Source organism: Panthera tigris, chromosome E2, assembly GCF_018350195.1.
Source record: "Panthera tigris isolate Pti1 chromosome E2, P.tigris_Pti1_mat1.1, whole genome shotgun sequence".
Taxonomy (NCBI): domain Eukaryota; kingdom Metazoa; phylum Chordata; class Mammalia; order Carnivora; family Felidae; genus Panthera; species Panthera tigris.
The window spans coordinates 56,625,803-56,680,959 of record NC_056674.1 but is presented as its reverse complement, the minus strand read 5'-3'; the positions used below and the strand labels follow the sequence as shown (position 1 = coordinate 56,680,959).

General features: G+C 50.1%; 2 protein-coding genes and 2 long non-coding RNA genes across 9 annotated transcripts; 1 reads left to right on the top strand and 3 right to left on the bottom strand.

Moving 5' to 3' along the window:
• Positions 1–296: 296 nt before the first annotated feature.
• On the bottom strand, positions 297–22,797 carry LOC122234054. 3 transcript variants are annotated; one of them, XM_042968796.1, is made up of 5 exons: positions 22,561–22,797; positions 21,821–21,930; positions 21,657–21,710; positions 21,168–21,564; positions 20,354–20,428 (listed from the first exon to the last, which is right to left on the bottom strand). In XM_042968796.1, the coding sequence occupies exons 1-4, from the start codon at positions 22,762–22,764 to the stop codon at positions 21,201–21,203; spliced, it is 732 nt and encodes a 243-aa protein (XP_042824730.1). In that variant the 5' UTR covers positions 22,765–22,797; the 3' UTR covers positions 20,354–20,428; positions 21,168–21,200. The 3 variants fall into 3 exon arrangements, 2 of the variants coding, with proteins under 2 accessions (XP_042824730.1, XP_042824729.1); XM_042968795.1 differs by lacking the exon at positions 20,354–20,428 and adding an exon at positions 20,854–21,033; XR_006211769.1 differs by lacking the exon at positions 20,354–20,428 and adding an exon at positions 297–374 and having other exon boundaries at positions 21,168–21,710.
• LOC122234055 lies at positions 21,667–27,448 on the top strand. The gene is made up of 3 exons (XR_006211770.1): positions 21,667–21,740; positions 26,831–27,221; positions 27,324–27,448. It is a non-coding gene; the product is annotated as an uncharacterized LOC122234055 (long non-coding RNA).
• A 7,293-nt stretch (positions 27,449–34,741) lies between these two features.
• On the bottom strand, positions 34,742–39,980 carry LOC122234127. Of its 4 annotated transcripts, XR_006211875.1 has the most exons (5): positions 39,476–39,980; positions 39,189–39,360; positions 38,817–39,045; positions 38,554–38,693; positions 34,742–37,708 (listed from the first exon to the last, which is right to left on the bottom strand). It is a non-coding gene; the product is annotated as an uncharacterized LOC122234127 (long non-coding RNA). The 4 variants fall into 4 exon arrangements; XR_006211874.1 differs by having other exon boundaries at positions 38,817–39,360; XR_006211876.1 differs by having other exon boundaries at positions 34,742–35,513; positions 38,817–39,360.
• Positions 39,981–42,199: 2,219 nt separating this feature from the next.
• HSBP1 (heat shock factor binding protein 1) lies at positions 42,200–45,240 on the bottom strand. The gene is made up of 4 exons (XM_042969368.1): positions 45,092–45,240; positions 44,591–44,657; positions 43,962–44,082; positions 42,200–42,447 (listed from the first exon to the last, which is right to left on the bottom strand). Exons 1-3 carry the CDS (start codon positions 45,134–45,136, stop codon positions 43,964–43,966), a joined length of 231 nt encoding a protein of 76 aa, XP_042825302.1. The 5' UTR covers positions 45,137–45,240; the 3' UTR covers positions 42,200–42,447; positions 43,962–43,963.
• Positions 45,241–55,157: the final 9,917 nt, after the last annotated feature.

Genomic DNA, 55,157 nt, shown 5'->3' with positions numbered 1-55,157 from the left:
TGTAGCGGCAACCGTCTTGCCCTCGTTCCCCCCGCCCTTGTCTGTGCACTTGCACCGGCTGGGGGCTGGGGACCCTGGTGTGGGCCACACCTGACACAGCCCCTGCCTGCACGGGGCTTCCCACCCAGAACTATAACGCAGGCCAGAGGGAGGGTCTTGGATATGCAGATGGACAGGGGCTTTGCCCACCACTGGCTTAAGAGAAGGTGCTGGACGGAGTTAAAAGAACTTGGGAAGGTCTTTGCACCTCGGGGCTGAGGGCTGGTGCATCGCACCGAAGGTGATCCTGATGGTTCGTTTTCCTCTGTCCGCTCATCTCCCGTGAAACAGAAGACATGTTGATCAGATTTGGAGGTGAGGACAACATCTTCACACTGGAGGACAGAATTAAGATTTAAAAAAAATCTTAACAAAAAAAATTTTTTTTAAGTTTATTTATTTTGAGAGGGAGGGAGAGCACCAGTGGGGGAGGAACAGAGGGGGGCGGGAGAGAGAGAATCCCAAGCAGGCTCTGCACTGTCAGCACAGAGGCCAATGTGGGGCTCGCGCTCACGAAGCCTGAGATCACGACCTGAGCCGAAATCACGAGTCGGCGGCTTAACCCACTGAGCCCTCCAGGCGCCCGAAGATTTGAAAAAACTCTTAACAGGTTGAAAGGATGGTTGGGAAAAGCTAGAGAAAGTCAGATGCGAGTGAATGCTGAGAATGAGGTTATTACCCTGTCCTCCCCAATCCCCACAAATACACGACAAAGGAGACCTAGCTTAAGAGAAATTCGCGTGAAGAATCCTGGGACCAGCAAAGTCAATGCAACCCATTGGCTATATTGAGCAAGGTATTGCGTGCAGACGCAGGGAGGGGACGGTCCTGCTGGAGAGGCAGTTACTCTTGACTTGGGAATCATACTGTTGCTGAGTACCCCGCCTCCGGCCCTCCTCTTTCTCATTGCTCCCCGCCCCTCTGCCCCCTGCCACACACTCTGTAGGCATCTTGAGAGACCCTGGGACGCAGCTCGGTGGGAGGGGAGGGGTCTTGCTACTCAGCTGTCCTCTTGAATCTCACTTCCACCACTGTTCAGCTGAGCGACACGGGTCAAGGCAGATCACCTCTTCTGAGCCTCGGTTCCACAGACCGTGGGGGTGGGGGTGGGGGTGGGGGTGGGGGTGGGGGTGGGGGACGGAGAAAATGTGTGAGAAGAAAGAGACATGCCAGAGTATCAGGTAGGCTCCGATTACCCTGAGGTCCTTTCCATGTAATTTCTAAGACTGGGTGTGATTTTATTTCTTCTTTCCTCTCCTAGATTTGATGAATGCTTCAAACATGCCACGGACTGAAAGCGAGGGCCTTGTTACCAATCCCAATTAGGCATTACAAAAGCCCCATAAATCTTGGTGAATATGTTACAGGGAATTGAAAGCTGGAATTGTACGGCTAGTGCACTAAAGAACACAGCAATCATTCTCCCAAAGGCCTCGTGTAATTTTTGGTCTGCTTCGCAGTGTGTGTCTATCGACAATTGGCCCGTTATCGATTTCCTAACCCTGAAGTACACGGCTAATGGCTCCCGTTTTCCCGGCCGGCACGAAATGAAGAGGCCAGAGGACGCTGACGGCCGGCTATTTGCCTTACCATTTGGGGACATGTTAATCCAAAGCGCGAATGACCCACAGAATCTGGGTGGCTCTGGCTTTGGAGAATGGGATGGAGTATCGATTTCTATCCCGTTCTCTTGGTGTGTAATTCAACAAACCACAGCCCCTGAGTGTAAGCTGGCCGGTCTTCCTCATTACCAAGCTACATGACGTCCCCCGCGAGCACCACGCACCTGTCGTGGCTCCGGGCGCGCGGGAGCCGGTGGCTTTGAGACAGTTTGGACGGCAGCGTGTAGTCCACATTCCACGTTCTGCAGAACGCCAGCTCCATTCAAATATGTGATGGTTCATTTTCGGGGTCCAGCTGACCGGCTGTGGGGTGCCCGCACGTCGTCTCTGGGTGTGTGTGTGAGGGTGGCCCAGGATGAGCTCAGCGTCCGAATCCACAGACTTGCTAGCCTGCCGTCCCCAGTGTGGGTGGGCACCGTCTCATCTGCGGAGGGCCCGAGGAGAACCAAAGGTAGCGGAAGGACCGGCCTCGTTCTCCTGCCTCGTTGATGGAGCTGGGACTCCGCTCCTGCCTCCTTTGGGGGATTTACCACACGGGCCCCCCCGGATCTTACACCTTTGGACTCACACTGCCTGACACCACCCGGTTTCTGGGCTCCAGCCTGGGGAGGGCAGCTCCTGGGACCTCTCAGCACCATAACTGCACGAGCCCATCTCTCATGCTAAATCCCACACCCTCACACCCAGCCAGGCACACACACACCCCCAGCCAGGCACACACACATCCCCAGCAAGGCACACACATCTAGCCAGGCACACACCCCCAGCCAGGCACACACCCCCAGCCAGGCACACACACAAAGCCAGGCATATACCCCCAGCAGGCACACCACCCCCCCCCCCGCCAGGCACACACCCACCCCCAGCAAGGCACACACATCTAGCCAGGCACACACCCCCAGCCAGGCACATACACAAAGCCAGGCATATACCCCCAGCAGGCACAACCCCCCCCCCCTCCAGGCACACACCCCCAGCAAGGCACACACATCCAGCCAGGCACACACCCCCAGCCAGGCATGCACACACCCCTAGCCAGGCACACACACATCCCCAGCGAGGCACACACACACCCCCAGCAAGGCACACACACCCAGCCAGGCACACCCCCCCAGCCGGGCACAAACCCCCAGGCAGGCACACACACACCCCCAGCCAGGCACACACACACACCTCCCCCCCACCAGGCACACACACACACCTCCCCCCCACCAGGCACACACCCCCAGCCAGGCACACACCCAGCCTGCTGTTGGTTGTGTTTTTCTGGAGAACTCTAACACTACATTCCAATGGTGCCCTTGCTCCCTTATTGGTCAGTGCACCTGCCTGGCTGATCACTCCCCAACCCGCTTCAGCTTTGGAAATACTGGGGAGGAATGGGCGGCGGGGCGGGGGGAGCTAAGTGGGGAGGAAGGTGAAGAGATCGTGGGATTGAGAGGGTGTGTTTGGTGGGGGGAGAAACATAGCCAGTGGTAGGTCAGCACCTGTGCTGTGCACGATCCTTTTTGGCCTCCTGTCCTTGCCAAGATGTCATGGTGGGTAGGGTCCATTCCCTTCAAGGCCCTAGGGTTTAGCCTTGTGACTCGCTCTGGCCAATGCACTATGAGTGGACACAATATACCCCACATGGGACCAGCCTTTACACGAGCTCTCGGGATGTGGCTTGGCCTCCTGTGCCTCACCTTGTGCCCGGAGAAGAGCAGGTCCTGGAAAGCCACTGACCCTTCATGAATAAAAGGCTCAGGGGCTGGCTCAGTCAGAAGAGCACGTGGCTCTTGATCTTGGGGTGGTGAGTTCGAGAGCCCTAGGTTGGGTGTAGAGATTACTAAAAAAATTAAACTTAAAAAAAAAAAAAAGAATAAAAGGCCCATGAAGTAGATGGAAACCCAGCCCGTTTCCTGGGTTTCACTGATACATGAGTGAGGAATAAATGCCCAGTGTCAGGCCCGAGAGTCTGGGACTGTTCACTACCCAGCATGGCCGTGGCCAAGCCTGCCTGCAGGAAGTGGCTGTCCCAGGTGCTGGGGGACAGGAAGCGACAGGTGGAGGAGGGAATGGGGGTGGGGATCTGCCACCAGCCTTGTCTGACATTCACAAGGTGGCTTCCTGCTGAACATCCCCCCCGCCCTGTTGTCCCAGATTTATTTCCCTGATAGGGAAACGCGCCTCGGTGACAATTCCAGGGTGCTCCAGGGGTGTGCCGGTAACTGCAGCATTGTTTGTGACGAGGAAAAAGTGGATACCACCTGAACGTCCAGCCAGGGGACAAAGGATAAAACCCACGCGGTGTATGGAAATTCAGGGGCGTACGAAACCCAAGGCCAACTGAAGGGGCTAGACCCACACGGACGCACTTGGATGCATTTCTGAAACAACGTGGAGCCCGAAAAGCAGGCTGTGGAATGAGGTGGTCTGAATGACAGTGTCTGTATCGAGATTAAAACCCCCAAAGAAGACCACCTATTGGGTGCATAAATACGTCTTCAGAGTATAGACACGCGCGCACGAAGGAGCACGCCAAGCTGATGGAAGGACCGTGGGAGAGGGCCGGAAAGTGATGCACGCAGGTGCTCGGGAGGCCTCAGCCCAGCGTGGGCGACTCTCCATTCCTTCCAGAACGGGAAGAGTCCGAGCAAACGTGACAGCCGGCTACGATGGGATAAAGCTGTGGAGGGGCCCACGGGCGCCCATGATCCTGCACTTTCTTTGTGTCTGTCTCTGCATTGGAAACATTTCCGATAAAACTGCTTTAGAGAAAGAAATGTCCATGGTGTGATGTGTGTCTACAGGGGAGGACGAGGGGTGGGGGTGGCGGCTGGGTGGGTGAGGGAGGTCATACGGGAGCCCGTGGCAGGTTGGAGCCCCGGGGAAGCCGACTCTGGAGGGAGGCGACGTCACGGACGTTTGTTGGGAGTGCCCCGGGGTCAGCACCACGGGGTGAGGGAAACTGTCACGCAGCCTTGGCTGGTCCCCCAGAGCTGTGGGGGGCTGCGGTGGCCCTCAGAGCTGTCACCACTGGGCCAGGATGCCTGGGCCCTTACACACCAGCGTCGATGGGTCACTGAGCACGGGCCGCCCAGGAAGGGCCTGACCTTGGCTGAGGTTGACCCTGAGAGGCGACAGCTGAGCACTGGGGCTGATGGCACGGCCAGCGATCAGGACATGTCCCCATTCAGGGGGGTCTGGGAGGCCCCACAGGCCACCTGTCATGCCAGGTCACTTGGGGCGAATTCATGAAGGACTCAGGAACCTGCCCTTGCCCCCCTCGACAGTTGTCACTTGTTAGCACACGTAGACGTTACACCTAGAATTAAAAAAGTTTAATTTGGGAAAACCTCAAACGTACAGAAAAGCTGCAAAACAGGGTAACGAGGCTCACCGAGATTCATCACTTGGTAACATACACCATTAACAAATAACGTCACCTTTCTGGCATTTTCTCAGGAAGCCTCCTCCCCCCTCTAAGTTAGGACGAGTTGCAGCCATCATGACCCCTTATCCTGCACTACATCAGCCCGTGTCCCCTAAGAACGAGGACCTCCCCTTGCATACTCAGAGTACAAGGTCAAGTTCAGAAAGCTTCACAGAGGCAATCCTATTATGTCATAATAACCCATGGACACTATCCAGTACTATGCTGGGGGGCAATTTCCCCCAAAGGACGGACCCGATCTAGGGCCGTTCATTGCATTTCAGGGTCCTGTTAACTAGCCTCCTAAAAGAACAATAGTTTTTGCTTTTTTAAGAATTTCCTGGACATGTTCTAGATTCTAGTCATGGCGCATCTCAGCTTGGAAAGGGAAGCCCTCGCCTCCCAGCTGTAGCCCAGCCCAGCACCCTGGTCTGAGCCCGAGCCCCTCCCTCGCCTCGCTCTTGCCCTCTGCCCGCACCTGCCCCAGATGCTAACGGCCACCAGGCAAAGGCTTCATCGGATGACACCTCTCAGAGTCTTGCTGTCGTTCTCCCGAGCAGGCCGGAGAGTGAAGCCCTCATAACGGGGGTGGGGGGGGGGGGTGGGTCCTGACCTCACCAGGGTGCTCAGGCATCTGCACGTGCAGGGTCGTTGGCTTTGAAGGAATATGCACCTTAGTTGAGCAGAGCCGGGTGGTGATGCTCCTCAGTCCCCGGGAGCCGCTCCCACTGCTTGCAGCCCTGGAGGGTGTCCCCGGCTCACCCACCGGCACTGGCACCGAGCCCGCACCACCGTCAGCTGGGGCCCCGGCCGGCCTCCCACTATCAACCATGCCTTTGGCCTCACGGGCTGGGTCAGCCACAGCCGCTTCCCTGCAGCCGCGACCCAGGAGCAGGCCAGAAGATGCTCTGACACCTACAAAGCACACGTGGTCACGGACGCCATCAGACGGGCCCCGAGGTTCTGAAAGGTACGTTCACACACAACCCATTATTCACACGTCACGCGAAACAGTAATGAAACGTCCCTTTATGAAAACCCCTGTTTGTGTAAGCAGTTGTAATTGGATTTGCGCTTACACGTGCCAAGCATTTCTAACCGGTACAGGTTTCTACAGGTGCAGTTATCTGGAACCTGAGTTTCCAACAACAGAAGCGTGTTCTATCATCTGCTGCTATAGCGACTCTGGGCAGTGAGGTTATAGCCCTGGAGACACCTGCTATAGGGTTCAGATCCTGAAGCGGTCCCTGAGTGACCTGGGACAATTACTGATGCCCTCTGAACCTCCATTTCTTCATCTGTAGAATGCAGAGAACAGCAGGAGAATTAGGTGAGCTAAGGGACGGTGACTGTGGCCTGGCCACACACGCCACACGAGCTGCGGCCTCGCCTCACGGACCGGCCAAGGCTTCCCGGGGTGGTCCCGGGCCCAGCCTGGACCCCTCACACAGAACGAACACGGCAAGCAAAACCGAATCATTTTATCTTTCGCACCCACCAAATAATATTGAAGTCAGTGGAAAAAAATGTTGTACCATATATAGAGTTTATCGGTCACTCCTTAAAACACAGAAAGACCCTACGACACAGAAAAAGAAAACCGGACCCAATTTTTAAACATGGGTAAAGCGTCTGTATCGGCAATTATAAACGGCCAATAAATAATCACTAGTAACTAAAAAAAAATGCAGATTAAATCAACAAAGATGAATTTTTAGTTATCATTTTCATTAAATTTTTTTTTACAGTTATTTATTTTTGGGAGACGGAGTGAGACACACAGCGAGTGGGGGGGGGGGAAGGGGGAGAGAGAGAATGAGACACAGAATCCAAAGCAGCCTCCAGGCTCTGAGCAAGTGTTCAGCACAGAGCCTGATGCGGGGCTCGAACCCACAAACCGTGAGATCATGACCTGAAGTTGGATGCCTGACTGACTGAGCCACCCAGGCGCCCCTTTAGTTATCATTTTCAAATGATAGCATCAGGCCCCAGGAGTGGTAAGAAGTCAGGAAAATGCGCCTTACTCCCACACTGCTGGTGGGGCTTTAAATTTCTATCTTCGTAGGGCCAAGTTGGCAGCATTTATCAAGGCTTGGCAATCATTTAGTATCTGTGAACTTATCCTCAGCAAATAATGATAGATGTGCTTAGGAGTTTCGAGAGTGTTCACTGCCTGCTGCTTATAACAGTGATCTACTGGTTTCCACCTAGATGTCCAACAAAAGGGGATCCCTTAAATAAATTATGGCACATCCACACTCTGAAAGCCCTCGTACCTTCACAGAGTGGTGGAAAAAAAATGTTTACAGATATCAAAAGTGTTCACAATTTATTGTTGAGTGAAACAATAGTTTAAACTTTAAAAACCATACCTAGGGTAGAATCCATTTTGGTAAAAATGAAAAGTCCATTTATGCAAGAAGGAAAGACATTTAGAACAGTGCCTTCCCTAAGAGTTAACAGTGGTTATTCTTGAGTAGTAAGAAAATTTTTATGGCTCCCTCTCTTCTCTCTCTGCCCCTCCCCTGCTCACGCTCTGTCTCAAAAATAAACATTAAATTTTTTTTTTTTTTTAATGAGAATAAGTTGTGATTATCTGTCGGGGGTAGGATTGGACAGGCATGGGTGAAATACTTCTTTTTAATATATTTCTTCAAAGAGTGCTAAATAAAGGTGGTTTTCCCAGCATCTTTGGAATTTTCTGGTCTTCTCCAAAATTACAGCAGGATCCGGTTGTACAAGTAAGCAGTGTGAATTCTACCTGGGGGGGGGGGGGGCCGGGGGGGGTGGTTTGACGAATTACTAATTAGGATCCCCACACATGGAGTGAGGCAGTCTCTCTGGGCGCCACTGGCCATTTCAGCCTCTGTCCCATCCTGAATCCAACAAAAAGGGAAGTCATATCTACTTGGCAGAGTTTTCACTGCACAATAGGTTGAATGTAGCCACTGAAAATATTCATGCAAATATCTTCATTAGGAAAATCACGCAATTAACCTGAAATATGTGCTAAATAAAGCAGGGAAATTGTTGCAGCTTTTCCTACCTCTTAATTATAATTTTGGTAATCAATTTGTCTCCTGATTACCAAAAAGGAAAAAAAAAAAATCTTCAGCGTAGGCACCGTCTGAGGACGAGTTGGTACGTGAGATTAAACCCCGAACCGTTTTAGCAAAGAAGGCCATTAACCTTTCCCGTGTTTTTGTTCATCGCAGGCATTTCCTGCTAATGCTCATTGTGGAAGATGATTGGATTTTAACAAGAGCTTTTTGGAGCAGGCACCGGCCCTTCCGGAACGTACATTTTGCAAGAGCCGCTGTCATTAAAGGTTACCAGCGTTTCCATTATCATCTTGCCGGCGTTTATTTCTTAAATGGCTTTTGACTGCAGCGTAAAAATTTTCCCTAAGTGAAAACTGACATTCCAGCTCAACCTGAGGCGTTCAGAGGGCCTCAGACGTCCAGCGGCCAAGTGGAAAGCCATAAGGGTGGGAGCAGGGGGTTCTCCCACATTCTTTCGTCTCTTCTCCCAGTTTACTGAAGTGTTAAGGGACTCGAAGGGGGGGAAGCCCACACAGGTGACACAAGGTGACCCTGGAGGAGTGGCTCAGCCTGGGAGGGGGCCTCAATTTCTAGACCTGTGAAGTGGGGTTAGCTAGTGAAGACTGAAAGATCGCTCAAGTCTCTGGCACACGTGAAGGAAAAATATATCCGCCAACATTTAGGTTGATTCCTTTTAACCTCCCCCATTTAACGTGTTCTCCTCCAAACAGCCCACCTCTTAAGACAGGAATCGGGGCGCCTGGGTGGCTCAGTCAGTTGAGTGCCTGACTTCCGCTCACATCATGATCTCCTAGTTCGTGAGTTCGAGCCCCTGTTCGGGCTCTGTGCCGACAGCTCGGAGCCTGGAGCCTGCTTCGGATTCTGTGTCTCCCTCTCTCTCTGCCCCCCCGCCCACCCCCCACTCGCGCGTGCGTGCTCTCTCTCTCTCTCAAAATAAATAAATAAACATTTAAAAAAAGTCCATGGGAGTTCCAAGTGTGCTGGCTTCTTGTTGGTGGAGCTGTTGCCCAGGGGGGAGGAAAGCTCTCTTCTGGAGCAGTGGAGTAGCATCCAACTCCAAGGTCAAGTCCCTCTCTTCCATCTGGGCCTGCAATTCACTAGGAGTGGTGGCATGAGAGGGGGCCGTGACAGCTTCCCCTGCCCACCTCCCGACTCCATTTTTGTGATGTTTCTCGTGGCTAGTTTTCACAGAGAAGACCCTCTTTAGGGAGTTGTGGGGAACCTGAGAGGGGAGAGCTTCTGCCCCGGCTCCTGTTTAGGACCTGGAAGGGGGCTGCCTCTCGGGTGGTCCTGGACTTATCAGGGCAGGTTGGTGACGATGTGAGGCTAGAAGAGGCCTGTAGTACTGGGCAAGCTCCTGACAGGAAACAGTCCACTCACACTGGGGACGTGACCTAGATGGGGGCAAGGCCCGAGGAAGCCAGCAGGGGGAAGTGTGGGGCCTGAAGCCAGCAGGGGCAGGGAGCCACAGGGCAATCCACGGACAGGCTGCCCCACGGAGCTGGGCCTGGGAGAGAGGATGCAGCAGGGAGGCAAACCGACAATAAGAACAGAACCCAGCTGCCCTAACCTCCTTCCCTTGGTGTCGGGGTGTGTGTGTGCATGAAGGGTGGGGTAAAAGAACAGGGAAGGGGAAAATGAGGGAAGGAGAAGAAGAGAGACGCTTCTCCAATATTCAATCCCAGAAACTCACTAAAATGATTAGGGTACACTCTTCGAATGGAATATTCCAGAACCAAGAAAAAAATCATTTCTGAAAAATATTATAGATCAATACCACTTGTAATGATAGATGCAAAAGTCTTTGATAAATTCCTACCAACCGGCATAAAACAACTCATTAGAGAAAAGTCACCCGGACCAAATAGGTTTTGTTTTTAAGGTAATTTATCACTAAATAAGAGAAAACGTTTAAAAACGTTAATAATTGAAGCAGAAAATTTTAAAAATGATTCGATGCCTCCTTTTCACAAAGACTGGAAAAACAATGTTTAAAGGGAATTTTCCCTTAACACGATGACACTGCCTTAGAAATTCAAATCCAGTATGTATTTATGGATTAGCACCAGGCCAGGGCACTGACCGGCCTGACCCAGTCTTTACAGCAATATGCTGTGCTAAGCCCTACTCCATCTGGCCCTGCCCTATCTCCTTGGTCTCATCTCCTCCCATCTTCCCCTGGCTCTGACCTCTTCACCGACCTCCCTGTTCTCCTGGAGCATACCAGCTTTGCTTCTGCCACAGGACCTTTGCAGGCACAGTTCCCTCTGCCTACCACCCTTGCCCCTGCCCCCAGTATCCCTATGGCTGGCTCCTCCACTTCTTTGAGAGCTCAGCTCAAATGTCACTGTCTCTTTAGGGACTTTCTTGTGAACGCTATGTAAAAAAAACAAGCAAGGTCCATCCCAACTCCCTATCAGTGCTCCCCATCTCCTCTCTACCTTATATCAGCACCTGCCTGCCTGGTATAGGCTTGCTTGTCTGTCTCCGATCCCAGAGCACAAGGGCTGTGAGGACCAGGGATTTTGAGTTGTTTCCCAGGGACAGAACAATACCAGGCACAGGAACTGCTCACAGAATATTTGCTGCACGAGTGAGCGAGCAGGCCAAAGAGCCGCCCTGTGGGAGAGGAAAGGAACATCTGCAAATTCTCCGCTCCAAACCTTTCTGCTCAGGAATCCTGCTCGCTTGCACTGAAAACACTTACTTTTTGAGAAGGCAAGATGTATATCTGGTCTACAATTCGAAAGGGACCCCCCATCTTTGTGTCCCCAGGGAACGTGGCGCACCCCGCCCTATGCACAGAGCCCGTCCCTTCGCCAGCCTAACACATGGGAAGCGAGGCTGGGCTGCAGGCTGCATGTGGGATGGCCTCCTGCAGCCACCTTGGACCCCTGAGAGTGGCAGCAGGATGCCAGATGACTCTGCTCTCAGACACACGGCCGGAGGCGGTCCAGAGCATCTCTAGATGTTTCTGGATGTTGCATGTGACACAGAAGAACACTGGGAACGTGATATCCTGTGATAGGTCTCTAGCACCTAGTGTTCTGGAATTTCTATCTCGCTGTGATTCAAAGAAATCAAAATGTGAGTTAACCAGAGAGTATACTCGAGGATAGGAGAGCCTCTAAGGTGCCCTTCTTGGAAACCTTTGTGCCTTAAAAACTTTTTTTTTATTTTTATTAAAAATGTTTTAATGTTTATTTATTCTTGACAGACAGGAGGAGACAGAGTGTAAGTGGGGGAGGGGCACAGAGAGGGAGACACAGAATCCTACACAGGCTCCAGGCTCTGAGCTGTCAGCACAGAGCCCGATGTGGAGCTTGAACCCATGAACTGCAAGATCATGACCTGAACCGAAGTTGGACGCTTAACCGACTGAGCCACCCAGGTGCCCCTGGAGACCTTTGCACCTTTACTATAGCAGGGTCTGGTCTGTATGGGCTCTCTCCTCAGCCTCTTCTAGTCTTCTGGGGCCAACCTGCCTGTGGTGGAGAGATGCTCCCACTGCTCAGAGTGTCTAAGTCCCTCTCCTCTCCCTCCCCAGTGCTCCTTCTCAGGCCCCACAGGATCCTCTACCTGCTGATGGCTTCTCATGACGCCATTTCTGCTGCAGGCTTCTAAAGCCAGAAGTTTTGAGGTAAAGGTCTAACTTGGAGGAAACTAGGAAAGATATATTTGGTTATTTGCTTTAAAAAACATAATAAGTTTACAGCTTTTCATAAAATGATACGTGATTACTGCTTAAAAAAAAATTGAACAATGTATATAGTTGCAAAGAATAATGCCATAGGAAAAAAACGCCCTCACACCCTACTCCCCAAATCAGCACCATGGTCAGCGTCTGGTCTCTATGATCTACAAGCCTCCTCCCCAAATCAGGACCATGGTCAGTATCTGGTCTCTGCAATATGGATGTAAACCCAGTAACACGGTTTGCTGAAAACAGAGTATTTTACTATACATGTTATATTCGATGAGAAAGCATTTGATTTTGCTTAGATTTGACAATAAAAGAATCTGAAATCATAGAAACTACCCATCACTGGCCATGCACACACACGTGCACCCTCTCACACATGTGCACACGCGCAGGCACACACATGTGCCTGCACACACATCCCCCCACACACAATCAGGAGAAACAAGTTCACTATCCCTTCAAAGTTAAGAAACAAGATTATGAAAATCACAGAAGCTGAAGCGACTGACTTTCTCTCGGGCTCCACGTTTTAACTCTCAAGAGTATTTATTGACTCTGTGGCATGAAAAATGAGAACGCTGGCCCATTTATTTTTTCTTCCTACTTCCCTCCCTGCCAGCCCCAGGAAATCATTTTTTAAAAAGAAAACTACATTTTATGGTAGTTGATTAACAAATGTTTATGCCATAGAAATATTCAAAACTTAACTACTGGCTGAATTAAAAATACTGAAAGTCTGGGGAATAAAGCCAATTAGATAATTACAATTGTGACACCTGAATTAATTAATCTGTTTTGTCTTCTCAACTCTGTCTTAAAAACTGAAATCCAACATAAAGATGCAAACACGGTTCAATGGCTTTGAAGATTTTTTTGCCTTCTGGTTTTGCCTCAGGAGCAAGAAAAACTTAATACAAGTGGAAAATTAAGATTTCTGCTGTACACGATAAAGATAAACTAAAGCACTCCACGGAGTCCAAATCACTGTCAGCGTTCCCACATGGCACTTTTTTATCTGTGGTTAACAGAAGAAACATCGACCCTACTAATAACTAAGATAACCAGCTTGAGCATAATTTCCTGAAATATATTAATGGACGGTCTAGTTTTTAAGACAGTCCAGGAACTCGCATCTGAAATTTGGGTGTCCTTCTATAATCCACAGAGGGGACGTGCGAAGTTGGTCTGACGTGACTGGAAGGTTATGTCTGATCACATTTCCCTTTCTAGGCACACAGACTCTGAAATCAGCAATTAAAGCGATCATGGATGTTGTCACTTGGTCCTCCTGTTCTGTGGAATGAATCGTCCAACAGAATAAAAGGGTAGCGTCTCTCACATTCCTCTCCATTCGTTCATTCATTCATTCATTCATTCATTGTTTCTTCTGTTCATGGACTCACTCATGCATTTGGCAAATATTTATCGAGCATTCACTAGGGCCAGCCCTGTGCTAGGCATGACAGAAGCAATGATGGATGTATCAGTTAGTGCTTGCTAAGTAAGGGGTCACCCCAATACTTAGTACTCACACTTAGTTTGAAACAACAGTGATACTTTATTACTTATGACTCTGTGGGTCACCTAAGAATTCTTCTGCTGGTCTCACCAGGGCACATGGTTAGAGGGTCAGCTGGGCTGGAAGTCCTAATACGGCCTCACAAACACAGTAGCTGGTGCTGGGCATTGGTGGGGTGCCTCAGCTCTCCTCCAGGCTGAGATTATATTAGACTAGTTTCCATAGAGGGCAGCATTTCACAAGAATGAAAGCACTCTTAGGCTTAGCCTCAGAGATGGTAGGATATCAGTTCTGTAGCCTTTATTGGTCAAAGCAAGTCATGGGGCCAACCCAGATTCAAGGGCAGGGGAGCTAGGACCCCATATCTGGGTGGGAGGAGTGGCAAAATCCCATTGCCCAGGGACCAATATTGGGATGAGAGAAATCTGAGGCCATTAATTTGCAATTCACCACAGTGAATACAAAGGACGGGGTTCCTGCCCTCACGTAGCTGAGTCAAATAACAACCATTCATAATAAGACCTCACGTTTGTGCAGGCACTGTCCTAAACGAGTTCCAAGTATCAAGATATTTAATCCTCACCGCGACCTCATAGCATAATAGTAGGAGCCCCATTTTTAACGCCAATAAACAGAAACACAAAGAGGTTCTATAACTCGTGGGTCCTAGGACTGATAGGTACTGAATAAATGAAACACGAAAGTCTAGATGTGTTTTTGAAGAATCCATCAACGAAAGTCAAAAGGCTGATGCCAAATAGAGAATACCGGCAATGTGTGTGAGCTCAATTATTCACGTGTTGACTCTACAGGGGCAGACCCTCCCCCAAGAAGCTGCCTACGTACACACCCATACAGAAAAAAAATTACCTTGGGGGCGGGAGCATTCTCTAACATGAGTTCCAGCTTGATTCGTTTCTTATCACGTTCTCCCTGCCACAACAGGTCTCGATAAGTGATAATCATCATCAGTGTCAATTGGCCTAGCCCATCCTTTTTGAAGGCACGTGTACGATTGTTCACTGAAATGTGAACTCCTGTTGGAACCGAGTCTACCAGGAACATCTCTGCTGTCTCTCTGCCCGTGGGTAAGGTTTCTGCAGTGTGGTAACTGTTGCGTTCTTAACATGTTCACAGTGACTGCCGCAAATACCTCCTGATAAGGCTGTAGCAATCTGCATCTCATTGGCTTTTATGAGAGCAGTTGCTCCTTTGCCATCATGAGGTATCATCAATCATTTAAATATTTAATAATCTGAGGGGCACCGGGGGGGGGGGGCTCAGCTGGTTCAGTGCCCAACTCTTGATTTCGGCTCAGGTCATGGCCTCGTGGTTTCTGGTATCGAGCCCCGCGTTGGCTCAGCGCTGACAGCGTGGAGCCTGCTTGGGAGTCTCTCTCTCCCTCTCTCTCTCTGCCCCTCCCTGCCCCTCCCCCCTCTCAAAATAAATAAACATTTAAAAAATATTTAACAATCGGAAAGGCGAACAAACAAAAAGCCACAATACAACAACAACAACAACAACAACAACAAAAACCCCAACCAAGGTTCTGATCAATCATTGTTCAGTTAGTTTGAATGTAAACTGTCTTAATTTTCAGGGCAGTCTCACCAATTTTAAAGTGGTCGTGTTTGTGAGCCACTATTTCACATTTCAGGAGTAATTTGCTTTGGGAAATTGCCCAGTTTTCTTTAAAAGTTTGTGGATAAATTGAAGGTTAAATTGCCTGCAAATGAAGTTTAAGGTTTATAGCAAAGTGTATGGCTCAGAAGGATATCAACAGCTCAGAGCAATTTCAAAGTACTTATAAGGCTAGAGCATATATGAACAGGGAATCCATGATTTGTCTAGGGCTTATCCGTTACAGAATTCCTTTTGGGGTAATAACACAAATTGGCAGGCCACCTTTCCTTCTGAGCAGAGTAAATGTGATAATGCTCTATCCCTTGTATTCATCAAGATGGGACGGCAGCATCCCTGTTGACAAAGGCAGGCTTTATCATCTCCGAAGCTGTTTATAGAAAGTATGAGTCAGCAGGAAACGCAGACTTGAAACCACATGATATCTGAACTGGGCTTTTGACCAGAGATGCTTTAATAAAAGCCATTATGTTTGACTTTCTACCCAGACATTTATATTTTTAAATTTAATCAAGTTGAAATCTTAAGCGGCATAATTTTATTAAACAGGGAGTTGGTTGAAAGCAGTTTTTTTCCCCCTCCAAATTGGGCTGAACGGATTCTAAGTTCTCAGGACTGGAACGTGTGGTGAAGTCATCGGTGGGGATAGAAAATACTCCCGGAAAATGGGGTCATTATTCTTGGGGGATTTCATATTATGTTACTAATAGAGAATGTGGATACCCCTCTCTGAAGGCTCCCACTTATTTTTATTATTTTTGAAGGTTATTTATTTGAGAGTGGGTGAGCATGTGTGGGGAAGGGGCAGAGAGAGAGAGAGAGAAAGAGGGAGAGAGAGAATCCCAAGTAGGCTCTGGGCTGACAGCTTAGACATGGGGCTCGATCCCATGAACCATGAGATCATGACCTGAGCTAAGATCAACAGTCAGATGCTTAACCGACTAAGCCACCCAGGTTCCCCCCAGGTTCACATTTAAAATGAAAAAGTGTTCTGGGGCGCCTGGAGTCTGGGATTTCCATTACTTATAGGAGAGCACCTAATGTTTACACTGCCCATGCTTTCTCCACTCAGGGAGATTATAAAAAACACACAAATGCTAACATGCTCCTTCTCAGCTTAAAACCTCTCAATGGCAATGATGAAGTCCCAGAAAGAGAAATTAAGAAACTGGTCCCATTTATTATTTTTATTTACTGTTGATTGCACCGAAAATAACAAAAAACCTAGGAATAAACTTAACCAAAGAGGTGAAAGACTTATACTCTAAAAACTATACAACACTGATGAAAGAAATTGAAGACAACACAAATGGAAAGATACTCCATGTTCGTGGATTAGAAGAAAGAGTATTGTCAAAATGTCCATCTTACCCAAATTAATGTACAGATTCGGTGCAATCCCTATCAAAATACCCACAGCATTTTTCACAGAACTAGAACGAATAGGCCTAAAATTTGCGTGGCACCACAAAACACCCCAAATAGCCAAAGCAATCTTGGAAAAGAAGAACAGGGGCGCCTGGGTGGCTCAGCTGGTTGAGGGTCCGACACTTGATTTCGGTTCAGGTCATGATCCCAGGGTCATGGGGTCGAGCCCCATGTCTGGCTCCATGCTGAGCGTGGAGCCTGCTTGGGATTCTCTCTCTTTCTCTCTCTCCCTCCCTCCCTCCCTCTCTCTCCCTCTGCCCCTCTCCCCCACTTGTTCTCTCTAAAAAAATATTTTAAAAATTAAAAAAAAGAAAAAAAAGAAGAACAAAACTGGAAACAGAACAATCCCAGATTTCAAGATATACTACCAAGCTATAGTAACCAAAATAGTATGGAACCGACACAAAAATAGACACAGAGATCAAAAGAACAGAAGAGAGAGCCCAGAAATACACCCACAATGATACAGTCAATTGATCTTTGACGAAGAAGGAAAGAATTCGCAATGGGAAAAGGCAGTCTCTGCAAGAAATGGTGTTGGAGTACCGGGTGGCCACGTGCAGAAGAATGAAACTGGACGGACCACTTTCTTACACCACACACACAAATAAACCCAAAATGAGTGAAAAACTTAAATGGGAGACCTGAAACCATAAGAATCCTAGAAGAGCGCACAGGGAGTAGTTTCTCTGACATCGGCTGTAGCAACGTCTAGATACGTCTACTGAGGAAAGGGGAGACAAAAATAAACCACTGGGACTACAGTAAAAATAAAAAGCTTCTGGGGCGCCTGGGTGGCTCAGTCGGTTGAGCGGCCGACTTTGGCTCAGGTCATGATCTCACGGTCCGTGAGTTCGAGCCCCACGTCGGGCTCTTTGCTGACAGCTCGGAGCCTGGAGCCTGCTTCCGATTCTGTGTCTCCCTCTCTCTCTGACCCTCTCCCGTTCATGCTCTGACTCTCTGTGTCTCAAAAATAAATAAATATTAATAAAACAAAATAAAATAAAATAAAAAGCTTCTGCACAGTGAAGGAAACAATAAAACCAAAAGACAACCTACTGAATGAGAGAAGATATTTGGAAATATTTGCAAAGATAGTTGCAAATATCCAACAAAGGGTGAGTATTCAAAATAAAGAACTGATTCTACTCAACACTCAAAAAGCAAATAATCCAATTAAAAATGGGCAGAAGACATGAACAGATATATGTCCAAAGACATACGGATGGCCAACAGACACACGAAAAGATGCTCAACGTCACTCATCGTCAGGGAAATGCAAATCAAGACCACAATGAGATGTCACCTCACACCTGTCAGAATGGCTACAATCAACAAACAACACAAGAAACAACACGTTTTTGCGAGGATGCGCAGAAAAAGGACCCCTCGTGCACTGCTGGTGGGAAAATGACGCAGCCACTGTGGAAAATAGTATGAAGGGTCCTCAAAAAATTCAAAACAGAACTGCCATATGATAATTTCACTACTGGGTAGATATCCAAAGAATCTGAAAACACTAATTCAAAAAGATACATGCCCTGTTGTGTTTACAGCAGCATTATCTACAATAGCCAACCTATGGAAGCAGCCCGAGTGTCCATCGACAGATGAATGGCTAAAGATGTGGTAGGTCTACACTGGAATATTACTCAGTCATAAAAAAGGATGAAATCTTATGCCGCCTGGGTGGCTCGCTGGGTTAAGCACCCAACCCTTAATTTTGGCTCAGGTCACGATCTCACAGTTCATGGGTTTGAGCCCCCCCATTGGGCTCTGCACTGACAGCGTGGAGCCTGCTTGGGATTCTCTCTGCCCCCCCCCTTCTTAAATATAAATAAACATTAAAAAAAAAGAATGGAATCTTGCCATTTGTAGCAACACGGATGGACCTAGAGGATATTATGCTACGTGAAACAAATCAGAGGACACATACCATACGGTTTCACACATAGGTGGAATTTAAGAAAGAAAACAAAGAAAGAAAAAAAAAGAGACAAACCAGGAAACAGACTCTGGACTACAGAGAACAAACTGGTGGTTACCAGAGGGAGGCAGGTGGGGGGACAGGTGCAGGGGGTGATGGGGATTAAAGCACACCTGTCAGGATGGGTGCCGAGTAATGTACACAAGCGCTGAATCACTGTAATGAATTTCAGGAGCTGGGGCTGCGGGGCCGTCACCTTCCCTGCAGGTGGAGGTCCGCGGGGCACCTCCTCACGGACACCAAGGCCACGGGGAGAAGCCACGTGTAAGTGCCCCTCTGACGGTCCCCGTGAGGTCCTCCCCACCACCAGATGCTGCCTCCAGCCTCCATCACAGCAGAGGCCAGGACATGAAGACACATCCTTTCCAATGTGCCCTGTCCAAATTCCCACAGAATCTGGGCACATTAACAAAATGGTCCTGTTAAGCCACTAGGTTTGGGGTGACGGGTCACATAGCTCTGTAACGGGATCGCTGCTTGCCCTCGCTGCCGGGAGACCCGCCTGCCCCTTTATAATAAACTCCCCTCTCTTGCTTACGTGGTCGTGGTGGCCTCTGAGATATCCACTCTGAGGCATCTCACTGATGACCCTCCCTGGCCTGTGGCTTAAGAAGTTGCTAGAGCCTCTCGTGAGAGGTGCTGGAAAGAACGTACTGCCTTTGACAGCATCGAAACCTAGACAACCACGGAGGGCTTTCCCAGGCCTGGCCTCAGCTCTCCTGGATTCCAGGCCATGGGCGTTTCCCCTCCTGGGTAAAGGCAATTTATAATTCATCCCCACGCCAGAAAATGCATCTGTTTGAAGGGATTGGACTCTAGCAGTAGAAAGCAGGGGAAGAGCTGCTCAGTGCCCAGAGGAGGGGGGCGAGCCTGTGACCCACCCGGGCCATGAGATGTGGCTTCGCACCTGAGCAGGCACCTTCAGCATCTTCTGAGCAACGCAAACTGAAATGGCGAGACCAACCCTTTGACACAGAGAAGCTTCAGGTAAGGACTGAGAGCTGCTATTTTCTGCTTATATAAAGAAACTGAAGCACGCTTTTACGCAAACAAGATCTGCTGATCTCTAATGCATTCCGGACTGTTTATTCACCGCCTTTCAGAAAATTAGAATTTCTGTTTAAACAAAAGATTTGCTTCTCATAATCCACTTATGGCTGACATTGCCAAAGTCACCTGATGACGCAAGTCAAAGAGCGAGAAGTGGGGGGTGAAGAGAAAGGACAGAAAGGGTGCCGAGGGTCACCAAGGTGGGAAAGAGCAATTATTGGCTTTTCAGTCCTCCGCTTCATGCCAGCATGTCCCCCGGGGAGGAAGGAGACAGCGCAGGAGGGAGGAAGAGGGGAGGGAGGAGGGACCAAAGACGGGCTGTCATTGGGACCTACTCGGCATCCATCCCTGGTCTCTTTCCTTATGGCATTTGGATTTCATTCCAGCATCTACCCCGTCCTCAAAGCAGTCACCATCCCCCCTCTGCCCTCCGGAGAAGCTGTTCCTACCTCTGGCTCCAGAATGCTTCTGCATCATCCAAGGCAGTGAAGGGCAGAGGAGTGTGGAGGTAAATTCTGGAGCCCGGTGACTTGGGCTAAAATCCCAGCTTTTCCACTTACAAAGCTGTGCAACCTTGACCAAGTAACCCAGCCTCTCTGGGCCAGTTTCCTCATCTGTGAAACGTGGACCGTAATTACACCCAGCTTATAGGGCTGTAAGAGGACTGAGTTCATATCATAAAGGGTTTACAAGGCAGGCGGGCACAGAGCATTTTGTTACCTGAATGTAACCAATCTCATTCTCTTTACCAGTATCTGGTTGAGGAATGGATATGTGAGAACTGCCCCCTCTCCCTGTCTGGGAATTCTTGTTATGTGAGAGAAACACACGACATCTGTCAGAGCATCGGGGGGGGGTCGCTGCTTCTCACGGCAGAAGCCTTCCTCATTTATTTCACTGTTAGTGGCTCAGCTAACGGTGGCCAGGTGGGCTCAGTGGTTATCCTGAATCCTTGGGAACTCCTGTGACACGAGAAAACAAAGCCTGCCACTTACTTGCAAACGCCGTGACATCCTGTGAATGCTCACTTGTAACCATTAATAAAGGCGGCATAATGATATATTTTGTAGATATTTATATAAACACAGGCTGGTCTTTGCAATTTCCCTTCTGGATTTGGGGGTCGATACCATTTTCTTCCAGGTCTCCAATAGGCTTGTATGTTCTAGACAGGTTTGTAGGCCACTGATGCCTTCTGAGTAAATAGGGCTCAGGGTTCAGTCCCCAACAGACTTCCCACAAAGAACCAGTGTGGCCGCTGAGACTTCCCCGCCCCGCCCCGCCAAGCCTTAGTCCTCTCGACAGCCCGTCATTTCCAGAAGGAGAAAGGCAGCCCATCTCCCCAGCCTGGAATCAACACCTGACGAAGCATTCTGCTTGCCCTGCCTTGGCCGCGTGGCCGTCTTTGGGCCAGGGCTGCTCAAGGGGGAAGGAGGGGCTCTCTCACGTGACACACGTAGGTCACGAGGGGACGTCGCCAGAGTCACGTGGGAAACGAGCACCCAAGACGATTTCTCGGTGGTGATTACACTCCTCAGGCTCTCACGCGGTGATTCTAACCTACCGACTGCCATAAACGAAATAGATGCGCACCGCTGCCCCCAGGCCCACACCTGCCCGCACGCGCACACCTGCCCCACGTCCACACCTGCCCGCACGCGCACACCTGCTCCCGGTGCACACCTGCCCCCACGCGCGCACCTGCCTGCAGCATCCAGGGCGCCGGCCAGCAGCTCAGCTCAGAGGCTCCCGGGGAGCGGACGCACGCAGCTCGCCCAGCGTTCCTCTTGCGCAGAAGCAGTAGAACGGTTTCCGGCCTCTCCACGCACCACGTTCGCCCCTTCCCATTGGCCAAAGCAAGTCACGCGGCCTAGCCCGCGTGGAGAACGCGGGGAGGACGCACGCGCCGTGAGTCCCACGTCGGAGGTGGAGGTGACCCTGGCCAGACCGCGTGGGCTGATGCCCTGGCGCGCGTCCTCCCGGCCGCGCCGTGTTTGGCCGCTCGTGGTGTCCGTGAACTTGGCCTGTCGCTCCAGCGTGTCGCCGCCCTCCCCTGGGCCAGGCTGCCCCAGGCCGGGGTGGAACTGACCGGATGCGCCTTTAAAATACGGGTGTCTCCGTCATTCCAGGGAGCTGGTACGAACACCTTGTTAGCTCCCTTCTCCCTGCTAACCACTGCGGCTGCCTTACCACGGGAAAGCAGAGGGGAAGGTGGCGAGCGGGGCCATCGTACCAGCCGGGGAGCTAAGAACAAAGAAGAAACGGATTCTGGAGGTAATCCGTGAGCACGCCCATTACAAGAGTCCGGCAGTAAAGACGTGTGTGCAAATCAAAGCTGTTAACGCGCCCCTCACCCTTCTCCCTGCCTCTGCCTCCCTGCTGTCCTCCAGGGCACCTTCCTCCAGCGTCCAGTCTGGAAGCTCCTCTCCTCTGGGTTGTTAGAAGGGTTGCCTTTCTGGAGCTTCTGGAATTACACAGAGATGGAGGTTTCTAAAAATGTGCCAGGATCTCTCACCCTAAAGTGCACGTTGACCTGGCATGTTGGGGGCGACAGCTACGCCATGCTGCGGGCTCTCCCTTCCACAAAAGGCGAGCTCCCTTCTCCTTCTTGCTGGTGCTCGCCTGCCCCGTGCCGGCCCAGGGGCTGGTGCATGTTCACACCCCCTGGGAGCTGGGTGCAGAACGTCGTCCCCTTTCCTATCTCGTGCCCCCAAGGGGTAACACTGGTTGGGGAGGGGCGGGCGGGGGGGGGGGCGTATGTAGAAGGCTGGTCTGGCAGGCATGGCCCAGGTCCCAGACGCCTTTGCTCCAGCACATGGACCGCTTATCTCCAGTGGGAAGGTCCCAGCCCCCTTCTGTCCTCCTCTTAACCGAGTTATTGAGTATTAGAGAGGTCTCTGCCTCACTGTGTGCAGGATCATGCGGACAATTACCACGTGGAATGTTCCCGACACGTCCATCCTCTGCCCTGCTAAGGAGAGCCCTGGCAGGGTCAGCGTGGTGGCCTGAGCTACAAGGCTGTGGGGGGGGGGGGGGATCGCTGATTGGAGGAAAGGAGAGAAACTTATCCCACGGCCTTGAGGGACACACATACCTGATAAAAATCTGCTACTTGTAGGTGCCACACCCCGGGGGCCTTGCAACAACGGACAGGTATTCTGTCATATTCTGGAGGCAGGGGCCTGAAATCGACATGTCGGCAGGCCCACGTTGCCCCTGGAGCCTCTAAGGGAGAATCCTTCCTTGCTTCTTCCAGCCTCTGGTGGCTTCTGGCAATCTTTGGGATCCCTTGGCTCATGGCAGTACGTCTCCAATCTCTGCCTCCACTGTCCCGTGGCCTCTCTCCCGCCCCCCCTCCCCCGCCCCGGAGGGGTTCTGTGTCTGTTTCTTTCCCTCCTATTATGACCCCAGGCACTGGATTGGCCCCCCCCCCCCCCCCCAAGCCAGTATGACCTCGCCTTAACTTGATGATATCTGCCAAGACTCTTCCCAAATAAGACCACACTCCCAGGAGCTGGGGGATTAGGACTTCAACGTACGTTTTTGGGGGGACACTGTTCTATAGTGGCCTTCCCATAATTCCCCACCTTTGCCCCTTGAGGAAACACCAATATCTCTCTCCCCAAGAGCTTTTTCTCACCAGCAGAGTTGTGTTGCCATCACCACTTCATACCCACCCCCTCCGCCCCCACCAGCCTGCAAACAGCAGCTGGCAGCAGTTGGTGTGTAAATATTCCAGCCCCCTTAGCCCTTGGGGGTGAGTCTGCCCAGGGCTTCCAGGCCCCAGGTGCCCCCAGTGGTAGCTGGTCTGATGAGCCACCCAGTGCGAGCCGCTTTCCCTCTCGGTCCCAACTCTCCAGTCCCCAGTGGATCTGGCACCTCTCACATACTTAGAGCAGAATCCTGCTCAGGGGATGCTTCTGGAAGAAGCCCCAAATGAGACGACGCACTCAGTAGTCCTTCCCCGGGGCAGGCAGGAAGGAGGTGGCGTAGCCGTGTGGGGCTGAACAGAGCAAGCAGCTTCTAGAGCTGGCAGAAAGGTCTGGCCGCAGAAGCAAGAAGCTGGAGAGAGCGTACATCTGGGAACAGGAGGTTCACGTTGGACTAACTGGCTGTGTGCTTTGGGGCAGGTCCCTTAACCTTTCTGTGCCTCCACTCGCTGCCTTTAGAACGGCGCGGGGGGACCAGAGACCTGGCGAATCCTTTGGGCCCTTGGGACCCTAGAATCCTATAGCCTCTCCTCCCCACCCCGACTTTCAACAATTTCTCTGTCTGGTTCATCTATTTATTCTAACATTTTTTATTTATTAATGTTTTGGAGGCAGAGAAGTAGAAACTGGGGTTTGTCTCTGAGGGGCAGGCTCATGTTTTTTGTATGGACTCAAGAAAACACGACATGATAACGCAGTGGAAAGTTTTATTGAAAAAGAAAAAAAAAACCCACGATTTTCTTTCTCCTATTTGTAGTGGACATTTGCTCATGTTTGGCAACAAGATAAAATGGGAAGTGGGTTGACTTAGGGTCAGATGATGCGGGTTGAATGCCGGCTCTGCCTCTGTCTAGAAGCTGTGTGTTGTTGGGCAAATGTATTCATTCATTCAATAAATACGTATTTGTGGGTATGTGCGGAGCAGTGTCCAGGATATCGGAGAGTCAATGGTGAGCAAAATGGTGAGTTCCTGCCTTCTTGGGGCTTACAGACTGGTAAGGGAGAAAGACATTAATCGGATAACCACACGGATAGGTGCATATACCACAATAGAAGCTCTGAAAGGTATAGAAGCAATAATCCAGGAGACCGGCAAGGTCTGTAAGATTTGAAAAAGCCTTCCCGATGATGCCATGTTGAGCTGCGATGCAAGCACGTGGAGGTGTCAGCCACGCACGGAGTGGAGTGAAAGAACAGCATTTCCAACAAAACACGCAGCGCATGCAAAGGCCCTGGGGTGGAGGGAGCCGGCCTGTCCTAGAAATAGCCCTGGGAGTGTTGTTTATTCATCTGTTTGGAAACGAAATCTGTAAAAATGCCCAGCTCTCCAGGTCCTTGTAAATATCGAGTGAAAAACTGCGCAGGGAAGTGCCTCTCCCGTCTTGGGAGAGCCAGCAGGGCTCTGAAGTTTTTCAACCTGGGAATAGAAGGGTGGGGGATTTGGGTTCTAGGTCCCAGGAAAGCAACTACTTTATGTTGCCTCTGTTGCACGCAGCTCACGTGTGCCCTTTGCTGTAACCCGTTTGCTAACCTAGCCTCACCCTGAAGGTCAATGGTTCATATCACTACTTGGGTCTTTTGTTTGCTTTAGTTTTGAGAACTGGAAATAAATTGTTCGGGCTCTCCGCCATCCCTTCTTGCCAAGCAAGGCCCTTGATGCTGGGGACTTCCCCTGTCCTGGGGCTTTAGTTGCACAAAGCTGTCCTCTGCTGACCACAGCCAGCGGTCTGGGGCCGCTCTTAGACAGGGGCAGGATTCCATGCATCGTGGAGAGCCTTCGATTTTCAATTTGCAGGTGGAGACGGGGCCTCCAATCACACCAGATGGTCAACCTCTCTTCTTCCCCTCAACCACGAAGTGGTACCTAAGCCCCACCTTAAGCACTGCACATCCCTGTTCCCACTGTGGTCTCTATACCTGCCCCCCACCCCCAGTGGTAGGTGTCGCTGTCTTGTTTCCAGGAACGGGACAGGAACTTAGGGGGTCAGATGACTTTCCCAAGTTTGTGCGCAGTGAAACCGGGTCGGCTTCCTCGTGTATGACCCACGCACAGTTCTTGGTGCTCAGAACCCCCCGCACCCCCCCCCCCCACCTTTTCATTTCAGCCTGTTGTCACCGTCTTGAAACTCTCAATAGCTTTTGAACAAAGGACCTTGCCTCTTATTTTGCACCGGCCCCCACAAATGGTGCGTTCAGTCCTGCTGTTAGAATAAAGGCTTCAGGGGCGCCTGGGTGGCGCAGTCGGTTAAGCGTCCGACTTCAGCCAGGTCACGATCTCGCGGTCTGTGAGTTCGAGCCCCGCGTCAGGCTCTGGGCTGATGGCTCGGAGCCTGGAGCCTGTTTCCGATTCTGTGTCTCCCTCTCTCTCTGCCCCTCCCCCGTTCATGCTCTGTCTCTCTCTGTCCGAAAAATAAATTAAAAAAAAAAAAAAAAAAAAAAAAAAAAAAAAAAAAAAACGTTGAAAAAAAAAAAAGAATAAAGGCTTCAGATCAGAGCTGCTCACTCCAAACCCAGAGCCTTAGCGCCTCCCCCAGGGCTGTTTCTGGAAGGCACATCTGGCATTTCCTGGTTTGGCCCCCAAGACAGCTCTCCATTACCTATGGGGTGAAACATTTTATTGCCTAACGCAAGGATTCTTTAAATTGAACTGTAGTTGACGTACAATATTATAGATACAGTTTCGCTCTTTGTACAACACAGTGATTCAACAGTCATACGCTACAAAGTGATCACTTTGATAAATTTGCCATCTGTAACCACACAAACTCACTACACATTATTAACTGTACGATTCCCTGTGCCTTACATCATATCCCCATGTCTTTTTACTTTATAACTGGAAGTTTGTACCTTTTGATCCCTTTTGCTCCCCTTCTCTCTGGCAACCACTGGATTGTTCTCTGTTGTCTATCAGTTTGTTTCTGTTTTATTCGGTTTGTTTTTTAGATTCCACGTCCAAGTGAAATCATTCCGTTTTTCTTTCTCTCTCTTACTTCACTTAGCATAATAGCTTCTAGACCCATCTATGTTTTCACAAATGGAAAGATTCCACTCTTTCATGGCTAGTACTCCACTGTGTGCATGTGTGTGCGTGACGCACACACACACACAGACACACGCACCATCTTCTTTATCCCTCTGTCCATCGATGGACAGCAAACACTGGAGGAGGGAACGTTGGGGAAAAATACCGAGGCTCCTGGCCACATTCCCAGAACAATAATCAGCATCTCTGTGGGTGGGGCCCCAACACGGTTGTGTAAAAGTTTTCCAGGTGGTTCTAATGAGTAGCCAGACTGGAACCCCATTGGTGGAGGGCCCGGCATAGCTCCTGGTACTCAGTGGGTGTTTAATAAATGTCCTCTGACTTTTGAGAGCCACGAATTGACTAGAGGGCTCAGGCTAAAATGAGTTTTGAGCAAGAAGAGACTCATCGTTGGGTTCCGGGTGGGTCAGAATACCAGCTCAGAGTTTATCAGGCAATGCGGGGGGAGGTGGGAGTTTACCAGCTACCTGGGGTTGGCTGGAGAAGGGCTAGTTTAGTGGGGAGGAGAGGGAGAGAGTGGGGAAGCTTGGAAATTAGGTGAATCTTCCCCAGATTGAACATGTGGTTCACTCTCTGCCTGGGAATATTACCCAATTCTGTCTTGGCAGCTCTTCTCCCCCATTGGTAACTCCAGGGTTTTGACGAGCGGGCTGGTGCCGATTCTGAGTTTAGCAGAAGGCACTGACCGAGGCCTGGCCAATTGGATCGTCGTCTTTCTCAGCGACTGTGATTGGCCCAAAGATGGGCATTTGCCCCAAGCCAGACTAATGAGATGCCACCTCGGGATGTTCGCGGGAATCCTGACCCAGGGCGGCTCTTTCTTGAGGGGATTTCGATGCCATCAGAACTGCGGCTCGTCATTTCACCACGATGGCAAGGGCCAACACAGAGGGTGGCACAGCTGACCGGTGACTGCGGGCTCCTGAGGAGTATCTTTGAGCACCTGGATTCAGCCATGCCTGAATCCACCCCAGAAGTCTTGCTTACAAGAGTCAACAGGTGAGCTTTCTCGCATCAGCGGGTGGAAATACATCATTGGCCACTTGCAGCTAAAAGCATGCTGACGACAGGACTGTAAATATCCTGACATGCTTCCCTCAGTTCCCGACGCAGCCTGCGGGACTTGGACAGACGTGAACATCCAGCTGGGAGTGAGAGGAGATCATGCGCTCTAGGGGGATACGGTTTCCACGTCTCAGGAGGCCAGCATCCGGAGGATCTTTCTCTCCCATCAGAACAACGGTAGGCCTTTGAGATGGACTAACCAGGGTCCATTTTTCCCTCTGAGCACAGCTCTCCGGTATACACACAGGGCCAAGCATCAAATGTTGGCTGAGCCCTATTTTGTGTAAGGCCCTGTGCTGGGCCCAGAATGGCAAAGATGATTATGCTTCTAGGGCAGCCCAGAAAAAGCCAGTGAAGCCAGTCGTTGACTGCAGGGTAGGGGAGCATTTTTATATTTATTCATTACATTTTTAAAAATTTTTATTTATTTAAAAGTTGTTTAAAAATTTTATTTATTTTGAGAGAGAGAGAGAGAGAGGGAGAGAGAATCCCCAGCAGGCTCCAGCTGCCGATACAGAGCCCAATGTGGGGCTCGAACTTGTGAACTGTGAGATCATGACCTGAGCTGAAATTACGACGCTTAACAGACCGAGTCACCTAGGTGCCCCATAATAATTTATTTACTTATTTTTTTGGGAGCTGGTGTTATTGGGAGAGACAGGTGGACAATTCCACAGGGACTCTGATGGCCATGCTGGCCTCTCTAAGGCTTTGGATGCTGACAACACAGGTTCTTCCGAGGACAGGTTTCTTTTGAAATAGTCACACATCTCAATGGGTGCCTGGAACCTCCTCTCTTAGGTCCTCTCCTCCGGATGATCTGTACCACCCCGCATCCCCGGAGTTCGGGCTTCTTCCAGACCGAAGACAGCAAAACCCACTGTAAAGCCACCAACTCCATGTTTAGTACAATATTTAGTATAAGAAATTCAACTTTAGGCCGGGGATGTAGGACGCCAAAGTGGTCACTTTGGCACAGCACGGTGGCAGGAAACAGAATTGGGAGCTGGGGCTTTCAAGGTGCGTCCGTGCAGTGCTGGCCTCTGTTCCACGAAAGGCTCTGTTCTGGAAACAACTTCTAGACGGTCACTGCTTGTAAATTCACATTAGATATGAGCAGGTTGAAAGTTCCGAGAAGCCCGGGGGGGGGGCGCCTGGCTGGGCTCAGTCGGTGAAGCATGTGACTTCGGCTCCGGTCACGATCTCACCGTTCCGGAGTTCGAGCCCCGCGTCGGGCTCTGTGCTGACGGCTCGGAGCCTGGAGCCTGCTTCGGATGCTGTGTCTCCCTCTCTCTCTCTCTGATCCTCCCCGGCTCATACTGTGTCTGTCTCAGAAATAAAAGTTCCGAGAAGTCCTGCTTGTGAGAAATCTGTGCACATTGCTTAGTGTAATGCTTCCCCACCTTAGTCACCGAACACATTTTTTTTTTTTTGAGTAGCAGCTATTTTTATCCGCCCTTTAGAAAACACCTGCTCATGGGTTGCACTGTTCCTTGCTCCTGGTTGTGGTAGTGATGCTTCACACAGAGGGAATGGGGGCCATGGGATGTGGGCTCATATCTGGCCTTGCAGGCTGGTCTGCAAAGAGGGTGCCAGTGAGTGTGACAGGGCAGCTTGAACTTCAATCTCGCCACGATTACTTCGTCCTGGGGAGTTCCAGCCAGCATTCTTGTGCACCGTTTGCCTACCGTTTACGTACCTGCCTCGCACCAGGCCCTGTGCCAGGCACCAAAGGGGACGAGAAGATGAATCAAGGTCCCAAGGGGCCCCCAGGGTCTCTCTCAGACCAGGGGAACGAGACACAGGACAAAGAATTTGAGGACAGCGTGGTGTTAAAATAAAGCCACGTTGGAAATACCTCGGGGATCACAAGAGAATGAGGCTCCCTCTCTTTGCAAGAACCGAGGCTAGTTTTGTCTTAAAGGGTTAGATGAGGGCCACCTGGGTGGCTCAGTCAGTTAAGCGTCCGACTTTGGCTCAGGTCATGATCTTGGGGTTTGTGAGTTCGAACCCCGTGTCGGGCTTGGAGCCTGGAGCCTGTTTCGGATTCTGTGTCTCCTTCTCTCTCTGCCCCACCCTTCCTCACGCTCCGTCTCTCAAAAAACGAATAAGTGTCAAAAAAAAAAAAAAAAGGGGGGGTTAGATGAGTCGGGTCTTAACGGTGGGATAGGAGGTTACCAGGCAGAGGGGGGTTAAGGACACATTCCAGGGGCGCCAAACAGGGAAATGTGTTGGTGGGAGGTGGTAAAGGGTAAAATCCCCATTCCAGTGGGGTGTTTCCACACCCGGCAGTCCTCTGACACCAGCTGGGGGTCCCACAATTCGACTCGGTTCTGACAGTAGGTACCTGGAAACAGTATCAGACCCCCCCCCCCCCCCCGCCCCAGGTGAGGGCTCAGTCCTGCAAGGCAGCCTTCCAGGTTGTTTCCTGTGTTCTGCCCTATTCCCAACAAACAGGAGCTTCCCAGACCCCCTGCTCCTTCGCGGAATTTGCTAGAGCGGCTCACAGAACTCAGAGAAACGTGTTACTTACCTGTTAACAGCCAAGTGGAAAAGACGCACCCAGCAAGCTCTGGGGAAAGGACGCCGACCTTCCACGCCCGCTCTGCCCCTCTTCTGGAACCTCTTGGAACCCAGCCCTTTTTTGGGTTTTAAGGAGGCTTCGTTACCTAGGGACTTCTTTCCCCGGAAGGCTAGGGGTGGGACTGAAAATTGCAACCCTCCAATCTCTCCGTGGCTTCCTCTGGCACCCAGATGGCAGGCTTAGGCGCTTTCTAGAAATCACCTCATTAACATAAACTCAGGTGTGGTTGAAAGGGGTTTGTTAAGGATAACAAGACACCTTTCTAGTTCCTAGCAATTAGGAAATCCCAAGGGTGGGGCGCCTGGGGGGGCTCTGTGGGTTAAGCTTCTGACTTCAGCTCAGGGCATGATCTCACATTTCGTGGGTTCGAGCCCCGCGTCAGGCTCTGTGCTGACAGCTCTGAGCTTAGAGCCTGCTTGGGATTCTGTACCTCCCTCTCTGTCTGCCCCTCCCCTGCTCATGCTCTGTCTCTGTCTCTCAATAATAAATAAACGTTAAAAAAAAAAAAAAAAAAGGAAATCCCAAGGGTTTTAGGAGCTCTGTGCCTGAAAAGGAATGAAGGCCAAATATATATTTCTTACAAATCACAATAGCACAAGGTGCGGAGAGGGGGTCAGATATGAAGGGCTTCGGCTGGTCGTGGGCTGATGAACTTGGAAAGTGAGTGGCTCCCTGGAAAGTGAGTCTGGTGTGCATTTTCCCTGCAAAGACTGAGTCCCCAGGGCAAGTTGGTACTCATCTAATCAAAAAAATTCTCAGAGACAGAGAGAGAGAGAGAGAGAGAGAGAGAGATACAGAACAGACTATGATCCAAAAAGTGAAGTCATGTGTTAATGGTAGAATCTAGGTGGTGGTGGGACAGGGGCTCACTGGAGAAGTCCTTTGAGCTTTGCTGTTTAAGATTTTCATAATAAAATTTTGGGGAGGATGAATTCTCCATTCAAATGTATTACTTCCCTCTTTCTTTTGCGCTGCTCAGTTTTTCTTAGGCTTCTTCTCTCTGATATTAAAGTCGCCAGCACCAGAGCAATTACTTCCTGCAAACAAGTTGTCAGAAGCCTTAAATGAATTTTAGACCTAATTTAATTCCCAATTTACTTGCTTATGAAAAAAAAAATCTTAATTTCTCCAAACCCAATCAACCCTGGATATAGCAGTTACAATTCCTTTGTTAAAAAGCCAGCTGTAAAACGCGAAGCTGGTCCCCCGGAGGTGGTCTGAATGTATCACCCGAGGAGCGGGACGAGAAAGGGGTGCTCAGACCTTCTGAGACAACGGCAGACCCCAAGCACCCATCAAGTGAGACTGGGGGCGTGTCAGGAGAGGGGGTGGGGGGAGGACTGTGCAGAAAATCTGTTCCAAAAGCAAGGGCAGCTCGGGCCCCTCGGGCCCCTGGAACGGCTGGGTTGAGACATGGGGTGCCAGCAGCTCTGCTCTCTGATCCCCTTTGCTAAATTGTGAAATCACGAAGCAAACCAGGGGGTCGGTGTCAGATAAATGCATTTCTGTGCCGGATGTGGGCATTGTGGGTAATAGACGGAAGCCTCTCCCAGGACTCCGACAAACATCAGGTGTAGGGATGGCGGTTCCCGAGGGGCTTCCAGCCCACAGCATCACGCTTCCTACTGGCAGGACTGAGCCCGGAGCCACACTGGGCGAATGAGAGCCTCTGTCTTTACACTTCCAGATGGGTGGCCCCAGGGATGGGAGGTGGGGAAACCTAGGTTGAAGATGTGTGGAGGTCTGGGGGCACCTGGGCGGCTCAGTCGGTTGAGCCTCCCACTTCGGCTCAGGTCACGATCTCACCGTTCATGAGTTCGAGTCCCGGGTCGGGTCAGCGCAGAGCCTGCTTGGGATCCCGTTCCCCCTGTCTCTCTGTCTCTCTCCAACTCATGCTCTGTCTCTCTCTCTCTCTCTCTCAAAAATAAACAAATAAATAAGTTTAAACAATTAAAAAATAAACATTTAAATATATATTGAGGTCTGAAGCCCCAGGACCAGTGAATGTGACCTTAATGGGAAGTAGGGTCTTGGCAGATATAATTGCTGAGGTGAGATCATAATGGACCGATGTGGGCCCTGGTCCAGTGGCCGGTGTCCCTATAGGAAGAGGCTGTTAATGTGGACACAGACACGCAGGAAGGAGAGGCCACCAGACCATGGGGCAGAGACTGGAGAGAAGCAGCCACAGCCCCAGGGACCCCCAGCACTGCTGCAGCCCCCAGAAGCGGTCAGAGGCAAGCAAGGATTCTCCTCTGGAGCCTTGGGACGAGGGGGCACGGCGCTGCAGACCCCTTGATTTGGAGTTTTAGCCTCCAGAACTGCGAGGGAGCACTTTTCCATTGTTTTAGGGCCCTGGGTTTGAAGTACTTTGCCACGACCCCCGCCCCCCCCCCTCCCCGGACAGGAATGCAGTCAGGAGGAAGCCCGGAGACACGGTCTGCTGTGACATCCCACACGCCCCTGGCTACTCTCCCCTGGCCTTGGGGCCCGACACACGGGGTCCTTTTTGTGTGGTTCTGTTTCTTGAACCCAAACAGCCAACATTGTCTTCAGCCAGAACCCTGGGCTCATCCAGGGTTGCATTCACTCATCCAATTCCTTCCTTTTGCAGGAACCCTAGGGAGGCAGGACCCCAGCTTGGCCTCGAGCCTGACTGATAATATTAATATTATTGATTAAGACCAGAGAGTACCCAAGGGGAGGCGGGTCAGCCACAGGGGCTGCACACAGGGCCGAGAGAGTAAACGTCAGCTCTGGGCTTCTTGGCCTTTCTGGGAGGAGAGGGTCCAGGTGGGGTCTGCGGGCTGCTCTCCAAGCTGTCTTCCGGGATAGAGTTTTCGCTGCCTGGACAGACTGGCTAGCAGAGGGAGCTCTGGCACTGTCACTGACAATTTCCATGTGGCCATTTTGGACCACACCTGGGGACCCAGTGACTTCGCCAAGGTGGGGCCAGCCTGGGGTCATCGGTTTGGGTGGGTGCCGTCGCATCCCTTCTTGAAACGCCGTCACTGGCCGTGACCAGATGAGGCTGTCTCCTGTTCCTTAGCCGGTCAGTGACACCCCAGGTGGTCTGACCAGTGGCCATTGTGAGCCTGTGACCAGTCCCCTTGGCTGTGAGCAGTATGGGCACGGGGGGTGGGGGTGGGGGTGGGGGTGGGGGAAGGGCCTTGGGTGGGAGCGGGAGGGGGAGAAAGAGGATGAACGAGCCAAGCCCACCTCTCGCCTACCTGCCTCAGATGGGCTGTGACACTCCTGTCCCCGTCATTGGGACGGTTCACACCCGGAAAAGCCTTGATGACACATGGTTTCTGTTGCTCGTGTGTCCCTCGGTGGGTGCCATCTGACTCTGAGGGAGGGTTTCAAGGATCCAGCCTCTTCCTCTCTCTGTGGGTCCCCACTCTTCTCTCTCACCCCCACGCTGCCCTTCTCAGGCTCCGAGATCTGAGCCCTGTCCGAGTTCAAGCAGGGGAAAGGGGGGGACCCACTTCTTTCCCTTCTTTCCCTTCTTTCCCTTTCACCAGGCAGTGGGATCCTTCCCGGAGCCACTTGGCAGGTTTTCAGTGACTTCTCCTGGAGGAGGGCATCGTCAACCAGCCACGTCCCGCTGCCAGGAAAGCTGCAAAAATGCACAGTTAGCTCTTCTAAATGTTGGAGACTGTGTTAGTTTCGAAGACCGATGTAACGCTGAGCACAGCCTGCGAGCTTCAAACACCAGCCCCGCGGGGGTTGGCGGAGGCGGGGAGGCGGATTCCGGTCCCTGCCTCTCTCCCAGCTTTTAGAGGCTGCTGGCCATCCTCGATGCTCCTGGCCACGGGACCTAACACTCCAGGATCAGCCTCTGTTGTCACGCGGTGCTCACCCCGTGTCGGTCTCTGTGTCTCTTCTCTTCTTAAAAGGACCCCAGTCACTGGATTTGGGCCCGTGGAGATCTGGCATGACCTAGCCCGAACCTGATGACACCTGCAGAGACTTTCCACATAAGATCACTTTCACGGCTACCAGGGGTTAGGACTTGGACGTATCTGCTGGGGGCACACAACTTAACCCACGTAACGTAACAGAGGTGGACGGACAGAAAAAGCTTGGGGGCGGTGGTGTTGGGGTGACGCTTGGGGGTTTGTGTCCGGGTGAGGGAGAGCCAGCGGGGGCACCGTGCAGCCAGCCTGGAGTCAGGACAGAGCGGAACTGACTCGCAAAGCGTCCCCAGAGCCTCTTGACCTTCTCATTTTATGGGGTCATTAAATATCCCTACTGTTTAAGCCGTTTGAGTCACTGCAACTGAAGGGATTCTAATTCCTTTTATTATCGAAATAAAAGATTGGACCATAAATACTGAACTCAGTGCCTTCATTTTGGGCTCAAGTATTAAAATGCTTTCCTTTCTACCCATAAGAAAAAAAAAAGTCAGTCCTGCGTTAGTGACTTTCTTTAGGAAACATAACTCAAAAGATAAATGAGAAATTTGATCTGTTTTGCAAAACGGCAAATGCGATTTCTTTTTAAGCGCCTGAAACTATCCTTAAAACCCTCCAAAAGTTCTTTTAAAATGTAATTTCACAGATCTCTCACTTGTTAGGAGTAAAATCTTGTTACTTTCTCAAGTTAAATGCTATTTCAACACATCTACATATTATAAAATCATCAACTCACAGGCTAACCTGCTTTGGGAAATAGATGCTGTGCCGGGATCGAGTGTGCACGTTCACGAAAATAAAGATAAATGACTAATAAGTTATTGGTTTTTAATAAATAATCTCCTTATGGAATAACTTCTCCTGCTAGTAAAATATTTACCGTGCTCTTTAAAACCTTTTTAATCAGCTGAAATGCTCAGGAAGCTTTAAATGATTGGATATCCTTTTGTGGCTTAAGAGTTGAAATGATTTTTTATTGAAGTACATTTTAATAAGAAGCAAATTGATTTGAAGTGATTCAGGTCTTCATGGTGTGAAGGCTGTTCAGGCTCAGCTCCTTGGGTTGGAGGGCCCACACCTCTTTTCACTGGGCCGGAAAGGTCACGCTAGCCTGTTCTGGGTAATTAAGAATCAATTCCTTGTAAATTACCTTAGGACCCGCTGCTGAAGCTTGAGTGACTCAGCATGGGATTATCTGCCGTGCGGTCCTCCTCTGTGTGTAGGAAATAACATATAAAAACAATAACCTGGGGTATTGATGAACAACGTGGAACCCCCAGCCCATGCCCTGTCTATACTGGATCAGGGTTTACAAAAGAGGAGGCCAGGATTCGCCTGTTGATCAGTGCCCCCGGGGATGGCGGGGTGGGGTGGGGGGCTCTTGTGTTGATTAGTCTGATGCCCAAAGCTATGGGACGACAGGAACGAGGTTGACACCCTAATGCTCAGGTGCTCACGCTGGAGTGAGATCGGAACCCCTTGGAGGGTGTGTTAAATCTCTGGCCACCTGACTCCACCCCCAGCGTCTCTGATTGAGTGGGACTGGGCAGGGCAAGGGAACCTGAATCTCTAACAAGTTTCCTGGGAATGCTGATGCTACTGGCCTGGGGGCCCCTTTTAAGAAGCGGGGCCATAGATACGAACCTGTCTCTGAGGAAGACATATTCTCCAGCTGTATGTTTTGTTTAAAGCCCAGGCAGAACAAACACCCATTCTCAGAACCAACTATGGAAAACGAGTATCAGTAGAATGAAGAAGAATGACTATTGTCAGCGCTCTAAGTGACCAGAACACATGCCATTGCAAACCTTTCAGAATCAAGACCAACTACAGAGCCATCTCAAGAAGTTATACAATCCAGAAGAGACCAGTCGTTAGTTCCCCAGGAAGAAAACGCTTAACATTTCAACAGTGTTAAATGTGGCATAAAGCAGATAATCTACCCCATCAATTTAGTTTCAAAGAATTCTTGCCCAGTTTATTACATTACTTAGTACAAAAGAGACCCTGTAAGTTCTGAACTTACCAAACAGTAACTTGTCAAAGCATTACTGGTGAATTTTTTTCCAGGATCGTCCTGGAATACAGATAAGCTTGAATAAGCCCAAGAAATTTCTGGCAGGGTTCACGTGAGGGAAATTTTCTCAGTCAGTGATTCCAGAAATACTGGCTCAGCTGTGCCAGAGGGGTCCTACGGGGTCTGCTCTCCATTGTGAGGAAGACAAAGTTGGGTCACAGATCCTTGTTAAGCCTTGTCTGCCATGAGAAAATGAGATTGACCCACTAAAAGAATCTTAACTGTGTTTCCTTTTGATGATGCCGGCAAGATGTATGTTTCATGTAATCGACCTCTCAGAAAAAGGATTCTAGAAGGTCTGGCTCCAGTGATGAGGGCTCACAGCCCCCAGTGCAGACCTGTGGCAATCAGAAACCTTTTTGGAATTCTGTTAGCAAGGCAGCTTGATTTTGACAGCTGGTTTCAAAAGAGTCTGTCTCTTTAAGATGCTTAATACGGGCCCAGTAAACACAGGTTGGGTACACATCAGAGACTGATTTCTTTGTAGGACACCGTTTTGTAGCACTTCCAGCTTTGTGATCTGTACACCAGGCCAGTCCCAGGCTGCTGGTCCATGAAGAATTTGGGCCCATCCTTGACCTCGACAGGATTTTGGAGCAGCATCAGCTAAGTGGTTCTCTTACATTTCCAAGAGAGAGAGTATCATTAAAAGAAACAACCATAATATTTTAATTCCCGGAAATGACTCTTCTGATGATTATCCACAGCCCATCAAAATTAACTGGCTTTTTGTCTGCATAACACGCCTTCCGTTTTAAGGTATTTAATGTTTAAAGTTTCTTTCTGGAAACGCGCGCTGCGTTTTGATGACAATTTCTCAGGACCCATAAAAGGTAAGGGATAATGAAGTGACAGCACTGGTGTAGGGAGGGATTATTCGAGGGCCGATTCGAGGGAGAAGGACCCCCTCTGAAAACTGTTGATAATGTCAACAGCCTCCCAGGGTTCTGAGGCCGTTTCTGAGGCTGGGAAAGCACCTGGCAGAGCGCCCAGCCATCAGACGCCTGACGAAGGCGAATGGGAAGCAAGACATCAGCCGTCAGGGAATCAGAAATCCTCCCGACGGGGTGGCACCATCCAGCCGTCGAAGCAGCAGCGACACGTGACTGGCACTGAACGCCAGGTAACGGGTGCCGTCTTGACTCCCGAGTGGGGAATGTCAGCCGGGTAGACAGAAGGTTGGCAGAATCCCATCTGATTTGTGCAGTGAATGCCGTCGCCCCATGGGCACCACTAGACAGAACTTCTCGAATGTGAGCTTGGAGCAGACCCCGCTGTCCGGGCCGGCTGCAGGGATTCTGACACAGTGGAGTTGGGTGCTGCCTGCTCATGGGGTTCTGACATGCTCCCCGGGGGACTGTCATGTGCAGCCAAGGCTGAGAGCCAGCTAATTCCTCATTTAACCGTCCCCGGTGTTACCATATATAATCCGGAAGCTGCATCTTGTAAGAGGTAACGCACTGTGGGGTGTCCACCAGAATCCTGGTTTTGTTCCTTGTCTCGTCTCCTAGGAGCATCCAGGGGCCGTTAGCAGGGGCCCCAAACCAGGCGCAGGTTGAACCAAGAACGGGTTGAGCTGGGGTTTCTCCGCCTTGGCATTGCGGACAAGTGGAGCCGGCTAATTCTCTGTGGCGAGGGCCGTCCTGTGCACGTAGGATGTTCAGCCGCATCCTGGTCTCTACCTGATGCCAGTAGCACCCCCAGCCCCCAGGTCGTGACCGAAAGCTGAGAGTTGCACAGCTGTCACGCGGGGCCTGTCGCCTTGACGGGGATTGTTTCAGGCACAGGCATCTAGGGATGGGCCGCGAGGTAGGAACGCCTTTGGGGAAACATTCTCCTCAACCTTAAAAAGACGTGGAGGGAGAGAGGTGTTCTCTTTCTGTGGGATGCACCAAGGTGGTCCATATCCGGGTCCCTGAGCGCGTCGTGGAGGTGTGGAATTCACTCTTCCCGGAGCTACCCTTCCCTTGGACTTGTCACCTTGGGAAGCGATCCCACCCCCTTTGGCTGACAAGGCAGTGCTGTTATTGGCAGCTAAGCGTGTCCAAAGAGCTCGATCCTAAATTCGGGCAATTCTTCCTGGGCAACAGTACTGTTTCTCTTTGGAAGGCAGACATTTCCCCCTGTCCAATATGAATAACTGGTCAAAATGGACCCACCTAATAGGGAGCTATAGACATAGAGCACAGATTACCACCACCGAGCAGGGTAGCATCCCTGAGACATTTACGAATGTGCTATATAAACGTGCTTTGGCTTTGTTCAAGGAGAGAGCGACAAAGCATCACATTTCACCCGCGGTGGCCAGGGACCCAAGGAAGCAGATGCTCTCTATCTATTAGATACAAATGTAACCCTAGGCAGGTGTCTGAGGAACTTCCAGGCGCCTGTATTGGTGAAAGCCTCAGCGTAGGAGAGGCAAACATTCGAATTGATTCCTTTGTAAGAGTCAGCCTGACGTGTAGAAACCAGCTCCCTTCCTAGTTCCAAAGTGATTTGTGGGGCCGATGGTATAATGCTGCCACGGCCCCTCTGATTTTTGTGTCTGGGCGGTGACTCACGTCCCCCCACCCCCATTTCCATTTACTAAAAAGTTTTTTTTTTTTTTTTTTCAAAGAGCCTGCAGCTCAAAGCAGACACTTAACATTACTGGTAGACTAAGATTCCAGGTGATGGCTGCATGGGTACCTTTTTAGGACTTCTGTACTCATCTGGGTTGTCGTTGTTGTTGTCTTGTCATTAACAAAGTGTCCCGAGAAGACGGTAAGGAAATCCGTCATTGTGAGAGGGGCTCTCTCTTCCCCCAGGGTGGGTCTCAGGCATAAAATCTGTGCATGAGAAATGATTGGGTTAGAAAGGAACGGGACGAGAAAAGCAGTAGTTAGTATTCCCCATGGCTCTTGTCAAGGGGAGCATTTCACTCAACTGGACTTGTCTCTCAAATCACTTACCCAGGAAGAAACAAAAAAGAAGCTAGTCTGGGAGCACGTGTTTTCTCCGAGCCCCGAAAACTTTTAATCTTGAATAAAAATTCACATCAACATGTTTATTATCGAATTTAGGTCACGTGTCATTGAAAACACAAAATCAGTCTTGAAACTGAATTTCAAGATCCGCTGAGGTAGTGGGTTGACGATTCCCAGGGAGTGCGGCCATCAGTATTGGGAGATGTTGGCTCTCCTACGGAGGCAGACGAAACACAGCTGTGAGCCGTGGGCTCCGCCGTGGGACAGCTGTGGGCAGAGTCCCGGGTCACGCGACCCTGCCCGACCCCTGATGATGGCTTCCTTCTGTTTAAACGGAGGACTGACCGGATTACAAACCTCACTCAAAGTTGTCCTGAGGATTAAGACAAAGTAACATAGAACGCTTTGCCCAGCGCATGGTGGTGGCTTCCAGGAACACTTGTAACGCGTGCCGGCTAGGACTAACTGTCGCCTGTTACTGTTCAGGGTTAGATCTGACGACATAAGGTGCCAATTCCTCCACCTAAATCTAATTAAAATGTATAAGCTGCAGAATACCAAAAAAAAAAAAAAAAAAAAAAAAAAAAAAAAAAAAAAAAAAAAAGAGAGAGAGATTGGGAGAAAAGGAATATAATTATCCTTACAGGGAACCTTCAATGTGCAAACAGCATGTTTAAAGAAGTTCATTTTCAGTGGATGCTTTAGAGGACTCTATGTTCCCATAGCAACAGTGTTATAAAAGTTCCGTTAGGATGCCAACCACTCTCAAAGACAAATTAACCTTTAATTACCCCAAATACTGGAGGTTTATTCTGAGAAGGTCAAACATGATGGGACTTTACTGGAAATGAAACGCTGGGAAAACGAAATTGGTTAGATGAGATCAAAGTGCTTTAAAAACCTGTGGCTTGAAGGAAAGGCCCAGCTAGAGGCCTGGTGGGGAAGCGGATGGGCCCCCTGGGCTGGGAGGCGAGGGCCTTGGGTCGAACTTCCGCCTGTCTGGCTTGGCGCGAGCCCCTGACACTCCCGGGTCCGAAGTGGGTTCCTCGAGGTCTTCGAACGGGCAAAGGCCGGTGGGAGAGCGAGAGAGGCACAGACCCGCCCGCCCCGAGATCCCGGCTGGATCCGAGGCGGGCCGTGCTGCTCCGCGCGAACACCCGCCACGACCACCACGGCCACGCGCCTGCGGGACGGACGCACCTAGCGGTGGCTGCAGCCCCGGGAGGGGGCAGCGGGTGGACCCGGGTTGTGCCAGGAGGGCCGAGACCCGCCAGGGGGTGGGCAGCCAGCGCGGGGTGACGTAATAGCACGGGCAGCCGCATTCCCGGCTTCACGGCGGAGGAAAACCATCCCCTTGCACATAAGTGAAGGCCTCACTGGGGTCACAAAGCTATTGGATATCAGGCTAAGTCAAGTCTTGCCCGGAGGCTTGGAGAACAGGTCAAGTGAGCGCTCGGGGATGCGGGGATGCGGGCAGTTATAAATTGAATCCAAAGCTATTTATTGGATTACTTTAACGGCCATCTCCCCATGTGTATTTTACACACACTAGTTCAATCAAACGTTAATTAGGTGCTAAGCATAAAAAAAAGATCCTTGGTCAAATAATCTGGAAACTGGCAGGTGAGAAAGTTAAATCACACGTCTCTGCTGTGGGACCTCAGAGCCTTTAATATGCTAATTTGCCCCGTGAATTTTCAGGAAGCGAATGGAGTAGGAGGCAAGTTTTCTAAGCCCAAGCGACCTAAAGCCTTCCTTCCCAGGGCCTCGCCCAGGACAAGCGTCCCTGGATGTGCTTGGGGAAGGTCTGCGTCCGGGGCACGGGAGGCACCAGCCACCCTCAGCAGTGGGAAGGTGGCTCCCCCTCTCACACCACACAGCCCTGCCCACACCTCCCTTTCCCCTTTGGCCTTGGGCTACGTGTATGCAATCCTGTGATGGTTTTAGCCCCTCATCTGACACGGCGCGCACACCTAGAATCTGAAAACGTAGAAAACCACACAAATCACTTGTGACACAAAGGAAGCTCTGACAACAGGATTTCAGGCACCTTTATTCATGGTGGGTATTCCTGGTCAGGGGAGCCTGCCTCTGAAATCGTTGTCACGTAAGGAAGACAACTCCCACCCAAGTCCCGACAGCAATCGGCCGCATCACTTCCGCTCGCCACTGACCAGGCTCGCGAGCATCGTGCACACGGGGCTCCTGTCAGCTGGAGGCCAGCGGCCCCGGGGCTCGTGGCTCAGCCGTGCACGGCGTGGCCTACCGGCCCATCAGAGGAGTTTCTGTGGCAGGGCAGTAACAGTGGGTCATTCACTCAGCTCAGAGGAAACTTACTCCTTTGTGTTACTTACGTTATTTATAAATACGACAAGTTATTTCTCAATAATATTATATATTTGCAATACAAACACGACTGGTGATATAGGAAACTTTAAAAAAAAACTCACACTGTTCATTCAGGGTTTCTAAGAAGCACTAGACCATCCCTCAACTTTTCCCATTTTTTTTGTAGACGGAGTCACGTTTGCTGTGACAATCACAGGGATCTCGTGCACGGTCAGGGCCGGCCTCTAGGCTTGGCGCTCTGGGCACTGCCTTTTTGACTGGTAGGAGTTACTACCCCTGTCTTGTAAGGTCAATAATAAAACCATTACTCTGTAAGAATTTAGGTAAGAAATCGTTTAAAGAAACAGTATATCTTAAAAACTTGAGCCAATGACAAGTCATTTACCATTTTCAAGCCGGGCTATGGCACAAACTTAGCATGATCTGCTCTCCGGTTCTGTTCCTTCTCCTGGTCAGTAGCTCCAAGACAAGACGGCGAGCTGGGTCGTAAAATCCTGCCAGATTTTCAACGAGGACTATCGCAGACAAACAGCACAGGGGCCTACGCAAGTGTTCAAATCTCATGCAAAACTGTAACTAATGAACGCCTCACTACATGAGGCAGTTCTGTCATTTTCCAGATTTGAGAATTCTAACACACAGAAGCGGGAGTGGTCGTTCCTCCTTACTCTGGCGTCTGACCTCAGAGCCTTAAGACATCAAATTGCGGTTCAACTTTGAATTTTGGCAACAGGGCAGCGCCAGAGATTCCTGAACGAACAATTTTTAAACGTTCTGCACCACTTGAAAAGTATCACCGACGTGCTATTTGGTGTCGGCTCAAAAGTCACTCTGTGCTGAGAATCAGAGTCGTCAACTTGCCAAACGTCTTCCTTCACAAAATCTGATTGGAACTGAAGGACCTACCATATGTCTAATAAAAATTTACACATCAACTTTCATCAAACAGCAACTACTACAAAAGGAACGATAGAAAACGATGAGTTCACAAATATACACTAAAAAACTTGACAATTTTATGCAGGAACCGCCAAAGTTTTAGTGTTTAATATTTAACAGCACGACTGACCAAGGTCCAAGATGTGACGTTACCATGTTCAAGAAACTGGGGGGAGAATCACTCTATGAACTAACTATGTAGTATGTGGTAAGAACGCACACTTTCTAACAGAAAACCTGTCTACGCATAGTAGTTGCTTCAGAAAGCCATTCGGTCTTCTCTTCGCTTGTAAAAACGGTGTTCCGGGTCTCAGGGTGAATTAGCAACCTGTTGGAAGAGAAAAAATCATCTGACATGTTATGTTCAGAGAAGGACAAGAATGATACATACAATTAGCAACTATAAACCCTTTGAGAACCCTCTAGGGAGCTAAACTTAAGTTTCTCTGCAGATGCCCCAACAAAGATACAACAGATCGATTGGAAATCGTTACTTAAAAACTTCTGAATGCATCCCAGCTTCTCTTGCTGTTATCCCCATCACTAAAGTCTCCTAGTTCACTTCACCTCCCGTCAGTGCAGTTCTCGGGAGGATGTTCTGACTCACTGTGGCGGGACTTTGGACTGCCCCGCTGTAGGAGGCCCAGAAGCTTCTACGACTGGCAGGGCATTTCCCAGGACACGCCTACACAGGAATAAAGAGCGGACAACCCATACGGAACTGTGTGCCTCACTCACACAGCGGATCAACCCAATCGGTCAGAGTAACAGCAAATTTCCAGGTCTTTTACCTCCCAAGTCTCCATTTTCTTGGACTTCAAAGCAACCTGTATTTTACAGCTACTTAGGATCTGGTCCAGCCAGGACATGCCCAGCACACTTAAGAAGACAAAAGGAATTTGGTGCCTTTGGCTGTGTATTCTGCTTGGCACCAGAGTTACCGAAGATTCTCCGGAAACTTTATTTTTATAGTGAATTCAACTGCTGAAAATGGGATGAGAGAAAAGGAAGTTTCCAAACTACTTTCGGGTTGCGAAGACGTAACTACCATCCTCATGGAAAGCCTTAAAATGAGAAACTCACTACGGGGAAACTGGAGGCCAAGTGCATCTTGCGGCCTTGCTACATGGCTCCTTTCAATTATTCGTCTCTTCTCGGGTATCTGGAACCACGTGGTGGGAATTTAAATCAAATTATTCGTCTCTTCTCGGGTATCTGGAACCACGTGGTGGGAATTTAAATCAAATTATTCGTCTCTTCTCGGGTATCTGGAACCACGCGGTGGGAATTTAAATCAAATTATTCGTCTCTTCTCGGGTATCTGGAACTACGTGGTGGGAATTTAAATCAACTCTAGGGTGAAGGCTTAACGTGGCCTCATCTAGTTCATTGAAGTCACAATCAGCTGCCGTCCTGGCATGTATCTAGTGCAGGAATTCAAAGCATTTATGGAGGTGGCAATGTGGGGTCTGGGTTATCAAAAAAAAAATAAAATAAAAAAAAAAAGAAGAAGAAGAAAAATCTGCCAGTGGTAAGAATTCTCAGCCCAACGAAACGCATTTCTTGGGTTCTGGCTGCCATGATATAAACTCAGTGACTACCTAATTAATGTTAACCAATTACCTTAACTAACACGGATGCAGCTCTCAGTAATAAACACTGGGAAAATAAACTCCTGCTAACGAATTCGGCATGAAAATTCTGCAAGCTCGGAGCCCGCGGAGGGGCCGGTACAAGAGACGCTTGCGAGGATCACGGCTGGGAAGTGACGGGCAGCAAGTCTGACTGCATGGAAGTCACCGCGACGCACACACGCCATCCCGAGGCTGTCCCTTCCCTCACCTTCAACTCTTTGGCATGGCTGGGATCTTGCTTTCGCCTTCCAGTTCTTCCACGCCAGCCTGTGTCATGAGGTCTGCAATGTTTTTCTCCAGGTCGTCAATGCGACTGCTCATGTCATCAAGTGGTGAAGTTAAAGGCCACACACAACCAACACCCCTCACTCCTCACCCTTCCCCTCCAGGGCCCCTGGAGACTTCGGCCCCCCGCACAGCTGTCTCAGCGGAACTGCCTTTTCCAACTTCCTTTGAGTACCGACTTCTGCTGGCCAAGAGTGCAGGGGTCTGGGGGCTACGGTCACTTCCCAGCCCTGCCCTTTACTAGCTCTGGGACCTGGGCAAGTTCTTGCAACCTTCCGAAGCTTCCGCGGTCTGCATGGGCTAACTAAAGGGAACATGGTCACTTCAGCCGTCTACACTGCTGGGAGACTGGAAGTCCCCCGCGGCCAGGGGTCCAGCTCAGCTGTATCCCCACCCCTTGGCACAGTACCTAAGACTACATCCAAAATCAGTACCAAAAAAAAAAAAGGAAAAAAGGTGGTGAACGACCGCCTGAGGCTGTCCCGCAAACCTCACGTTTGTCAACACCGCCGCCCGGACGCAGGCGAGGCTGACCACGCGTACAAAGGATATTTCTGCCGATGATCTGGTCGGACATGGTCTGAAATTTATCTTGCATCTGTTGTAGGAGCGTCTCCACCTACGAAACAGTGACACACGGCACCTCGCGCTTGCCCCGAGACGCCTGCGTGGGGTCAGCACGGGAGGGGGTGGGCCCGGTGCCCGTCCGGCCGGGGCCTCTCCCTCTCCGGGTTTCGGTTTCCCCGCCCGTCCAGTGGGCCCTTTCCCGTCGCGGCCGCTGCGAGTCACAGTTCGCCGGGCCTTCCTCCCGTTTGGGCGGGGTGGAGGCCTCGGGGCGTGAGGGGGCGCGGGGAGAGCGGGGGGTGCGGGGACTGGGGGGGTCGTCCGGGGCGGGGGGACGGCTCAGGGACAGGCGAGCGCGACTAAGGGAGGGGAGGCCGGGCCTGGGGGCCTCGGCCGGCGAAGCCTCTGGAAACCCGGCCCCGCGCGGCCACGGAGAGGGCGCTCCGGTCCGGGGCTCCCGCGGCCTCGGGCTCGGCAGGCGTCCCTTACCACCGAGGTGAGGTCCTGCATGGTCTTGGGGTCAGTCTCGGCCATCTCCCCGGTTCCCAGCTTGGCGGCGAAGTCTCAACCGTCACCTGCACTTCCGTTTGTCCGCGCACACGCCCCGCCCCCTGCGGCCTCCTCTCGCGAGACGGAGGCAGGCCGCGGGACCGCGAGGCGTTGTGGGAATCGTAGTTCGCGGCACGGGCCGGAAGGAAGGGTCTGCGTTCTCGCGTTTCCGTTCCGAGCGAGGCCCCGCCCCTGGAGGCCCCGCCCCGCACTGAGCCCGGGAGGAGAACGCTGTCCTGGGGACCGCGGGAAGGGATGGTGATCTTGGCCCTTTCCCAGGCTGTCGTTAAAGGCCATGCTGTTTTGTTTGGCCTGTTGGGACGCACTTACTGGGCGCCTGCGAGGTCCCAAGCCCAGGACTGTGCCACCGCCTGCCCTCCAACAAAACCCTGCAACCCCCGAGTAGGGAGAAGGGGGTCGGGTCACTGGAGCCAGAAAACTGAGGCCCCGGGTGTGAGAGGCACGCCCACCATGCACACAATGCCCAGCTGCAGGCCTGGTCACACCCTAGACCCCAGCGTTCCTCCTTCTCCCCAGGAGGGTCGCGTGGAGGTGCTGCACATTTGGCACATTTGGGCAGGTTGTTTATGACTTTGCAGCATAACGGACGTTCCGGATGGTGCAGAAATCCCAAGTGACTTTTCACCGAGTTAACCTGTTAACCAGCTCCAGGGCAGGAAACATGACCGGCCTCCAGGAAGCCCCTCACCTCAGCCCCTTTGCTATCACCCCCCAGCCCACCCACCCACGAGGGGCACAATCGTGTCTCCTGTGTTTCCGCGTCGTGTGAGTGGAACCAGACGGAAGCTCTCCCTAGCGCCCGGCTCCTTTCATTCAACATGATGGCCCCTGCTGTTGAGTGGTCGAGGTGGGGGCAGCGGCGGGGTTCAGAGGCTGGATTTAGGTGTTTAAGGAGGGGGCTGCTGCTGAGTTGGGACCTTGAGTTCCAGCCTCACAGGTGGTCTTGGGATTGGGCCTGTCATGGGTGAGTAGGTGAGTCCTGGGACTGAAGGCCTGTCATGTTCCAGCAGCTGTTCACACTGGGTAGCTAATTTAAGGACTGTGGGGCTCAGCTGCAGCTTGGTTTTAGCTGCAGAGAAGGCTGTAGCCCCCCCCCCCCCCCCCAAGCATCTGTAAAAAACCTGGGGTGGGGGGCTGGCCATGGGGAGGGTAAGACTCAGCTCTCTTCACCAGCTCTGCCCCCTGACTTCACCCACTGGTGTCTCCTCCCCTCTGCCCACCACCTCCCTTTCCACCCCACCCCAGACCTTCTTTCCCAGGACAAAGGGGCAAACCTCTGTATTTGGTTGTTGTTAACTGCTATGTGGTTGGTACTTTACCTGATTACTTAAAATAAACACCTCTCTGTGTTCTAACCTAATCCTCAGAAGAACCCTGTGATATGATTACAACCATTTTCCAATCTTGAGAAAACGGACTGGAGAGGCTAAGGCTCTTAAACGGGGTGGTCACATTAGGAAGTAAGAGACAAGACGTGAGCCCAGGGCTTTCTGACTCTACCTTCTCCTTTTTCTATCATTCTAGAATTCTCTGAGTTGCCCGAGTTTAGAAGCAATGTTGCACAACGGCGGCACCTTTGGCATTTTGGGTCATAATTCTCCGTTGCTGTGGGTGGGTGGGTGGGGGGTGCGGTGTGCCCTGTACATTGTAGGATGCCGAACAGCTTCTCTGACTTCTGCCTACTAGATGCTTCCACTTCTAGATACTCTAGACTGCCCACTGTCTCCAGGGGTTGGGGGGAGTTGCCCTCAGTTGAGAACTAGTCACTTTAGAAGGATCTATGGACGTTGCCTAGAATTCTGTTGACTCCGTCTTCAAGTATGAATTTATTTTCAGTTGGGGCATTCCTTGAGACTATTCCTCTGGATATATTGACATTGGCCTATCCATTGACATTGGATAGGTTTCCTGGGCCTGCTGGAACAAAGTACCACCCACTGGGTGGCTTAAAACAACAGACATTTATATTCCCACAGGTCTGGAGACCAGGAGTCTGAAAGCAAGGTGGCAAGGTGTTGGTGCCTCTCTCCCAGCTTCTGGTGGTTGCTGGCAATGCTTGGTGGCCCTTAGCTCATAGATGCACCTGCCCATCTCTGCCTCCGTCTCTTCACATGGGCTCCTCCCTGGGTGTGTCTTTCTCCTTAGAAGGTCACCAGTCATACTGGATTGGGGACCCAGCCTATTCCAGTATGACCTCATTATGCCTAATTACCCCTGCAGAGACCCTGTTTCCAAATAAGTTACATTCTGAGGTATTAGGGGTTAGGATTTCAACATGTCTTTTTTTCTGGCGGGGGCGGGGGGACCCAATTCAACCCAAAGCAGCTGGTAAAGTTACACCACGTGAAATCTGCAACCCACACCGTATTTTATAAAGTGTCTACATAAAGCTCTGGGATAATTTAGCTGGAGAGCAGCCAAGGCTGGGTAGGATTTCAGGCCTTCTTGCTTCTTGCCCCAATTATAGGGGCTCCCCCACTCTGCACAGAAGCCTGGCTACCCACACTCTGGATTTGTAGCCAGATTTGGCTTATGGCTGTGAGCAACACAGAATGGGAATTAGCATGAGGACCTACAGTTTTGGTGTGTGTGTGTGTGTGTGTGTGTGTGGTCCTGGCAGGAGACTTGAGTCCTTTTCATTCTGATTGAAAGTTCTTTTACATAAACAGCAAACTTGACACCGTCTAAGGGAGCCTTCTTTTTTTTTTTTTTTTTGCACTTAAGCAGAAAGACAGCATACTTTTTTTGTGTGGAGACCAAGGTCTTTTATAAAAGACCACTTTAATTTTTTAAATAAATTTTTAAAAAATGTTTATTTCTGAGAGAGAGAGAGAGAGAGAGAGCATGCACACACAAGCTGGGAAGGGGCAGACAGAGAGGGAGACACAGAATCTGAAGCAGGCTCCAGGCTCTGATAGGTCAGCACAGAGCCTGATGTGGGACTTGAGCCCATGAACTGTGAGATCACGACCTGAGCCAAAGTCAGACACTCAACCGACTGAGCCCCCGGGTGACCCAGAGACCAAGGTCTTTTAAGGAGCTGCTTTACACAAAAATTTCCCTGATTTATAGTCGTGGCTGATACACTTACTCTGTGAGGTTGATATACTGAACATAACTGAATACTGTTCCATTAGCAAAACTATTGAATTATGTGTAACGCACAAGTAGTTAACCTTTAAAAATGCAGCTTTGAACAATCCTCGTTTAAACCTTGATTTAAAAAAAAAAAAAAAAGATCTGTGTAGATGAATTGCGTAACTGAAGCCATTCCCTTTCCCCCTTCTCAGGATGGTTTGGTTTTATGTGAGCCAATGTGGCACTTTCCTACTGGGTCCCTGGTTCCAGCCGGCCTGGCCCCGCGCCCCTCCTTCCCCGTGCCTTGCATCGGGGGAGGTGTCCCTGCACGAGAGTGGTCACCGGGCAGTGAGACGCTGCGTGTGCCCTGTAAGCAGAGACGGAGCGGTCCCCGCAGGTCCTTGGAGAACCTGCCACTCACCTTCTCCCTGTCTGCACCTGCATCGGCGCCATAGGCCCAACGCTGGTCTGAGCTGCTGTTCACCTGCTCTGCTTTTCTCCCCGGCTGTCCGGCTGTCCGGTTGTCCCATGCGGCTGCGCGGGAGCACCCCTTGCCCCAGGGCCGGCTGTGCCGCCGCGTCCACCGGGGGCCTGGGCGCGCCAGCCCCCAGCCTTGCGTGGACGCTCCAAAGCTCCCCCGTCTCTCCCAGCCCAGGGTTTCCTTCCTTCAACCTCAAAGGATAACCTTGCATTCTGTTTTACAGGGACAATAGAGACTATCATCACCTGTGTCCTACCGTCACATAAGTACCCGCCCGGGCATCATTCCAGCCCTGTCTGCCTCCAGAACAGGTGTCGGCCTCCCGTGGGGCGCTGGGCCCTGGACCCCTCAACCCGCTCCGGGAACTGGCCTCCTCCACTTGCCCCACCCCTGCCCGTGGACGCCTTCCTCCCAGCATATAAAGTAGGGGGTGGGGGGCGGGGAAGGAAAACAAAACCATTCCAACAAGGTGCCCCTGTGCCGTTCTGTGCTACCACTCAAGAGCCAGGGTTCTAGAAAGAGGAGGACACGTCGCCTTCAGTTACTGGATCTGAGAGGCTCCCTTCTATTCACGCAATTTTGCTTGTTTCCTTTCTATCAAAATGTATGGAGGTGATTCTGGATGGTTCGAGGGCGTGGTCTGCACGAGTGAGACTCACCTGGGAGGCAGTTTTTCAGTCCTCCCTCATTTCACTTTGCTGGCGAAAGTTGCGGGATCCCTGTGGGGTGTAACTGAGTCTGAGTCCCGGCTAAAGCTAGGTCATCTCTCCTTTTCACACAGGGGAGTATCCTGCCCAGACCTTCAGTGCACATAATGTCTAGCTAACAGGTAATTATCTTCTTGGTTTTCATTGCATTTATTTTATTATTATAAAAGAGAGAGAGAGAGAGAGAGAGAGGGGCAGAGAGAGAGGGAGACAGAGAATCCCAAGCAGGTTTGGAGCCGGATCCCATGAACCATGAGATCATGACCTCAGCTGAAATCAAGAGTCTGACCCTCAACCGACTGAACCACCCAGGCACCCTATTTTATTATTTTTTAAAACCACTTTGTTGAGGTATGAGTGCCATGTAAAAAGCTGTACTTCTTAATGCATTCAACTCGATGAATTTGGGGATAACAATACGCCCACGAAACCATCACTGTCAAGATCATAAAGATACCCATCACCTCCCAAAGTTTCCTCTTGCCTCCTTTATTATTATTATTCATGATTTTTATTTGTGTGGTAAGAACACTAAACACTTAGGTTGGCACGTTTTTAAAAAAAATTTTTAATGTTTATTTTTGAGAGAGAGAGCACAGAGGAAGGGCAGAGAGAGAGGGAGACACAGAATCCGAAGCAGCCTCCAGGCTCCAAGCTGTCAGCACAGAGCCTGACGCGGGGCTCGACCCCATGAACCGTGAGATGATGACCTGAAACGAAGTCGGATGCTCAACAGCCTGAGCCACCCAGGCGCCCCTGACCTTGGCTATTTGTCAACACTGTGGCAATGAACATGGGAGCCCAGTGATCTCTCCAAGATCCTGGCTTCAGTTTCTCTGGGTAAGTACCCAGAAGTGGGGTTGCTGGATAACATATGAGTTCCATTTTGAATTTTTGGAGGGCCCTCCCTCTGTCTGTGAGCAGCACTGTTGATGGAGACTGTGGGCCAGGCAGTTGGACCAGTGGCCAGTTGTTAAGATCCGTTGGTGCTGTAAACTTCCCACCCCACCCGCCCCCTTTTCTCTGCTGCTAGCTGTCCCCAGACCCTTCGGCTGTGCTGATCCCCTCGGTGTTCTCGGCAGGATGAGACTTGAGTGGCAGTGTCCCGCAAAGCTGGGAAGCAACGTTTTGGGGGCAGAGAAGAAATGTGGACTTGGAGGTCTCAGCCCTGAGCTGGGCTGCTTTGGGGGAGGGGTAAAGTGACACTCTTATCTCTTCAACGCATCTCTCCTCTGTTGTTCTTTTTTGCACCACTGAAATGCTGGAACATTTCAGGCATATTTCTGGGCTCCCCAAAACATGTTCTCATCTGTGAATGGAGGTTAAAATTGGTGTTTCTATGGCGGGGTTGGGCGCGGGTGGATGGGGTGTCATATAAGGACTGGTATCTCTAGTTCTGCCATTTTGCTATTGACTTTGTTACTTCAGTGCATCCCAGGTGATACTGGCTTTTCATTCATGGTAAGAATATACAATTTTCTTGGAAAATACATGAATTTAAGCAAAAATTATCAATTTAAAACTATACAGTTTAAAACTGTAGTTGCACTTGGTAGGACGGGTGCATTGGGACGGCGGGATTTGCAGAGGTCGTAGAGAGACAGCATTCAATCATGAAGATGTTCTTACAGGATTAAAGTTCAGCAGCTGCTGGCCTCAGAGAAGACAGGCGAGCAAAGGGGAAAGAGGTGGTGCTTGCTGTGAAATCGCACATCATTCCATCCTTTGGGAAGGGGAAGCAGGAGGACCTATTTGCTGAACCACCCTACCAATGTGACAATTGTAACATTGGAACATCGAACCCATTTTCCTTGGGGACATATCTCCAGAAGGATAGTGGGGAATTTCTGCAGGTTCCAAATACCCCTTTTGTACAGGACAAGCATTCAAGGTACCAGTAACCCTCCGGAGGGAAGACGCGGCCCGGCTGGCCCAGGGAGGGGGCAGGGCAGGGTTTTCAGGATCTTGCTTGCTGAGGAGCAAAGGTGGGGCCCTATTTTGGAGAGGGGCGTAGTTCCGGCAAGTTTAATTTAGAAATGCCTTCGTCCAGGTACCAGTGCTCCCGGCTTGGATTCCCGTGTGAAAAGCAAGTTTTGCTGGGATCCCTGGAGTGTGCCCTGGGGAGCATCCCTGGATCCTTTGTCTTGGGCACAAAAGCAGGGGAAGGTCTCTTGCGAGGCTGTTTCCAAAAGAACAGAAAATCGCTTTTATGGAGAACAATGGTACGTATGATCAGGGGTGTCGCGAGCCATCTTGAAGTGTTTTGCTTTGGGTTTGAAGTGTCAGTTTACGTTTCTCATGCTCATTTGTGGCAATTTTCCGAATTAGCGTCTCCATGATCGGCTGCCAAGGAATCGCTTTCCTATTTATTTACCCAAACTAGCAATTTCCTGGAGACAGATGCCCCGGGGAGGAAGGAGACGTTTCAGGAAGACTCTGACTTGCAGGTTCGGTTTTCTTCGGCTTCACTCACCCTGTCCTGCCAGATTGTCTCGTCACCATCAATTTCATGTACTGTGTGTGAGGGTACAGCCTCGGTGGTTTCTTCCGGGTGACAGGTGGGTGGTGCTGTCTCAGGGTAGAGTGGAAAAGCGCCCGTGCCGGAGTCACGCACGCGGCTCACTAGGCAAGACCCAGCATGAGATTGTTTTAACTCGTGAGCCTCCTCTTATCATTGTACAGTGGAGACAAGGTCTATTCCAACATTCCATGAATTATATGATATATGTAATGTATAATGATGGTCCATATAAATTACATATGTATAATAGGTGTATACCTACCTACCTACCTACATATGTAAATTATCTGGTCTGTAGGAGGCAGTTATTTACATTTTTTAAAATGTTCATTTATTATTTTTGAGAGAGAGAGAGACAGAGTGCGAGTGGGGGAGGGGCAGAGAGAGGGAGACACAGAATCGGAAGCAGGCTCCAGGCTCTGAGCTGTCAGCACAGAGCCCGATGCTAGGCTTGAACCCATGAACCGTGAGATCATGACCTGAGCTGAAGTTGGACACTTAACTGATTGAGCCACCCACGCACCCCACGTAGGAGGCACTTATTAAATATTACCACCTTTCTTCTCTTTTGTTAAGGACCTCCCTAAAGGAATCCTGCTTGCTTTCTATCATCTATCAATCAATCAATCAATCAATCTGGTTTGTTTCTATCCATTTCTCTCTCAATCTCTCCCTTATCTTTGTCTATCTATATCTGTCTCTGTCTGCCCATCATCTGTATCCATTTATCTATGTATATACTTATCCCCATACCTACCGATCTATATCCACCCAATCTATTATTCTTTCTATCATCTATCATCTATCTTATCAATCATCTATCATCTATCTTATCAATCATCTATCATGTATCTATTATCTATCATCTATTATCTATCTATCTATCTATCTATCTATCATCTATCTATCATGTATCATCTATCTGTTTTTCTCAAATCAGAGGGATCTGTTATGAACGAGGAAGGGGGAAGAGTTAACTATCAGGAAGGCAGCACTTGGTTTTAGCCTTGGCCTTTCAACATTATAGGCCATCCAGAGCACCATTTAAACAAATATCCCTTTTGCTCTGTCACTGTGTTGAAACTGTACTAAAGACAGTCTAAGACCGAGGACACACTTAAAAATCCCAGATAACCTTTATTTAAATATTTCACAAATAAGTTACAAGTTTCTATGCAACTACATGGTAAATAAAATGCTGATTTATGTCTCCGAGACCCTGAGCAATTCAGCAGCTCGAGCCCAAAGGAACGGCACTACCATAGAATTAAACATTTTAAAGTGATACACTTTTATCCCTTTTGAGTGTTTATGATAAAAATCTGTTTGAAATTTTTGAAAATTTTTATCTTGGGAGGATACATAATATTTACCACCAGAATGGTGTTGATGTGGGTATGACATCACAGACTGTTTTTCATATGGCCTTCATTTCCAACTCTTCAATAATCTAAATCTATGTACATTATAGATAAAGAATGACTTTGCTGCTTTCTAAAGGAAAAGCTTTGAAAAAAGCAGCAGAAAATGGAAATTTTCAGCTTATACTCCTAGTGCTTCTAAAAGCCACTTTCTCAAAGGCTTCATAGCTTCATGGTGAAATTTATTGTGGTCTTATTACACCTGCTTCTTTTCACCAAATCCCTACCAACCAGCTGGCGCAAGCCCAACAAAATGGTTCAAAGGCTTATCAAGCTCAGCAGCCCTCCAATGATTAATATGATGATAGCGATGTAGCACGAGCGATAGGAAGAGACTTTTCTGCTTACTGAGTTTGATGAATATCTAAGTTGTTTCTGCTCATAGGCTTACTCTTCAGTTATGCAATTAAAGTTCTTATCTGAAGTCCTTGTTCACGGGCTCGATCCCACCATTTTCTTCTGTGTCTACATATTTTGTATATGCTTCGATATAAACACAGTCAACACTAGAGCATTTTTTTTCCCCAGTAGTGGGCTAATCCATCAGCAATAGGAGATCTAAGAAGGGCAACACATTTTACGTACAAAAGAAGTCTTTGTTGCTGTGGATGAACTATTATGAAAGCATCTTACCACCATTTTATGAGAAGTTCCAACTCTCAACAGGCAGTTAAGAAGACGGATGCATCATCTTTGTGAAAGGTGCAGCCAGATCATTGATGATGATGGTGACGGTGGTGGTAATGGCGATGATTTAATTATTACTCAGTGGTTAAACACAAAAGCTAGGTCATTCTTTCTCAGTGCTCACCTTTATCTTGGTGTGATTCACCTGTCGGTTAGTGCTTCAGAAAACTTGACGTGAAGAGGTTAATGTTCATTAAACAACATTAAAACGAAATTAAAACATTAAAAAAACAGAAAAAAATAGAAGTGCTTGGAGATACTTTAGTTTGTCTGTAGCTGAGCTCAGGGCAAGTTCCTGAACGCCCTACCCTCTTTCTCCCTCGGCTCTCCTTCCCCTCCGTTGGTTTGGGCATGACTGGGTACTTGGGAGGACGCGAGTGTACTTTGGGCTACCTGAGATATCTAATTAACCTTGTGGGAGTCCCTCATGTACCTTCACACAAGCCATGGGAGGGAAAGGAGGGAATACTGAAGAAGAGTCTATCTCGCGCAGTAGACATTTCTAAGCTTTAGTATGAATTGAGAATGGTGTTCACAGTTCTTGACCGAAAGCTCTTAGAACTAAGAAGTAGCAGCAGGTCTGTTTACTCGGTCTGGACGGATAGCCCTGCTAACTGAGGCTTCAGACTGGGGTTTTCTGGTCTGAGGGAGACACTTTGTGTGGTTTTACCGCACGGTTGGGAGGGGCACTGTGGCTGAGTGGGAACCACAGGCGCCCCGGAGTAAAATGGACTGGGTTCTCGTTCTGGAGGCCACTTACCTTGGGCAAGCCAAGAGTCACGGCAGGTACATCCATGTGAAATGATGTGCATTTGGAGGAAGAGGCAGTGTTGAAGGTAACTTTTTTCGAAATTAGAAAATGGTCGCGCGTTTTTGTTGAAACAAATGATCAGAAATAAGTTATCGTGTGTAAAGCAGGGAGGAAAGATTTTTAATCAGGGTGGTTGATGTATTCATAAAACAGTGGAGAAAGGGTGACCGTCCACTCAGCGGAAATAGAATCCTCGGTTTTGTGCTCAGCGATCGAGAAAAGCAATTTCTGGCTCTTACTTTTTTGGTTTTTAATAACTCAGACTAAAATAAAATGCAT

Bases quoted from the DNA above. Each gene is read 5' to 3' on its own strand.
- LOC122234054 (XM_042968796.1), bottom strand. From the start codon at position 22,764: ATGAGCCAAGGGATCCCAAAGATTGCCAGAAGCCACCAGAGGCTGGAA. The intron at 21,931-22,560 runs GTATGTGTGTCC...GTGTAATTCCAG, and splicing joins AAGTAGCAGATTTTTATCAG to AAGCTCCAGAAAGGCAACCC. The intron at 21,711-21,820 runs GTGAGGGGCGCG...CTTTGTTCTTAG, and splicing joins AGGCAGAGGCAGGGAGAAGG to CTCCCCGGCTGGTACGATGG.
- HSBP1 (XM_042969368.1), bottom strand. From the start codon at position 45,136: ATGGCCGAGACTGACCCCAAGACCATGCAGGACCTCACCTCGGTG. The intron at 44,658-45,091 runs GTAAGGGACGCC...ACTGTTTCGTAG, and splicing joins TGCAGGACCTCACCTCGGTG to GTGGAGACGCTCCTACAACA. The intron at 44,083-44,590 runs ATATCCTTTGTA...TAACTTCACCAC, and splicing joins CGACCAGATCATCGGCAGAA to TTGATGACATGAGCAGTCGC.